General features: G+C 35.3%; 4 protein-coding genes, 2 long non-coding RNA genes and 1 pseudogene across 12 annotated transcripts in view; 6 read left to right on the forward strand and 1 right to left on the reverse strand.

Moving 5' to 3' along the window:
• LOC147513426 (Galactosyltransferase family protein) overlaps positions 1-2,023 on the forward strand; it is a 5,179-nt gene extending 3,156 nt beyond the window's left edge. The window contains exons 10-12 of the mRNA XM_086596474.1: positions 886-957; positions 1,054-1,166; positions 1,574-2,023. Coding sequence (XP_086452600.1) covers positions 886-957; positions 1,054-1,166; positions 1,574-1,596 — 208 coding nt within the window. The 3' untranslated portion in view covers positions 1,597-2,023. The remainder of the gene's footprint in view (positions 1-885; positions 958-1,053; positions 1,167-1,573) is intronic.
• A 1,864-nt stretch (positions 2,024-3,887) lies between these two features.
• LOC147513427 (G-box-binding factor 3-like) lies at positions 3,888-10,765 on the forward strand (annotated as a pseudogene). Its single transcript, XR_015215455.1, has 12 exons — positions 3,888-4,070; positions 5,158-5,281; positions 6,153-6,197; positions 6,315-6,416; positions 6,571-6,648; positions 6,828-6,884; positions 7,062-7,204; positions 7,486-7,690; positions 7,785-8,009; positions 9,126-9,203; positions 9,298-9,423; positions 10,107-10,765. The product of XR_015215455.1 is annotated as a G-box-binding factor 3-like (transcript).
• A 1,089-nt stretch (positions 10,766-11,854) lies between these two features.
• LOC147513428 (calcium-dependent protein kinase 1-like) lies at positions 11,855-16,520 on the forward strand. 3 transcript variants are annotated; one of them, XM_086596475.1, is made up of 8 exons: positions 11,855-12,636; positions 13,110-13,253; positions 13,429-13,581; positions 13,690-13,805; positions 13,900-14,067; positions 15,211-15,338; positions 15,418-15,517; positions 16,007-16,520. In XM_086596475.1, exons 1-8 carry the CDS (start codon positions 12,150-12,152, stop codon positions 16,088-16,090), a joined length of 1,380 nt encoding a protein of 459 aa, XP_086452601.1. In that variant the 5' UTR covers positions 11,855-12,149; the 3' UTR covers positions 16,091-16,520. The 3 variants fall into 3 exon arrangements, with proteins under 3 accessions (XP_086452601.1, XP_086452604.1, XP_086452603.1); XM_086596478.1 differs by having other exon boundaries at positions 12,024-12,636; positions 15,738-16,520; XM_086596477.1 differs by lacking the exon at positions 16,007-16,520 and adding an exon at positions 15,834-15,986 and having other exon boundaries at positions 12,024-12,636.
• A 6,050-nt stretch (positions 16,521-22,570) lies between these two features.
• On the forward strand, positions 22,571-31,373 carry LOC147513429 (uncharacterized). 3 transcript variants are annotated; one of them, XR_015215456.1, is made up of 3 exons: positions 22,571-24,493; positions 28,315-29,521; positions 30,117-31,373. It is a non-coding gene; the product is annotated as an uncharacterized LOC147513429 (long non-coding RNA). The 3 variants fall into 3 exon arrangements; XR_015215458.1 differs by having other exon boundaries at positions 22,571-24,394; XR_015215457.1 differs by having other exon boundaries at positions 22,572-24,394; positions 28,331-29,521.
• A 4,880-nt stretch (positions 31,374-36,253) lies between these two features.
• On the forward strand, positions 36,254-40,100 carry LOC147513430 (uncharacterized). Of its 2 annotated transcripts, none has more exons than XM_086596479.1 (3): positions 36,254-36,418; positions 37,551-39,733; positions 39,810-40,100. In XM_086596479.1, exons 2-3 carry the CDS (start codon positions 37,872-37,874, stop codon positions 39,811-39,813), a joined length of 1,866 nt encoding a protein of 621 aa, XP_086452605.1. In that variant the 5' UTR covers positions 36,254-36,418; positions 37,551-37,871; the 3' UTR covers positions 39,814-40,100. The 2 variants fall into 2 exon arrangements, with proteins under 2 accessions (XP_086452605.1, XP_086452606.1); XM_086596480.1 differs by having other exon boundaries at positions 39,909-40,100.
• On the reverse strand, positions 39,124-51,757 carry LOC147513431 (uncharacterized). The gene is made up of 2 exons (XR_015215459.1): positions 51,397-51,757; positions 39,124-40,756 (listed from the first exon to the last, which is right to left on the reverse strand). It is a non-coding gene; the product is annotated as an uncharacterized LOC147513431 (long non-coding RNA).
• A 123-nt stretch (positions 51,758-51,880) lies between these two features.
• LOC147513432 (serine/threonine-protein phosphatase PP1-like) lies at positions 51,881-57,781 on the forward strand. Its single transcript, XM_086596481.1, has 4 exons — positions 51,881-52,714; positions 55,418-55,977; positions 56,856-57,065; positions 57,299-57,781. Exons 1-4 carry the CDS (start codon positions 52,531-52,533, stop codon positions 57,317-57,319), a joined length of 975 nt encoding a protein of 324 aa, XP_086452607.1. The 5' UTR covers positions 51,881-52,530; the 3' UTR covers positions 57,320-57,781.
• The last annotated feature ends 4,132 nt before the right edge of the window (positions 57,782-61,913 follow it).

Genomic DNA, 61,913 nt, shown 5'->3' on the forward strand with positions numbered 1-61,913 from the left:
TAATGTGGAAAGCGTACACCTTTAAACACAAAGATTGTAGTTTGTTTGGTTTACTAGCAGATTAAAATAGAAAATTTGTTGCTTAAATTTGTTTGAATCATGTATCAGTTTTGTGATTACTTCTATTCGTGTTTATGTTGAATTGGTGTTTGCTTACCTTTCTTTATTTTATTTTGTTATACTCTCTTTCTTTGGCAAATGTGACACCTTATTAGCTTCTTTCTTTTTCTTTTTTGGTTTGAGACTCTATGTTAGCTTGATGTAGGGAAGTATGAAAGTATCTAACCTAGACTACAAAACCTGGTTGTAAACCTGGTTGTAAGCTAGAGGGTTTATTATAATATATAGAAGACTATTTTAAATCCCTTTCCTTGCAAGTGTGCTTTAAGGTTTTAATGTTTTATACCGTATTGTAAATGTTTGGGTGGCATGATATGGGCTACAACTTTGACAAAGGACAACCCTAATTTAGAAATTCTATCTGAAAGGCATGGCACTATGCCCGACTTATCTTACATAGTATGGAAATTCTGTTCTGTTTTCTTAATATTCTTCTCTTGTATATTATTAGCCTTTTGAAAATGAACTTCGAATTCAGAATTCTACTGGATACCATTTTAAAAGCACTTTTTTTTCCCGTATCCTAAGAAGGTGTAATAGTATTTTTAGCCATTTGAAATGAACTTCGATTTCAGAATTCTATTGGATACCATTTTAAAGAGAACACTTTTTTTCAACTCAGTGATATAGTATTGTTCTATCCAGAATTCTAACATATCCAATGCTTTCTGATGTCTTCCTTCATTTATGTTTATTTGCAGTTTTCGTCAATGTCTGTTGTTTTTGTTTATCTTTGTATTGACAGAACTTTCTTGTTCCTGATAGGTACTTTCGTCATGCATCTGGTGAGATGTTTGTCATATCCCAAGCACTAGCGCAGTTTGTTTCAATAAATAGGTTGGTTCCTCTTTGCTTTTTCTTTCATGATGCTTCGAGTTTCTTCAGTTCGTTAATAATCTCTGATGGAGCTGACATATTCCGTTGAATTGGCAGATCCATTCTTCGTACATATGCCCATGATGATGTCAGTTCTGGGTCGTGGTTTATTGGGCTTGACGTCAAGCATATTGACGAAGTGAAGCTTTGCTGCTCGACTTGGTCTTCTGGTCTCTCTCTCTCTCTGACACACACACACTCGAGCATTAATACTTGATATGTTTCTTCTTCCCTTCGTCCGTTAGTCCATACTGTTGTTTCCTAAAGCCATGAGATGATGGGTCATCCATCAGTGTTTGGCCAATACCATTACTGTTACTATAGGCTGAAAAACACATTTATGACAAGTGCTGGCGAGAATATCATACAATATCTAAGTTTTTCTTAAACTTGAATTGGTATCCTTAGAAAGAAAGAAATACCTAACTGGCTAACTGGTATTATCGGGTAGCCCATCAAACAAGTGTGGATAGATGTTCGTTCACGCCTCTTGTACAATTAGTCATTATTTTATTGTGAAACGTTACTATGAGAAATACAGGTGGATTTATATATTTTTTTCTAATTTTTTTTCCAGGGGCCATATGTGCAGCTGTTTGACACGATTCTCCAACTTTGACAAAACGCCGTCTCATCTTAGATTTCCACTAATTTATGGCAATGGAGTTTTTTCTGGTTCTCCAAATTGCCTGACCTCGACCTAAAGATGATTACAGCTCCTACAGTTGACTTCGGTTCCAGCTAGCTGCTTTGAAGAAGTTATTGTTTTCAGCATGGCTTTGTAAGCAGAAGCATGGATCATTCTTTTATGCGGCTGTATCATCCATCATTAAATTTCACTTTCCTGTATTATTGATCTCACAGCTTCTCTCGTTATGTATACTCCTTAGCTCCAGATTTAGCATGACCATGTTGTAGTAGAGTGCCAGAACATAAAATTATGGCGGCGGCACGTCAAAAACAAACTCACTTGTAATTTTGTAAACGTGTTTTACCAAAAGCTGAATCCACATTGCAATTTTGAAGACTTCCCTACCAATTGATTTGAGACTTGGAAAGAAAAGGATACCAGAAGGAAGCTTCACTGTGTGTCTGTGTCAGTTCGCTTTGACAAAACAAGGAAAAAGGAAAAGGAGGGGACGCCTAATAAAAAAGCAAACGACACTTTCAATTGGTGTCCACGTCAATTAGGTCCCACCAATCTCTCAAAGTAACAGCAAAGCATGCCTGCATGACGCGTCATATTGTCGGAATTTGCGTCTGATCACCACATATGAAACACATCACCATACGTCCTTATCAACCCTACACCGCAAAACATGCTCACTCGTGTCACTCTACCACTTAATCGAACGGCTCATTTTGGATAATGTGGTGCTGATGTCATTCCACATCAGTAGCTCATCATCCACGAGATAGCAACCTATGGGGAGTTGAAACGTGCCGATCACCCACGTGGAAGAAAAGCGTTTACACGTGGGGTTAGGTTAAGTAATTTACGGAGTGAAAAGTAAATATATGTGATAATTTGAGCACCACTTATTTTGTAGCCGGCGTGCAAGAAACACGTCATCCTGTGGGACCACTTCTTAAAGTTGCCCTCGATACAGGTGTTAAGTCTCGACAAAGTTTCGTCTGATATTCGGGTCAATGGCACTTGAGGAAGCCTCCCTAATTTGATTTTGATCTATTCCTTTTCTGCACGACTGCATATAGCAAGACAACAAAATATTATGTCCTGAGGAGAAAGATGGATTTTTCTTTTACAGCAAAAAAAAAAAAAATCATTAAGATAGAGAAAATAGATTTACGACTTTATCCAATTCCAACCAGATAGCTCTGATCAAAGATTTACAATATTTTTATGTTTTCAAATTTCAACTAATATAATATCGTGATTATTTCAAATTTCAACTAAATATTGTGATGTTTTTATAGCGTTTTATGATTTATCCTATAATTAACTAATGAACCGCAAGGACCTATTGCCTAATGCCACAGACCAAATGATAGGGGCGGATCTAGAATTGCCAATCAGGGAGCTGCTACAATTAACATACACCAAAAATATTTAGGATTGTCACTCAAGGGGCCTGCTACAACTACTATACATCACAAATATCCAAAATTGCCACTCAACGGGGCCTGTGACAGCTAACATACACTACAAATGTTTGTTTGGGAGAATTATATACACTATTATACCATAAAAATTGGGTGTGCTGCAGCACACTCCGCCCCTGCCAAATGAGTTTGGATTTGAAAAGCTAAAAGCGATGGTCTGAGAGTAGATTTTTAGTATGCCTGTGATTCTTTTGAAATTGAAACGTCTCCTCAGAAAATAGAAATGCAGAAATTTTTGCAAAACCAAGATCAAAACCCTGAAATATTCCGCAGAAAGTTAGGCACCCTTTTCTCAAAAAAAAAAAAAAATTATATCGGGACCATGAATTCCGAAAAGTGTTAAATATCGAGAAGAAAACATGAAATTTCAAACTTTATCCTTTTCCGAAGAGGCGACTTTTTTGGCTACAGGGTTGACCCTTTGGTGGGTGGGTCCAAAAGCTGGAAAGAGATCAGATGATCTGGAAAGAATGACCAAATTCGGACGCCAAAGACCATTATTAAATGCCGTTAAATTTCTCGCAAGTAAAACCACCACGTAAGCAAGTAATGATCTGGACATAAAACCCTAGACATAAAACCAACACGTGTACGGTAGAAGTGAGTCAGAATAAGTTAATGGGCCTTGCACGATTATCTACAGCCAACTCAACAACCATTGTTTCTTTCTTTTTTACTTGTTTCTGATACGAGCACGTGTCGACTGACGTGGCCCATCTCCTTGGCGCTCTCTTCTTCTTCTTCCTCTTTTTTTCTCCTACTTCTTCCTTCCTTCTCTCTCTTTTCTCTCCGTCTCTGCATTTACAGAGAAGAGAGAGTATCTTTAATGCCATAAGTATAAGAAGAGAACTTAAATTAACTTTTTTTTTTTCAAATAAAATTTTGGAGTTTTTGTCAATTTTTATTTTTTTTATATTTTGGGAGTGAAGTGTGATACAAAGTGTTCTGAGGTACGTTAAATTCATTTAATCATGTTGCATTCCTTGAAATATTAGATCTTTTTATTTTAATTCACTGATTCGTTATGAAAAAGTTGCAATTTTGAATTGTTTTTAATACTGATTAAGTCAAGTTTGGATCTGATCTCGTAAGTGAAAAAAGAAACATGTTTTGAGATTAGAACTGTTATTAGTTGATAGTAATGTTCTTAACAAAGTTTTTTGGATTTTAGCAAATGAGTTTATGTAATTGTGTCCTTGACTAATTGGTGATGTTTGTTGATATGCCTACATGATTCCTAAAAAAGGATCCAAAGATTGAAATTGGTAATAATAGGTTTGCTCCTTAAAATTACAAAAATTACAATCCTTTGTGTTTAGTACCTTTTTTACACACAAGATTGCTTTGCTTTTGTTTGTGGTTGATGGTTTTATTAAGAGGTGTTAGCTCCCAAGTGTTTGGGAGTGGTTTTCCATTTGCTTTTGACTGCAAGAAAATCCGGGAGGTATATTGATATAATTCCCTTTTTGTTGTAAAAGAAAGTGATATTAGATAACTGACATAAGATGTATTACTATGTCAAATTGTCAAGTAGCATTTGGTGAGTTCTGAATTAATTATTTTCCATAGATCTTTTACCTTTAATAGCACATTAGTAAAGAAGTTGAGATATTTGTTGTTTCTTACTTCGCGGGGTCTAACATGTAATTGGTGTAGAAATTTTATTTATGTATGTGTTAAGAGTTGTTTGCTATACATGCTTTGTAGTTTTGTTATCTATGTGATCTTTCCCTTCTTATTATAAGAAAATTTTGTATTTGCCTGTGTATCACTCACTTAACTGTTACTCTCATTATTCTTGTCATGTACATTTCTCGTTTAAAGTTCCCACGGGTTAAATTATGCGTGTGTCTGTGCGTGTTTTTTGTTGCGTTATGTTGTATTTCCTTTTTAAAACAAGAAATCTTTCTCTTTATTGCATTACAAATGCTATCAAGATATGCTTTACAACTTAGAGCATTACCTATTTGGTTGATCACTTCTCTATCCTTTTTTCGTATTGAGCTAAAAATCTTTCTATGGTTACTTATTTGACAGTTGTCTAAAGGAATACATTGTACACTGCAAAGATATTGTTAACTTCAAGTTTTGGTCTTTTACAATGGGAAATGAGGAAGGCGACACCAACATTAAGCCTGAGAAAGCATCCTCGCCTGCACAGGTAAGCTGAGAAATTATTTAATTGGCTGTAAGCATGTTTGCTTTGGGCAGTGTAAGCTGAGAAGTTATTTAATTTTTCATGCCTTGAAGCTGGGGAATATAGTAATTTCTTGGAAAATCTTCTTCTGTCAGCATAGTATATGGTTATTGTGTTTGTTGTGGTTAAAATAAACTTGTATTGTAATTGGTTCTTGCAAAGCCCAAAACTCTAACTGATTAAAATTGGCATTTTATTTGAGGTCAAGTCTAAGCAGGTAGCAGTTATATATAATCTTAAATATGGTACTTTGTATCGTAGTAGATACTCACTGTGCGCCCTGAGGCACTCATGCGTGCAGTGCCCCTGAAGTGTTTTAAGAGAAAAAAGAAACATAATTTTTTCACACGTGTTATACTTATTTAGTTCAAACGTTTTCAGAGGAAAAATAATGGACAGTCAAGTTAGCCTGCCTATACTTGAACTGGTCCATGCCCATCTTTTTTTTTTTTTTTTTTGCAAAGTAACAGTTTCAGTATGGGGCCAAGTTGTTGTAGGATTGTAGCTAAAACTTTTTAAAATAAATTTATCATTGGGCAGAAACAAACATGCATGCAATTAAGTTGATTGATAAACTAGTACCGCTGTCCACATCCTACAAACATAAAAATGAACGGACTAGAATTTATTAAATATGACTAACATGCATCACGAGGCACGAAACTGCATTCGACATAGTAATGAAATTAGTTTTTTGACCTAAATGACGCATTGAAATCATTTTAATATTTCCTTTTAAACACAAGACATCATCATCGATTTTTATTTTACTAATTGAAATAATTATCGAAAAGTTTTAATCTCTACCAATCGGCATCTCCCTTTCCATTGGCAGGAACCAAGCAACATTCATGCATATCCCAACTGGGCGGCTGTACAGGTTATTCGTTTGCTCAGGATTTTTTTTTTGTTCATGCCTTCTTCTCATGCTATAAATAAGGTCAATCTGGGAATCTTTTTTATGAAAAGGGTATCTTAAACGCGTTAGTACATGCAGGCATATTATGGCCCTGGAGTCAATCTACCACCCCCATATTTCAACTCTGCAGTCACTTCTGGTCATCCTCCACCTCACCCATATATGTGGGGCACACCTCAGGTAATATATAAAGAAGGTTGAGGTGCTCTCACGTTTTCCTCAAATCTTCTCTTTTTGTTGAATGATTTGCATCTATTTTAGAACAGAAGAAGATTTTTACATCTGGACTTTCTGTACTGACATTCAACTAAAAACTTTTTTTTAATTGTCACAGCATCTAATGCCACCTTATGGGACGCCTTATGCAGCAATGTACCCACCTGGAGGTGTTTATGCTCATCCTTCTTTCCTTGTAAGTATGTGAATGCAATTGCATCTATTTTGTTTTGTTTCATGACCAGAGTTTGTATGTACTTTCATTAATAATAATGATGAAGTGATGATAATTAGGAAAGAAAAAAGACAGGTATACAAGAAAGAGTGGTTTTCTCCCCCCAGCCTAATACATCTTCGGACTCTTGTATGTTACAGGTGCCACCCCCACAAGGTCTTGGGGACTCATCACCCAGTGCTGCATCTGAAGCCATGGTACTTGCAATGCTCTTTATTACTTTAAGTCTTTAACTGCTTCACTGATTGTAATGATATGCTACTTTTAAATTAACTGTATGGAAATTTCTTGTCTTGCACAAGAATGGGAACTACCTCTTTTGTATTTGGCGCAGATTATGAAATGTACAGTATTTGTTTGTTCGTATGATGCAGGTGGTGACTCCTTTAAGCATGGCAACGCCTGCCAAATCGTCAAGCAGCAAAGATCAAGGCTTCACCAAGAAGCTTAAAAGGTTGAATGGAAGTACCACTGTGATAGGAAATGGCAATTCTGGGAGTTCTGCAGCATCCCATAGGTGTTTTTTTTTTATACTTTTATCTGATAGTGATAACACTTGCAATTTCCTGATTCTTGGGAATTGGAAACATCGTTGATGAGGAAGGAATATAACCGTCTTTAGGTTTTCACCTCACATATGTTGAACAACTGTGGCCCTAGATTTTCAGTATTTTGCAAAGAGATTTCTGGGATAAAAGAATTTCTACTATGGACTGCTGAGCTGATGTTTCTTTTGGAAAAGTCAGTTAGTAGTTTTCTGCTTGGCTAACTCTATAATTTTCAACCATGCGTGTGTAGTGGGGACTGTGGGACAGAAGGTTCTAGTGGAAGTGATGATAATTCAATAGAAGGTACATCTACTACTTAACATATACATGGTTATAATTTCTGTGCCTTTTCTAAGAATGTATCGCTAGTCGTTTGTGCCCTCAGTTCTCGAGTTTTAAGTCAAGAGTATAATCCAAGCGTTGAGCTTTTAGAACTGGTTTGGACTTGGAAACTGGTCCGTCTTGTCTTCTTTTTAAATTCATAATGATTGACCCATTCAATTTCCTTCCATTTCTGTATTGATTTTTTCACTCTTTTTGTGCAATCAGGCAAGGACAGGAAGGTTGATGGCCTTACTGCATATGGTGGAAATGCTAATGCAACACCCCGTATTGGCTCTGGGGGTTTCTCCAGTTCCTGCTAGTTTAGCATGTAAACAAGTGGAAACTGTACCTTATTCTAATGGAAATGCAAGGGGAGTTTCTGTTACTCCTCCTGCTGTAGTAGCTGAGGTGCCATCTCAACATGGTTTAGCATCTGGACAGTTGACAACGGTATAAGCTGCAAATGTTTATTTGTTGCAGAAATGTAGAATTCTATATCTTCCACTTAATCCTTTTTGTGGTAGCTCGTTTTCCATGATATGTTACTGATTATCATTTAGCTTTTGCTATGCCTTGGTATAATTTTTTGTTCAAAAAACGATTAAAAAAGGTATTGAACTTTACAAGTTTTTACAATATGGGGGCTAAATTTTTTTTTCGGTCAATTTGGGGACCAAACTTTTTAATTTTTGCAATGTGGGGACATGTGTAATATGACATCTAAATTTCTCACACGGTGTTTCACAATTCGAATTAATTTCCATGGTCATGAGGTTGTAGAATATTAGCACGGTGTATAACAATGTATGTAACTTGTGAATTATGAAACACCGTGTGAGAAATTTAGACTACATGTGTAACTAGTCCCCACATTGCAAAAATTAAAAAGTTTGGTCCCCAAATTGACCGAAAAAAAAGTTTAGTCCCCACATTGTCAAAACTTGTAAAGTTCGATACCCTTTTTAGTCGTTTTTCGTTTTTTGTTTCTCTCAAGATAAGAAAATATTACAATCACGAGGAACAGAAAAGTGCCTTGGTTTCAGTTGCAATATAAACCACGTCGAGGATTATCATTTTCTTGTTATCAAGGCACATGTTGTACTATATGTTGCAGCTTGTTAGTATTTTCTCATGAAATAAATAAGTATTTCATGATTTATATGTTTTACCTATCACATCCAATTACTGGTGTACATTCCCTATGGGCTTGGCCTGATGTGTTAGTGAACTGGCATGACTTGGGTTAAAACAACTTACAGTGGTGAAATGATGGTTATCACTTTAGTATGATGTTGTTAATGCAGAATCACTGTTACCTGTATATATGCCATATGCGCTTGGCTTGATGTATTAGTCAATTTGTATAATTTTGGAATATAACAAATGATAACGGTCAAAAGAGGGAATCACTTTATTGTGCACTTGTTAGAGACTAAGAATATTGTTACCTCTTTCACAAAACTATTTTCATTGCCATTTAATTGTAATCTTCTGTAACTGCATTTGGTTGGTTTCTGCTGCATCAAATTTTCTTTTCCTTAAGATCCATTGCTGTTTGTTATGCAGGAGGAGCGGGAGCTGAAACGGGAGAAAAGGAAACAGTCTAACAGAGAATCTGCCAGAAGGTCACGGCTTAGGAAGCAGGTAAGTGGAAATGTTTTAGTTTGTTTCTTGTCATTTTGTTGAGCAGCTATTTTGATTATTTTGTTTTTTTCTGAGTGTTATTCTCTTCTTCCAGGCTGAGGCCGAAGAACTTGCTGTAAAAGTTGACTCTCTGAATGCTGAGAATTTGGCCCTTAGGTCTGAAATTAACCAATTAACAGAGAACTCGGAGAAACTGAGGCTCGAAAATTCTTCATTAATGGTATTCTTCTTTAACTCTTTTATTAATCTTGAGATCATCTATCTTGATTTAAGTTCTCTTTCTATTTTATTAGTATATATATTTTGGTTGGTAAGCGACATGTATATTTATCTATTCTATTAATATTGTAAAGCTATACCGCGTTCATGGTTGTTTGTTACTTTAACCAGGATCTTCTAGATGTATCTCATAGATTTGACATTTTGATGCTCCATTAGTGATAAATGGTAACAAGTGTACATGGAATTGGTTCGAGTAATTTGGTGGGGGATAGTTTGATTGTGTACTAATACTTCATCTCAGTGTAATGTCCCACAGCAACCACTTCTGGCTTGCATCCAATCGTCTGAACGATACAATTTTTGGGCGGTGGTCTATTGTGATTATTACCAATGTCTAAATTGTATGGATCAGGGCAGGGCCCTGGTTTTATCCACTTATAGGTTTAAGTGTTAAAATTATTGTAATTCCCCTAGACATTTGCGAAATGTGGCACTCTTGATTTTCTTAAAAATTATAATTACTTGGGTCCTTAAAGTTCTAGCATTATTGCTATAAGTGGTGCATAACATAATTTTTTTTTTAGTAAATGCAGTTTATAATTGGGTGATGTATTTGTTAGTGTGTAAAAAGCAAATTGCTTGTGCGTTGGTATGATCGACTCTTATTGCAATTTGTTACAGGAGAAATTGAAAAGTGGACAACATGAAGGGGCAGGAGAAATGGTCTCCAATAATATGTTGCCACAGGAGGGGCAACCTGTTAGTACAGAGAACTTCTTATCCAAAGTAGAGAATTCCCTGTCCAATACCACTAAAGGCATTGAAACCAACGACAATCCAAATTCTGGATCCAAGCTACGGCAGCTCTTAGAATCTAGTCCAAGGGGTGATGCTGTGGCAGCAAGCTGATCTAGTAACTGACAATTGTACAATGAACTTTTTGTTATTTTCCTTTAATTATGATTTCAACAAGTTATAAGTAGTTTAAGTTAGGTTCAGGCACAGATTTCGGCTTGAGCGATACCACATTCTTGGATCGTGGGGTTGGCAGTTGGAGCTCAAGTGGAATATTTCCCGAGTTCGACTATATAGGGACAATGAATCTGTGGTCTATTAGAATCCACAAGGTGGTGGAGATATCCTTTAATGATATTCCACACTGTAGAGAAATTAGGAAATGTCTGTCCGCACTATTGGAGCTCAGTTCTGGTTCAAAACTTCAAATCAGATTGTGGCATCCTTTTAAGTAAAATTAGTTTGTGAGCTAGAAATTATGACATTGTGACTTGACAGTGATTAATGTATAAACTACTGATTGTGGCTGTGCTTTGACACAGTAACTGTCGTCTAACTTTTCTTATGGTCTGATATGTTTATTGAATGGATATGTTACTGTGTGTGGTATATGAACTAAGTGGACTTTGTTAGTCCAAAAGGATGGGTCGTAATTTTTACGGTGCCAACGATCTTTTATATACTTTTCCAGTAGTTTCGTTTGTTAGTTCAACCCAGAATGTTCGGCCTCTTGTTTTGAGTTTCGATGTCTATGTTCAAGCATTGGGAATTTGGAACAGTTTATTAATAGGCACTGTGATTGCATTTTGGAAAATCAAATAAAAACTGTGTGTTATTCAATAAGGACTGATACCAAATCAATTCATCCTATCAGGACTCTATCATTAAAAGTGTCGAGCACATGTTTCTTTCAAAACTATCTTCGATCTTATTTTGCCTTAAGCCCCTAACCGATTCAGTATCCAAGGGACTCGGCCCGAATTCCTTCGATCCTATGGCCGGATGCATGGTTTTCGGACTCTTGCCGAATTGCAATGTGAACCGATGGATGTCTGGAATATCTGGATTATACATTATTTGAGATGCACAACAATAAATGTAACTTCCAGAGTTGTCTCTGCTGCGATCATTAAGCTGTCATATCTCTAGCACTTAAGAGCATTCCCAATGCAGGTGGAATTGAAGAGAATGCGGAAATTTTCACCTCTTTTTTGTTCAAATGCAGTACCAATGTATAGTTGAAAACGAGAGTGACTATATTTCCAAGTCATTATGTGGGTGAAACCTTCAACTGTCTCGTGTGTTTTTTAAAAAAAAAATCGTTTTTTTTTTGGACGGAAGATTTCATTCTGTCTCGCGTGTTTTTTTAACTTTTTCGTTTTTTTTTTTAACTTCAGACAAAATACCATATGGGATGTTACATTCTGTCTCAATCAAAATGCTTCCAGAAGAAATCCAACATCCAGTCCGAAATTATTTTTCACCTTTACATTGGAACAGCTTTACCTTGCTTTTCGCCAAAACTGTGGAAAAGAACAAAAATACTAGACACGTGGAGGTGAAAAGAGGGGAATTATAGTCGACTGCACTAGCGATGCTTTAACAAACAAACAGTGGCCAAGACTTTGATAAGTACATCTATAGAACCAAGTCAACGACACACTCACACTCTTTTCTAGGCTGAAACTTAAAGTGTACTTACTCATCACTCTTCACTCTGACTTGCCCGAGAAAAAAAAAAATGGGCAACTGTAACGGCTTACCTTCAGACAACAACCAACTCCAGCACCACCACCACCCCCACCTCCTCCAGCCACAAATAACGGTCATAACGGTGGGGCCCTATTTCCCAAACCCAACTACCAACGACCAGAACAACAACCAACTGTCCCACTCTCATCAATCACAGGACGAATTCTCTGCCGTCCGATGGAAGATGTACGATCCACGTACACTTTCGGTCGCGAACTTGGTCGCGGACAATTCGGCGTAACTTATCTAGTAACCCACAAAGAAACCAAAGAAAAATTCGCGTGTAAATCAATTGCCACTCGAAAATTCGTAACTCGAGAGGACATAGATGACGTGCGTAGAGAGGTACAAATCATGCATCACTTGACTGGGCATAGAAATATAGTTGAGTTAAAAGGAGCTTATGAGGATAGACATTCGGTTAATTTAGTTATGGAGTTATGTGCTGGTGGGGAATTATTTGATAGGATTATTACAAAGGGACATTATTCGGAACGGGCTGCAGCTGGGTTGTGTAGGCAGATTGTTACTGTTGTACACACTTGTCATTCTATGGGTGTTATGCATAGAGATCTCAAGCCTGAGAATTTTTTGTTGTTGAGTAATGATGAGAATTCGCCATTGAAAGCTACTGATTTTGGTCTCTCTGTCTTCGTCAAACCCGGTAAATTGAGTACTAGTTGGAGAACTATATGTGTATTTGTTAGGACTTAGATAGGATGCTTTTATTATAGTTGCACATTTTGGCATTTTAGTAGGACAGAGCAGGGCCAACTCATAATCTTCTTGCAAATTTATGCTTCGTCTATTTTTATGTGTATTTGGCTTTAGATCAGGCAGTATCATGGTTTTAACATAAATTGCTGATGACCTCACAGTTCCAGTTTGCATTTAAGTTTTGTTGGCCTTTTGAAATATTGATGTGTTAATGAGTATCATTTCCTGGACTTATCTGCAAGGAAATGTTGTTTAAATGTCACTATTGACCTATTGTCTACAAGTCTTCAATCTGTGTAAGTTCTGATCTTGTGAACAATTGTGATTTTACCCCATGGAAAAGTTGAACTTAGAATCATGTTGATCTCATGGTGTTGTATTCCAATGGTGATGCTTAAGCCTTAGTATATGTGAGTGCAGGAGAAGTATTCAGAGACTTGGTTGGAAGTGCATATTATATTGCTCCTGAAGTTTTGCGGCGGAATTATGGGGTTGAAGCTGATGTCTGGAGTGCTGGTGTGATACTTTACATTCTTCTTAGTGGAGTCCCACCTTTCTGGGGAGGTATGCATTTCAGTAAATTGACGTGGGAAGTGTATATGAAGTCTATCGTACTTGATAAGTGTGTCCCATGTTATTGTTAACTTCATAAAGATGGTTATTACCTATGATTTATTGGACACCATCTAACAATGCCATGGTTTTATGTTCTCTCTTCTCACATGCCTTCCTCATGCAGAGAATGAGAAGAGTATCTTTGACGCTGTTTTGCGAGGTCATATCGATTTCTCCTCGGATCCTTGGCCTTCCATCTCCAGTAGTGGCAAAGATCTAGTGAAGAAGATGTTATGGGCTGATCCGAAAGAACGACTTTCGGCTCTTGAAGTCCTAAGTATGCTTCAAGCTTGAACTATATATACATGGAAGCTGTATTGAAGTCTGTTCTTGGACATTTCTTCAAGCTAGAGTGCTTAACCTTGAAACTTTAAATTAATTGCAGACCACCCATGGATCAGGGAAGATGGGGACGCATCTGACAAGCCAATTGATATTGCTGTCTTAAGTAGAATGAAGCAGTTCAGGGCAATGAATAAACTCAAGAAAGTTGCTCTAAAGGTCAGAGCAGTTTAATTATGTGATTTTTGGTTCGCATCTGCTCATCCTTGAGACTTATAACCAAATATGAATGTCTCTCTTCTTCCCTTTCCAGGTTATTGCAGAAAATCTTTCAGAAGAAGAGATTATGGGTTTGAAAGAAATGTTCAAATCCATGGATACAGATAACAGTGGAACAATAACATATGAAGAACTAAAAGCAGGTCTCCCAAAACTGGGTACCAAGCTTTCAGAGTCTGAAGTCAGGCAACTAATGGAGGCGGTATGAATTTGTCTCTTTTGTTTAAGTCTAGCTGATTTCTAGTTTCTATTCTTTTCAAATCTGTAGTTGGCAGTTAAGATTTTCCCAATTACTGTTGATTGAGCGTTCAAAATATGGATGTTAATGGATAATTTTAGCTTTTTGACATGGACCTTTTACATAAGTTCTATTGAATTTGGGCATCCATCCAACGAAAAACCAATTGGCAACCCAGGCCTTATATATGGTTTTGCAAGGTTTTAGATATCCGATATGGGCTTATAAATCTCAACAAGTTCCATTATATTTATGAGAATTTTTCTGGTATTTGTCCATTGGTGACATGTTTACTCTTTTGAGATTTGAAGGATCTTCTTGTAAATGTCTTTGCTTACTCTGCAATTTGTGGATGGTTGGGATAGACATGAGATAGAGGTAAAAATTAGACATCTCAACATCCAGTCTGAAACATGGATCTATGGGATACGTTGATCCAAACAGAAGGTGATAGGACATGTTGATAAGTAGTTATGTACCATTGTACCCTAGCATGGTAAAGTTTCTTGTTTGTGATATGCAGAAAGATTGTGATCCTTCAGCCCTCACCATGATATAGTGATTTCGTCAGCCATAATTTCCATTCAATGTAGCAATAATGTATGTTGTAGGACTTGTAGCCCCAAATCACTATCCTTAGTTAATTTACCCATGCATATTTATACCCAATATTTGGCATTAGATTGATACTAGAACTAGGGCTGGAAATGGTGCAGTTATTAGGGTTTGGACCATCATTATTTCATTTTTCAAATATGGTTTTACTTCTAAACGGTTCGGATCCTCCTAGATCCTAATCAAAATAATCTTCCAAATAATAATAGGTCTTATTGAGAACTTGTGGTTCGCAATAGAAAATTTTGGATCCATTCGGTCATGGATCCGATCTGGTTTTGTATCTGGATAGTACTAAAAGAATCTATAGTACTATAGGGAGGCACCATGTAAGTTTCTGGGTGAAGGAGAACCTTTTGCCAAGGAATATTCTACTATGAATTGTTTCCAGAAACCTTCGCACTTTGTTGCTACCTCCAGTTTTGTAAGCTTGACATAGTTCTAAATGATACATCTCATAATTTGTCAATGATATATAATTTTATTTTCCAGGCTGACGTGGATGGTAATGGAACCATTGACTATATTGAGTTTATAACAGCTACTATGCATATGAATAGAATGGAGAAAGAAGAGCATTTGTACACTGCTTTTGAGTATTTTGATAAGGACAAGAGCGGGTAATCTTTTCCCCCATTCTTCCAAAAGAAGCCACTCTTTTTATCTTACTACTAATGCTCTTTTATCTTGGTTATTTAGATATATCACAATGGACGAACTGGAACAAGCCCTCATGAAGTATAATATGGGTGACGCTAAAACAATACAAGAAATCATTGCTGAAGTTGACACAGACAATGTAAGTTTGCCTATTATCTTACAGATATAGTTTTATCCCTTAAAAGAATTTCTAGACATTGTGTCCCAGAAGGGATATATATAGTTTAGTGCTTAAAAAGGCTAGGTTGATTTCAGGCATGACTTGATCCTATCTCCTTTTAAGTGCTAATTGTGTGAACTCTATTATACTGAATGTTATTCTACCTATATTTTGGGCTTCTCGACAATTATTCATGTAGCTAGGATGAACCCGAGGCCAACTTATTCCTATAGTGGGCACTGCAGCGGCTCAAGACCTATAGAATTTTGAAAAAGATTATGTCATTTTGGTGCAGCACGCATGTCAAGTATGTTTAATGCACAAGGTGAACCAAATCACTATCTGAATTTTGAGCATGGTTCAAATGGTTCTTCAAAGAATCAAAGGAAGCTGTATCGTTTGAGTCATTATTTCATGAAAACATGGTTGTTTGTATTACATTTTTGTCCATTTCCACTTTGTTCACAGGATGGGCGAATAAATTATGATGAGTTTGCAGCAATGATGAGGAAAGGAAACCCTGACTTGGTGACAAACAGGCGGCGCAAATAGGTTTCAGTCACTGCAATTTGCATCTTCTTTTTTGCTGGGGTCAAAAGTCTATAGCTCCTTATTGTTGCAGTTGTGAGATCACACATGCACTTTCATCAGCTTAGCATTGAGCTTTTCAGGTACATGGTTTTTGGATCACTACTGCACTTGAGCTTCGGAAACTAAAAGACCAAGTTAGAGTTGGTTCACAGTTTTGAAGCAGAGCGACGTGGGACTGAAATGGGTATATATGTTTATGTTTGCTGAACGGGTACAGTTTATTGATCTATGATAATATTAAAAATGAAATAGTTGAGAGATTGTAATTTCTATGTCAATATTCTCCATGATTAGAACGTGATTAGAGGATCATTGATGGCGTTTGAAACATGGAGTACACATGTCAGATTTTAATAAACTGTGAATATAAAATCTGCATATTAGTACACAACTTCGTTCATATAATGATTTGTCCAAGCACAGACAACTATATAACTGAGTTCCAACCAAAAAAAGAAAAAACCATATCAACATCAGTGTATCAACAAAAACCGACCAACTAAATTAACAGTTGGAAAAAATTCATGTTCAGCCCATGGCCCAAAATATCGCCGAGATATCCGATATCTCGCCGATATATTTCAGTAAATTGGTACACCGATATCGATATTTCCGATATATATCCACCGAATATTGAATCCCTTTTTTTTTCGAGATATATCGGAATTTCCGATATGAAAGTTTATATCGCCGATATAATCGATATTTTCGAGATAATTGATATATATCAGTTGACTTTTTGACCAATTGTTAATAATTTAATATTGAAATTTCCGAAATTTCCGATATCCGAGATATATCGGTGAGATATCCGATATTTTAGAAACTTTGGACTGGTCACCAAAAAAACCGATATATCCGATATATCTCGGTTTTTGGATACATCGATATATTAACCGATATCGAAATTTTGGGCCTTGGTTCAGCCTACCTCTCTGACCTGGGAGCGAGCTACTGGCATTACAACGACTAGCCTTGAGCACGTGTTCCCATGTAGGTAAGTAGGTACGGTCTCTCACTCTCAGGGGTCTCTCTCTTCTTTGATATTAAAAACATGAACCTGAAATTAGGGTTTTGAAGAACCAAAAAAATAGAAGAGTGATGAGGTTTACTGATGCAGTGAAGAATTTATAAGTTGCAGATTTTCACAACCTACACTATAGTTTGTTGATTTCTTGTGAAGTACCAAAGATTAATGGTTTTAAGGTTTGTTGATTCACACACAAGGAATACCAAAACAATGGAAACAAGAGAAGAAACTCTTAATATTATTAACTCAATCCAAAACTGCAAAACCTAATACAGACTATCAACTTTTATATAGGCGTAATACCCTAATTAACACAAAACTCAGAATTTTCCAAAAATGAAAAGTTTTGGGATAACTACATATTAAGAAACTACTAATCAAAATAGAAATAACCCAACTGATCAAATCGAAAATGAACTCTCGTATCAAAAGATATAGCAAAAAACACTTGATATTTAATGAGTTTAATCTATGAAAGAACTTCGAAATAAACATATATGTAGATCAGAAATTGACAATAAACTAATTAGTATTTCTATGAAAATGTGAATCAATAAGAAGTTAGGGCTTAGTTTTCCTTACGCTATTTGCTTCGTCCGAGTCTCCTGGTGGCTTCAGGTGTAATCTTCACCAGATACTTTTTCATTTTCTCAACCTCAACCCATTTTGATTGGACATTGAGTTCGGGAGTAGGAATGTTGGATGAAGTCATTTGAGCTGCAGACTTGGCATTCTCCAGATCTAGTTTGATAACTTCAGCACAAATATGGGCTGTCGTGAATTCAGCTTCTTGTTTTTTACATGAATTCAGCTTCTTGTTTTTTACGTTCAAGTTCTTTCAATTGCACATACATGTTAGCCTTAAGCAACTTTTGTTCATGAGCGGACAACTTCACCAGCATCTCATTAGGCAGTTCATAGTGTTGCAACTTTATCAAGAGTTGTTTCGAGCAATCGGTGTTTATTAACAAAAGATTAAATTAACACCTTTAATTTCATCAGTCCAGTAGTTTTAACATTATGGAGAGCCAAGATCCTGCCATGTAGATCCTCTGTGTCTTGGGCACTTAAACCCAAAAAAGATCTAAATTACACTGATTGATCCAAGCATGTATTAGATTCCTTTATGCTTCACTAACCACTAACTTTATTTTTGTTTCACTAACCACTAACTCTCGCATATATATCATTTATCATTTATTTTGAGTCCAAAACCATTAAAGATGGATAAATGTGTCTTTGAATGTTTGATGAGTTGATGACCTAGACTAAAACAAATAGCCAAAGACCCAAAGCCCAACCGGTCAGTTTGTATAATTCTAATCACCCCTAATAAATCTGGAAGCTCTCCCTATTTTCTTTCACTCTCAATTCTTAAAAAAACGTCAGACTTCAACCAAAAAAAAAAAAAACAAAAAACAAAAAAGACTTACGGTATAGCTTGTTGCACGTTTATCCTAATTATTTGTAAAACTCGTTATTATTATCAATAAAATTTATACTTAAATAAAAAAACAATATAATTTTTTACCTTCAATGTTAATCTTTTATAGTTTTCTCCACATGATAGTAGGGTTATATAGACTTATAATATTATAGGAAGTTAACAATTTGTTGAATTGTTGTAGACTTGTGGACTAAATTATGTAGATATATATAAACAAAATAATGTAATTTTTTACTTTTAATGTTAATCTTTTATAGTTTTCTCCACATTATAGTAGAGTTATATAAACTTATAATATTATATGAAGTTAACAATTTGTTGAATTGTTGTATACTTGTGGACTAAATTATGTAGATATATATAAACAAAACAATATAATTTGTTACTTTTGATGTTAATTTTTTATGGTTTTTTTCCACATGATAGTAGGGTTATATAGATTTATAATATTATATGAAGTTAACAATTTGTTGAATTGTTGTATACTTGTAGACTAAATTATGTAGATATATATAAACAAAACAATATAATTTGTTACTTTTGATGTTAATTTTTTATAGTTTTTTTCCACATGATAGTAGGGTTTTTTTTCCACCAACCGGAACCAGAGCAACATCCCCAATCATCATCTTCATCTTCCGGAGGAATGAGAAGTCTTTGCATATATCTTTCCCTTGTTTCATGTGCACGACGTTGCACCGTTTCGAATAAACTCCATTCTACATCTCCAAAGGATTCCAACATATTACACAACTGATTCATCGAATCTAGGACTGGGTTCACAACTTCAGGATTTAAAATTTCCACTAAAACTTGTTTGTGCTCCTCAGATAGTCATTTTAATCTAGAATATGCACTAAGGGTACTAATTGCTCTTTCAATCTCTTTTTTTTCTTCCTCAGGCAACATCATTTCGAGAATACTCAGATTTTATTCCTTAGATTTGACTCTTCGTGGCGTAGGGTAAGGATTACTAAAGTTTTATCCCTTTTACTAGCCATTTGGCTCCTATGGCCGGACTTACTACATACATAGGTAATGACTCAAAAGCCTAAAATAATAAATAATATATTTTTATATCGCTACTAGTAGTATAACCTATAATGATCGTGGCCTCTTAAATTCATCCGGGTCTTTTTCTTACGCCTAATACTCCTAGATGAATAATAAAATTAGATGCCTAGATATTTATTAATGAGGACTACTTTGTCTTTTGAGTCATTAGCTATGAATAACAAAAAACAAAAAAGATTTGCGGTGTAACTTGTTGCACGTTTGTCCTAATTATTTGTAAAACTCTTTATCATTATCAATAAAATTTTCACTTAAAAAAAACAATATAATTTTTTACTTTCAATGTTAATCTTTTATAGTTTTCTTTACATGATAGTAGGGTTATATAAACTTATAATATTATAGGAAGTTAACAATTTGTTGACTTGTTGTAGACTTGTGGACTAAATTATGTAGATATATTTAGATACAGTAGTATAAATTAATGACTTACGTGCTTAAGTAGTTAACTTAATCAGTTCATATTAAATTCTTAATAGTCAATGCATTCTAGTTTTGCGAATTAAAATAAATGAATAATTTTGTTAATATTTATTATTTAGACTTCCTGACAAAAAAACAAAAAACAAACAAAATTGAATACTTTTTTTTTAGGAGTGGGGTGTGATAATCTCAGCACTCTCGGACTTAGAATCCTAACTAATCGGTGAGACTACAGTAAGGTAACAAAATTAAAAAGATTACTCATATTTTATCCCTTTTATATGTCTCGAAACTATAGGGCTTTGGAGTTTGGACCTTTTATTGATCGGCAATTTAGAAGTTTATATAAAAGCCCAATTGGTTTTGTGTATTTTGGTATTTGGATTTAGAATTAATCAAATTCGCCAAAAATAGACGATAAGAATATCAAGGTCTAAGATCCTCTTGCAATCCTCTTTGTTCAGGAGTGCTTCACATGGCAAATCCTCTTTGTAGGCGTACCTCAGTCTTCATATTCAAACTATATACATCCAGGGCACGCCACCTGACTATACAAACTGATTTTGGAGACCACGAAAAAAAAAACAGACCGGGCTAAGCTTCACGCCTTCACTTGTTGTTGTGTTTATAGGCTGGGCTATGAAACTTGTATTTATAGACAACTGGGTTTGGACTTTGCGGGAGGCTATATGGGCTATTAAAGACAAATATAACATCCCAACCACAAAAATGTCATTCCAATGGGGCTGCTAAAAATGTCTTAAATTTGGAAGTAGTCAAAAACCCAGCCAAAGTTAAGGCATTCGCTAGCAGCTGTTACAATAAGTTCAGTAGATGGACGACATAAACTATGTCGTCCGTGTGTTAAATTTTGACAAATGGCAGAAATTGTATCGTTCGTCTAAAAAAATTCAACTTAAGTTACAAAATAATAGACGGACGGCAGAAACTATGCCGTACGTATCATTTAGCGCTTCAAAATAAAAAAACGCGATTGGATTGATTTTTTAATTTTGGGCTAAATTTGACTGGGCATGCTAAAAAGCCTATGTGGCACCTTTTAGCAGCTCTCCATTGGACCTGCTTTTAATTTTGGTTGGGTTTTTGACTCCTTCCAAATTTAAGACCTTTTTATTGGAAATGACATTTATGTTTTTGGGGTGAAATATGGCGTTTAGCAGCCCATATAGCTCCATTGGACTTTCTCTTAGCGTTACCCCTCCTATATTGCAAGTACAGTAACTATATTTTGCTTATAAAAAAACAAGTGCTTGGTGTGCGTAAGAGGAAGAGTGATGAGCAAATGGGCAAGGTCATCGGGCAAACAACATGAAAAATCTAGAGTTCACTTTATTAATCTAGATGCAACGAGTGATTTGTGTAGATGCTTTAAGTAATGGAGAAAGGAGTACAAGTGTTCTGGAGACTCTCTTCTCTTTTGAGCTTTTACATTTTTTGCTATATTTTCTTTATATCGCTTTCTTGTCCCACTTCATTTACAGTATTTATAATTGTTGCATGATTATTGTACGTGATAATAACGGAAACAGTCAACTATCAAGTTTCAGTTTTGCCAAACAGTATGCACTTGATTTATTATTTACTTTTCAACAGATAATGTAAATCTCTGACTTGTCTAAAATTCTAAATACTAAATATAAAAAAAGAACCATAACGACGAGAATTATATCCATGCAGTGTCCCTGTGAATCAGAAACAGTGGGAGAAGTTGAGGTAGCAGGTTTATCAATCCAGAGGGTATTCTCAACTCGTTTGATAATAGGACTCTTTAGAATATGATGCTCCAGTGTTTCAAATAGAATACATATTTTTTGCAAGCCATTGTGGTAGGGTAATCATATAGTTATGAGTGTTTATTTTGGTACATGTATTTTTTTTTTTTCCTGATAAATGTCATGTTGCAAACAGTAATAAGGACATGTAGAACGCACGGTGGGGGATGATTAAACACAATGAAGAATAAATAAGAGATGTTAAGTGAATCCTCAAACAATGAACTGTTGGCACTTTCAGATCCTGCTTTTGTGGTCTGTGACTAACATTTAGAGATGTAATGTCACCTCTATACCTAAGTATTACTTGACCTAGCACTGCCCCTTCAAGAGTTATTAGCCTTATTTCTTTGATTTCTTTCTTTTTCTTTACCTTATTCCTTGTGTTCCATATTTCTTATTTTGAAAAAAAAATCAATGTTATTTACTGTGATTTTGTGTTATTGAAAATTGCAACAAAGTTTTTGGCTCTTGTTTTGTTATTTTGTTGAAAAGCTTTCTCTTTTTTATTTGTTTTATTTTGTGTTGGTATCGTGGTTACGCATGGTTGGCTGATGATTAAGAACACATTCCTAATGAAGATATGAACATGTGCCTTAAACCATGTATTGATGGGGCAATATACAGTCCTTGTTTTAGTTTCTCAGAACTGTCAGCTTGAGAAGTAAGTTAACTTCCTACTTCGGTGTCTGGTATTTTAATTTAAAAATTCTTGAGGTTTTATCTAAAAATTTGTGTGGACTTCCAATTATTTGTTAGTGTGATTTTATTTATTTATTTATTTTTATCATGGTGCTTTCTCCTTTTTAACTTACTTAATGTTCAAATTGTAAAATTTATTTTACTTGTCTTGTTTTTTTCATCTTCCAAGGAGATCTTAATATCGTGGTTTATTGTATTCAATATTTTTGGCATCTTTTTCTTTGGTTGACCTGTTTCATTTGCTTTCTCCACACTTATTTCTTTTTTCGTTTTTCTTGGTTTGTTCTTTTTATGGTTTTTGTGTTCTCACAAGTTTTCATTTGCAAAACTATGTTTTGCTTGTTTTATTTCATCTATATTTCGTGTATCATCTTTTATTATAAGGCCTCTTTTTTTATTTTTTATCTACTTTCTACGGTTTTAAATGTCCTTTCCAGAATGGTGGATAAGGACTTGGGGAATGGTCCACATCGAGTGGGTAGAATCAAGAACATGATTGAGGAAAGGCAAGTTGTCGAAGAGGGGAATAGGGTCCAAAAGAGGAAGGAACTGAATGAAAAAATGGTTCTTGTGAATCGACAATGTATTTGTGCAACGTTTTCACTCCCTTGTGTGTTTGTGATCAGTTTGTCGGGCTTTGCTTTTATGGTCTGGTCCTGGAATCCAGGCACCTAGAAAAGTAAGGTTACTCCTCTAACAGTAGTTGTCCTGGAATCCTGGCACCTAGTTGTCTGGAATCCCTACATTGTCTTGAACAATCCTTGTATTATTCTACTTGCTCATTTCTTCGGAAATGTGTCAACTTCGAGTGAATACACGTATGTGTGTAGGCTTGGACAAATACATCAAAATCAAATGGTTTTCTTTATTGCTTTGACACTGTTTTGTGGCTTGAATCACCCAGTGCTTCCCGAGCTCATTTTTTACTTTAAATGAAATTAGGAGGAAACGGATTGGAATTGATGGTTCAATAGACCCTGAATATGGGGCTTTTTGCTGGCGATTGGGCTTTGCCTTCAATGAGTTCCTCCAACAGCATACTTGGTTCAGCATCTGGTTTCACCTAAGGTTCTCCGACGATTCTTGCTTTGGATAATAATCTCCAACTCTGGAATTTGAATTATTTGCGTCTTGTGAAATCTGCTCCTGTGATTCCAGCCGTCCAGGACCTAAGTTTGACCTTGGATCAAGCCTATAAACAGTACCTGCTGAATTTAGTGTTGCTAGTGTCACATTAGTTCCTGTAGGGGATCAAGGTTCACCATCATCTTGCTGAAAATTTGGTGTTGCTGTTGCTGTTGCTTGATGGCATGCAGTGCACATGACACAGAGACCAGATTAGCTTTTTACTGACGAAGTTCCTGGCAAAGTTTTTCCAGATTCCATTAAACCTAAAGTTCTCTACAAGAATAAACATGCTGAAAAACTCAAACAGCTGCCGTAGCACAGAGCCAATGGAAAAAATTGTAGCTTTAATGGATGTGGAAGGGAGCTAGAGGTAAGGTGTCAGAAGGAGCTGAGGGCCATACTGTGTATTGGAAGGCCCATGGAGGCGGGCTTCGATGCCAATATGGCAATATCTACCCACACAGACTTCTATATATTGCTAATGGTGGTGGCAGGAATTTCAGTCATGAGGATTGTACCCGAGCTGCAAGAGGCAAGTCCGGTTTGTGCATTTGGCATGGAGACGGAAAGAGGTTCTAGAAGGAAAATTGCACTAGGAGTGCAGAAGGTGTAATAAGGGTGACGGGAAAATGGTAAAAGAGATCATTGCTGGAGTTGACACAGACAATGTATGCTTTCCAATTTCTTAATTACTTATGTTCTTTAAGGATTATATTATGTCCCCAATCTGAGTTTCTTGTATTTATCTCTTGTTTAGTGCTTAAAAGGTGCTGTGAATAAATAACTGCGGAAACAACGTTACCCACAACAAATGGATCAATCCTACACAAAGATCGATCCTTCACACTAGACAAGACTTCAACACCCTCCAAGCAATATCCCAACACTTCTCAATATCAAATAACAAAGATATAAAGTAAAACAATAATGCAAAAGAGAACCAACCACAAGACAAGGATATATCGTGGTTCGCAATTTGCCTACGCCCACACCGAGATCCAAGCTTTACTAGAGTCCGTAGAGTAACAGACATAAAGAGCTCTCAATTCACTCACAAAGAATGAACACTCAACTCACTAAGAATTTTCTTTACAATCTTCTTTCTTTCTTTTTGGAAAGTTAGGTTTTCCAAAATCGATTTTGTTTTATACTAAAAACAAAAATCGCGTTACTATAATGGCCCCGCAAACAAAAGACTCGAAAGGCGCTGCCTTTGGCGAGCGCTGGTCGCCAAAAAATCATCGAGACCGAGCGCTGGCGCTTCTCTTTGAGCGCTGGTCGCTTCTTGAGCTGCCGCGGCGCCTCGACCGCGGAAAAGCGAAAACGCCTTTTTCTACATTCTCCACCTCTTCGAGGTTTTAACACATAAAACCGGTTTAACACATCCAAAGAAGAACACATCCATCCGTAACTTCACAACCGCCGGCGGCCATGCCCACAAAGGGCCACCCACAAAGAGTGTCTTGCTCACAAAGAGCCACCCACAAAGAGTGTCATGCTCACAAAGAGCCACCCACAAAGAGTGTCATGCTCACCAAGAGCCACCCACAAAGAGTGTCATGCTCACAAAGAGCCACCCACAAAGAGTGTCATGCTCACCAAGAGCCACCCACAAAGAGTGTCTTGCTCACAAAGAGCCACCCACAAAGAGTGTCAGGCTCACAAAGAGCCATCTCCACAGAGAGTCATGCTCACAAAGAGCAATCACGCCCACAAAGGGCCATGCCTACGAAAGGCATCAATCAACAATGCATGAGCCTCCACCATTTGTGGAGTACCTCCAACCAATGTTGGAACTCAACTCCATAGAGAACCTTCTACAACCCAAAACCCTTTGCCGCTTTTAGGCAATGAAACAAATTGCCAAGTACAAAACTTGTCACGAGCCTCCACCATTTTCTCGTGATATCCACCGACCAATCTCTCAGAATGAGCATCTCTAATAAAATTTTCCTTGAAGCTATCCGGTTCATCATCCGCAATATTCAATACATACAGCAACCGAAGTCCGGTTGACCATAATGCTTCACCGGGCTTATCATGCCCGTGCTTCATAACTTGTTTCACACTTTTTTTGGCTTTGATCTAGCCAAAGTTTGCCGCCGTTGTCAGTAACTCTACTTCTTGTTGAATAGTTCTTTCACTAAGAACCTCACTCTATTTAGCATCCTCGGGACGCTTCTATCTCAATCACTTCGAGATTGTATAGAATCACCCCTATTTCCAAATTTCTCCTACCGCTAAAAAATAGCACCGAAGTCTCATCAAAGGTAACCTCATCACGACCCGAACTTGTGGTTCTCTAGACACCATAATCCGATCCCTTTCCTCCCTTTGCATAGCCCAAGAATATTGCTTTCTTAGCTTTAGAATCAAGTTTACTATCATTCATGTGCTAGTAAGCACTAGATCCAAACACTCGCAAAGTACCATAATCACCGGTTTCCCCGTCCACACCTCATAAGGTGTTTTGCGCGGTCTATCACGGAATCCGGTGATCTATTATACAAGTAACACGCCATGGCCATCGTGATTCCGCCTGTAACTCTTTGCCAAGATTGCATTGGAAAGCAAACACCTAGCTTTCTCAACAACGTCGCGATTCATTCTCTCTCGCTAACCCATTCTCATTGTGGCGTGCCCATCACCGTCCAAAGTCTCTAGCAATTCCTGCATTAACAAGACAAAACTCTTGAAAGGCCTATAGGTATACTCAAGCACATTGTCGGGACCGTAAAGTCTTCACCTTCCTATCTCGTGCATTCTCAACCCTTGCCTTCCACTTCTTAAATGTCTCAAAACTTCATCCTTGACTTCAAGATATATACCCACACATACAAGCGTGTATAATCATCGATGAAAGAGACATAATACCGGTTACCTCCCTTTAGAAGCCACTCTAGAAGGTCCCCAAACATCCGTGATGCACATAATCCGGGATGCCTCTCGCCTTGTGCTTGCTTGTACCGAACTTGACTCTCAGACCTTGCCATAGACACAATGCTTTCGCAGAATTCCATACTTGGTTTCTCCAAGTCTTTCAAGAGTATGCTCCAGACAACTTAGACAATCCTTTTTGCTCATATGCCCAAGGCGATATGCCACAATTTTGTGCACTCGGAATCATCACTACATGTACCCATCGCTACATCACCTATCACCGTACTACCCAACAAAGTATACAAGTTTCCATGTCTTTGACCTTCATAATGACTAGAGAGCCACTAAGGATCTTTAGGACTCCACCATTTCCCACAAAATTGTGGCCTTTGGAATCCAAGGTACCAAGAGAAATAAGGTTCTTCTTTAACTCAGGAACATGTCTCACATCGGTTAAAGTCCTCACTACACCATCACGCATCTTGACCCGTATAGTTCCAATCCCAACCGTCTTACAAGCAACGTCATTGCCCATCAAAACGGAACCTCCACTCAAGTTCTCATAGGTAGCAAACCACTTCCTATTTGGACACATGTGGTAGGAACACCCTAATCAAGAATCCACGATCGGTCATGTGGTCGCCTTGTGTAGACACCGAAAGACTTACATCATCCCCATCGGCTCTAAGCAAGACTTGCTTCACTAACATCCTCATTCTCAAACTTACCACTCATCTTGTTACTATTTTTCGGCTAGAGCAATCGATAGATAATGCCCCTTTTCTTTGCAATCAGAAGATCAGACATGTTTTAAAGGCTTCTTCAACTACCCTTCCACTTGCTTGTGGAAGTCATCTCATCTCGACATCACCCTCGCCATCTTTTCTTTTGCTTTTTATCAAACTTCTCTACTTTAAATCTAGCATTTTGACATCTTGGGAGCCCCTTTTTCAAGTCACACACAATAACCCAAAAATTATCTCACTCGTGAATTTTATCGAACACCTTGTCTACATAAATTTCGAAAGACTATGGTTCTTTACCAAAACTCAAAATCCTGTGTCGTATACCTCGCCCGATACCAATTGTTGTGAATAAATAATCAAAAACAACGTTACCCATTAAATGGATCAATCCTACACAAAGATCGATCCTTCACACTGCATAAGACTTCAACACCCTCCAAGCAATATCCCAACACTTCTCAATATCAAATAACAAGCATATAAAGTAAAACAATTATGCAAAAGAGAACCAACCACAAGACAAGGATATATCGTGGTTCGCAATTTGCCTACGCCCACACCGGGCGAGATCCAAGCTTTTACTTACTAGAAGTCCGTAGTAACAGATTACAAGAGCTCTCAATTCACTCACAAAGAATGAACACTCAACTCACTTAAGAATTTCTCTTACAATCTCTCTTTCTTTCTTTTTGGAAAAGTTAGGTTTCCAAAAACCGATTTTGTTTTTATACTAAAACAAAAAATCGCTGATTATATAAATGGTACCCGCAAACAAAGACTGAAGCCGGGCGCTTCCTTTGGCCTGGTCGCGCTAAAATCACTGAGCATCGAGATGCTGGCGCTGGCGAGCGGTCGTGCCAAACATACTTGGAGCCTCGAGGTCCGGGTGGCGACTGAGGCCGCTTTGAGCGCTGGGCCTCGACCGCGGAAAAGCAGAAAAACGCCCTTTTTCTCTACAAAAGGTTAGGTTGATCTCAGGTGACTTGATCTCATACTCGTCAGTGCCAACTTTGCGACCTCTTTTGGACTGTGGTTCTAGCTTTATTTTGGGTTTCTCGCTAATTATTTCTGTATTTTCTTAGGCAGGATTAATCCCAAACTAACATTTGCTATATGCTTGCTCAAGAACAATTAAATAATCTTTTTTGCTGCATGATATTCTAGTGCAGCATGATTGGTCTCCCATGTCAGAAAAGTTCAACATATAAGATGACGCTATTTTAATTACAACCCTGGTTTTAATTGGTATGAGAGTCATAGAGAAATTATGGATTTACTTCACCCTCAGCTATCACTGAAAATCTGTTCTGACGCATGACAATATGTATCAAATTCATTTTGTTCTTGAAAGAATCAAAGGAAGCTCTATTGCATTTCTATATTCAATGGCTGTTTATACTAGATGGTATTCCTCTCCAACTATGCACTGGATGGAAGGATAACCTATGGTGATTTTGTAGTGATAATGAGGAAAGGCAACCCTGACTTGGTGACAAATAGACGAAGCAAATTTAGTTTCAGTACACCAATTTGCATAATAGTTTCTTTATGTTGCAGTTGCGAAATGGCACATGGTGCTTCAGCTCTCAACTTAGGGATTTTCTGGTACATGGTTTTTCATTCACTACTGCACTTTAGCAGTTGAGCTTCAGAGAGCAATTAACGTCTTGTAAGATTGTGTCAGTGTTTGAGAGCAGAGAGATGGACTTTAAAGGGTATATCTGGTGAGAACAGTTAATTGCTCTAAGATATTTTTATGGCCTAGGCCTGGTTGCCTAGAAAATTAAGGTTACTCCTCTAATAATAGTCTGTAGCATGCTTCATAATTTTCATGAACATCCTTATAGCATACTTGTTCATTTCAGAGAAATGTGTCAACTACCAACGTAGACTGCGATTTGATGTTGTTGTGCCCAGTCACCCACTGGGCTGGGCCCCAAGGTCTCAGATCAATCCCCAACTTCGCCTGGTATAAAGCTTGTGGTGTTAGTGTGAAAAAGAACAAATGTTTTACGGAAAAACAAAGAAAACAAAAAATAAAGCTTAATTGTTTACTTGAGTTGATATGACATTTTTTTGTTTCCTAGGAATTTTTCACTCATACTTTTGGTGGTGCTATAGGTTCTATTTTGTCGTCCTGATAAGCAACTCTGGTTACTCACTCATTTGGTATGATGTATTTCTTTGTCTCATTGTTTTTTTTCCCCAAGCATACTATATTATTCAATTGAAAACATGCTGATTTTGTGTAATAGTACTGAATTATTGATGACAGTGGTATTGATACCGCTTTGTCTTCACACCAGTAAGGTTGGTTTGATTTGACTGTTATTTATGGATTTATCAATGATAATGGAGATAGATTGAACGCTGTCTCCCAATAATTTTTTCCCTTTTTTTCTACTATACTAGAATATGCTCGTCTCATTTTGGAAGAGAAAGAGACCGCCTACTTAATTTGGTGTCAGACAACTAAGGCTTACTCTCCTAATATTCAGACTGGGTCACCTGTCAATTTGGGATGTTGTGAGTCATTAATTGGTAATAGTGAATGGGGTTCGACTAGAAGTTATGTTGTTTTGAAACAATACTCCCGTTGAGCTTCCCTTTGTTTTAGTGTTGACCTGAGTTCTTTGCCACTTGTTATATTGGTTCCCAAATATTCTCCCATGCACCTTTTCATAAATTCACCATGTGTATATGTAGAATACACCAAATCCAATTGCTTTCTTTATTTCTCTGAGACTCTTACACTGTTTTACAGCTTGAATAAGTGAATAACCCAGTGCTTCCCAAGCTCTTTTCAACTTTGAAAGAAGATTAAGAGGAGATGGACTGAAATTGATGGTCCAATAGGCCCTGAACATGGCCGCTCTTGACCTGGCCATCTAATGAGTTCCTCCGACAGCATGCTTGGTTCAGAAACTGGTTGCACCGAAGGTTCTTCAACGAATCATGCTTTGGATATCAATCTCCAACCGTCCAACGAGAATGGAAAGAATTTGTGTCTTGAGAAATCTGTTCCTGCTGAATGTAGTGTCACATTAGAGACACCGCTGAGTGGTAGCACAGTTCCTGTGGTGTATGAAGGTTCAACATCATCTTGCTGGAAATTTGGTAATGCTGTTGCAAATGGCACATCGTAGCTATTTTTGCTAACCAAGTTCCTGGCAAAGTTTGTCCAGATTCCATCAACCTAGAGATCTCTACAAGCATGGTAGACATGTCAAGAAGCTCAATAAACTGTGCTTCTGGGTTTTTTAGCTACCACAGCTGAGCAAATGCTAAAATTTGTATCTGATGGATGGAAAGGGAGCTAGAGGTTCTTCTGGTCTTTGTATCTCCCCATGGAGATGGCCGCGGGTAGGTGTCAGAAAGTTGGCTGCAATCCTGCAACGAGGGTGCTGAGGGCCACACTGCATATGGGAAGTGTGGCAGCCATCAGTGCCAATATCTAGGGGGGCACATGAAGTGCTGAAGGCCGCACAGGCCTCTGTATTGCCCATGGTGGTGGTAGGCATTGCAACCATGAGGGTTGGACCCGAGCTGCAAGAGGCAATTCAAGTTTTGCGCATCAGGCATGGGGCAGAAAGAGGTGCCAAGGAGTGCACTATGTTCTGCAAGGCACATGGAGAGGGCAAGAGGTGCAAGGCTGTGGGTTGTACTTCGGAAGGGAGCACTTCATTAGTATTAGTCAAATGGTACCATTAACTATTAAAAAGCTACTCTGCATATGCATGGAATGGAGAAAGAAGACCATTTTGATAAATACAGGAGCGGGTGAGCGGCTAATCTTTTTTTCCTTTGTCTGGAAAGAAGATAAAACTGCTGTTCTATCCTACTACTTGCTCATGTTTTTCTTCATTGCCTTAGGTATATCAGTAAATCACAATGGATGAACTGGATATAGGCTTTATTTAGGGTTTCTATCTATGGTTGAAGGCGGGTAAGGCTCCTTCAAACTAATCAACTGATTTCTCGTAGTGATCTCTGATATATTCAATTAACGATAGTTCCCTAATATTCATGAATTGGTTTGTAATACTTTGGAGCAGTGATCAAACAATAGTGTCGCTCAAAGTACTACTCTCATAGTCTCATGGCAAATTTGAAATTTACATTTCAAGGCTACAAAGGGAAAAAAAACCAAAAACGCTTCACCAGAACATACTACAACTTATCTCTAAAAGATATAAGTACTAAGTTGCGCATGTGCCTACGCCATTACTTATGGTCTCATTCTCAACACTTTCTTTATATTTCATCCTTGAAATTACAAAAATAATACAACCTGCAGTCAACACTATTAATAGTAGCATGGCGTTCTGAAGTGAACTCCCCCGGCGTTGTCTTTGTTGACGGTGTTTTTCTATTTCTTCTTGTTTTTGATACTCACAAATGATATCATTGTCGGAAATAGTGCAAGACTTTTCCTTCATGAGGCTGTCATAAGAAGATTTCAGTTCATGGAATTTGGTATGCATTTCTGATATTTTCAGTCTGTAGACTTTTGTAATTTCGATTGGGGTGAGTTTGGTTGCCTCTATGCTTGTTGTAATCCCTAAAACGTCGTAGTGGTTTATTTCCATCTCCACGACTCCAGCATTTGCTGCTCGAGCTTTTCTTCGTTTGTCCTCCAATTCTTACGCTTAATTATAAAGAATCTGAATTCGTTTCATTTCCCAATAACAAGAGGATTGGTAGTGACATAATCCTTTGGCATTGGACTAGATACAAGACTCATCAAGTCTGTCATTTAAGGTTTGATGGAGCTGAATAGTTGATACTTGATGAAATGTTGGTAGTTTGAGCAAATGCATGCATGAATTGATTCATTTGATTGTATTCATCAGTTTCATGAACCAACTAAATTAGAATATTAATGTACAGTAAACGGATGTTCAACTAGCATCTGTACTGTTTACCAAAAAAAAACTAGCATCTGTACTGCAATAGAGCACATGTATTCACTTGATCGTGACTTTAAGTTGCGGGGATGACCAGTTCAATTGTCATATATTCCTTTAGTCTCACTAACTTTTTGATCAACAAGAAGTGATTTGAGAGACATTGTTAGAAGGAGAGAATTGATCGACTGTCTCATCTTCCTATAACCTTGAGGGGTAGCACAACTGGTCCGGCATGTGATTTGCTCCCAATTGGCCACTAGTTCGATTCCCCTCAAAGCCACTGGAGAGGCAGTACCCGGTTGAATTTCCAACCAGGACTTGGGTTAGTCGAGGTACGCGTAAGCTGGCCACAACACCCGGTTAGCAAAATAATAATAATAATAATAATAAAAATAACAAAGGAAAAACTCTTATAAATATTGGATGGGGACTAAATAAAGTTTTCATGTGATGGAGCATGGACTGAACTCATAAGAAAAAATATAAACGAGTTAAACATGAAACTAATGAAAGAGCACATAGGATCAATGAGTTTATTTTGGCCAAGATTGAAAACTTTGCAACCCTTTTTTGGCATTTTTAAAATTTTCTAAATGAGTTCATTTTTTGCAAAGATGTTATCCATAGTAGTAAGATTACATTCACAACAAATCAAGTCATAAGTGAATTTGTAGAGTGATATATGAATCCCTCCCCTATATATATTTTTGGCAATTGAAACAGCCTTATTGAGTGTATAACAATCTCTACTCTCAAATGGTAAGAATACGTTTATTATTCATTAGTATCATATATTATGATTTAAATCGCAATAAAATAGTGGTGAAATGTTGATCAAATTTCGTAGGATTCAATTATGGGTGTGCCCTTTTTGCCAAAAAAACAGGAGAAAATCTCGGACACATTTTAGAGTTTAGACAACCAGAAGCGCAGCAGTGCACTATTTTTTTTTTTTTTTTTTTTCCATTTCATTTAGTTAGGTAACTTTTTTGGATGCTGAGTGAAAATTTGATGCGCAATCAGCCAGTTCTTCACTGAGCCAGTTTGAGAACAGACTAGTCTTATGATATCTCAAATTACTGGTGTCTGGTGGCAGTGGTGGGAAACCAAACATGTGTTTGTACTTTGTAGACTTGTGGCTCAGACGTTCAGTGATAGCAATTCAAGCCCAAACAGAGGAAAAGAAATAGAAGCGAATTAGTCTTCAATGCATTTTGTGCTCGGTATTAGATTTTGATAGCAATTCAGACGCATTATCTTTTTGACAATAATTCCAATGTGTCTGTTGAATTTGTTTGCACGTTTGAACTTTGTCCTCCTCCCATTACTTCGTCTTCATTGTTAAGAACACAACAACCCTTAGCCACACAACACCACATCGATTCTCTTTCGTGTTTTTTTGTATTTATGTTAGACGCCAATGTTCCACCGTACAAGTTCAAATTCCGTAGACAGTATTACAAAAATGGGTCTAAAATTAAACCAGAAAATTGGGTATAAGTACACAGATGCAAAATTCTTAAGTTAATAGGAAATAGCAAACTTTTTTTTTGTTTTTCCTCCATAAAAACTGAAATTTGACATCTATCTCAAATTTCAGACTGACTTTTACAATTTTGACTCTTTTATCCAACTACCAACAAAAAAAAAAACTACGAACTAAATCAGTTACCAAAAGAGTAGTGGGTTAATCAAAATAACTAAAATTCATCCGAAATCTACAAAATTCAAATTAAAAGTGAGATGAATTTCTGAAGACAATGTAGAAAACACCAACTTAAAAAACGGAAAAAATGCATGTTGATTACAACTAATTTCAATACAGCTTAACAATTTAAAATGCATCTCTGATAATTTTGAATAGCATGTTTAAGCTTTATTTGATGTAATTCAAATTGTGAAATTGTAAAAGGACAAATGATTTTTTTTTATAAGACAATTGTATTATTTGATTGCAAAGACATCTTGGCGCATAACCTACACGCAATGAGTGGCCTTGATTGACACACACACCTACAAACCGCTAGGGGTGGGCAATGGGTCGGTGCCATAAACATTTAAAGCCCTTAAGATATTAGTGTCGGGCCCGCCCTACCCTAAAGTCGACATATATTAAGTCGAACCTCAGCCTCTATCCTTTAAAGGCTTTAGGGTGGTCGGCTTTGTGGTCGAGGCTTTAGGGCCGGCCTATATTTTTTTTTTACTACATCAGCTTTTAAAACTCATTTATATTACAAAATGTCTAATAATCTACAAACTCAAAGTCCAACCAATCTAAGAATAATCCTCAGATAAGTCCAAAAATTTAAAATGCACATCCACAATCTAATGAATCAAGTACATCGAGAGTTCGAATTTGTTCTTCCTCAGACTCAAACCTCACTAAAATTACATTTAACATTGAAATACATGATAAATAATTATATTATCATTTTAAAGGAAGAAGAATATATATAAAGAAGAAACATAATAGTTTTGGTTAAGGGTCATGGAAGTTGTTAAACTATTTGTAATATCATAAATTATTTCTATAATAGATTCAAACAAATATAATATTACCTTTATTCTAATTTAAAAGTGATTCAAGCTTTGTATATGGAAATGAAAATATTGGCTTTTGAACAAGTGATGGAGAAAGGTTTGAGATTACAAATGTCATTTTTCCGGACAAAGGTTGTTTTTTATGTTACAAATGTCCGCCGCCTCAGATTTTCGCTTTTAATGGTGTGGAAGGAAATCTTTAGTTTTAGACTTGGCGGATGTGAATAAAAATATAATTTATAAGAAATAAGTCGGTAAAAAAATCGGTATAATAAGTTATGGACTTTGACTTGATGATCAAAGGAATAAAGTCTTATTTTTATTAAAGAACTCTTCTTTCTTTCATAAAGTTGACAAGTTTTGTTATATAAAACAAGTTATTCGAAAGACTTCGGGTGCGTAAAGTGATAAATTACAAAGGACAATGTTATTTTAATTGAAAATATTTAAAAAAGAAGTTTATAATGTATTTATAAATGAAAGTATTTAAACAGGGGCTACAATTGTGGGGCTTGGTTGTGGTTCCGCCTATGTTTTAGAATCTTAAATAAAGCCCCGCCTCTAAGGCATTAGAGGTAGGTCGGGCCGCCCTACTAAACTCTGTGGAGGGCTTTAGTTGTGAGGGGGCTTTATAGTTTAGAATTCGGGTCGGTCGTGGTCGGGTTAGGGTCGTTAGGGCCAAATTCCCACCCTACAACCTGCGCACATTAGATTTTCATTTATTTATTTGTGGAAAAAATTGGGAGTTACAAATGAAAGGATAAAAAAGATAAATAAGAAGTTTTAAAAACAGTTACTACACCCAAAAAGTGACGTGTTGCTAAAATTGGAGTAGAATCAAAAAATAATATTGGTCTTTCTCTAGACAAAAAGCACACTAAAGAAAGTGTCTAGAGCCAAATTTCTAGAAAATTAAACGGCATATACTTTCGGTTAAACGAGTCGGCACTCTTTATCCGGGAAAAAGTCCAATATTCAAATTTTAAATAATTTCAATTTACAAGACAATATTTATACATGGTTTATTAATGGTTTATTAAGTGTTGATACTTGTTAGTTGATGTCTTTTCAACTATATCTATATTTAATTTTCAAACAAGGCTAAATAGGAGCGAAAAAAATGGGGAAGGAGAGTAAAATGGATCACGCTTTTGTTTTTTCAGTTGTTGTGGCATACCAAATAGTGATATGATGCTACAGTAGCAAAAAAAAAAAAAAATGACATGTTTGCATTTTTTGACCAGAATTGGGCCGATAGTCGTTACCGGAAAGAAAAAATCATTGTCCAAAGTACTAGATAACGCAAAAAAAAAAAAAAAAGTAATGTATTTAAATTACAAAAAGATGTAAATTACATTATTGAAACTCCACGTGAAAGCTGACGCATGAAAATTTGTCTTTATTCACCCGCCTTAAACCCTCCGCTTGGCCTTTTTTTAAACACATGTGTTTGCGTTTTCTTTTCTTCTTGTATTGTTTTCTAACACGAGGCGCCCTCTTTTTTCTCTGTTTCTCGTCGTCACTTACCCACACACCCCTCTCCTTCCTTCACTTTCTCCATCTCGATTTAGCCGGCTTTCGGACACCATGTATCTTTCGATATTCATCTTTTCAGGTAATCTCGAAATTTTATACATGCATGAATGAATTTTTTAGTCCTATGAAGATATTGAGTTTGAAATATTTTGATTTTTTGTGATATTTATATTGGTTTCTCTGGAGAAAGGTTTTTAGCTTCGATATTGTTCAGGATGAAAGTGGTTTGCAATCGATTCACAGAAAACGTGTATTTTGATCTTATATTGAATTGTTGTGCATGACAATGCACTATGAAGAGTTTGAAACTTTTACGATAGTTTCAGGGCAAATTTTCGTCCAAATTTGTCCATGTATTCAATAATATGTTGGCAGGGGCATGGCACCATGCTCGAAATTATTTAATTTGGAATGTGTGGCTATTAAGGGATGAGTTGCATACGTTCCATGTAACGGAAGGACTCATTTTTTGCCTTAAATGTGGAAATGGTACTTGAAAGTTGGATATATGAGTGTATAAGTGTCTTTAAATAAGATGGTATGTCCGCAACTCCTTTGTGGTTTGATTGTAAGCATTTTCTTAGAAATTACTAAAGAAATGTGAAGTTACTAGTTAAACTGATATAGCTATGGAGTAGGGACTATGATGACTACGACGTGTGTTACAGTCATTGCTTGTCTTGAGTCCTTCCTAAGCTATCTCAATATAGGCAGTTGCTCTTGGAACCAGTCTGTGCCTATTCACTAGATATACTTGGAAGTACATGAAGGGGGTGCATCTGCAGTTGCATTTCATCTGGAAGTTCTATTAAAACTTGGTAAAGATTTGGATAGAACTTCTTCATTTGAGTATGATTGCATAGATGTTAGTCATGTTCTTATGTTTAAATGTTTTATAGTTATCTCCTTCAAGTGATTGCATAAGATTTTAAGAGTAATACGTCTGTTGGGGATATTGTAATATGTTATCTTTAGTGATTGTCGACAACCCAATATGAGTCCACCATTACAGTAGTAAAAGATTTGATGGTAATTACCATGCTTTTTATATTTCATGTTTCTCTATTCTTTAGTGTTTCAGGTCTCGTGTATGTAGATTTTTGCCTTCTCATTCGATATTCTGCGTAATTTCTACAAGCTACATATTCTCACTTTTTATCTTGTTTTTGCTATGTCTTTTTTACATACTTGTGTCATTTTTTTTGGAACAGAATGATGAGCTTCCAAGAGTTCTTATGAAGCATATAAGGTTCTTTGTGCTCGTCTTTCCCTTCTGAGACTGATTGGGAGAACCTAGTATATCAGAAAATGGATCGCTGTGATACATCGGGCTTTGTTAGTGGGGGTGGATTTTTTTCTTTTGTGTACTTCTAACGTTATATCATGTGAGCACTCTCTTAAGCCCCCTTTGAAGTCGGACTGGCTACCACGTTACATCTAGAGTTGGTCCAGATTTCACATAAGCAGGAAAGGAAACCAAAATCCTGCATTTTGGTTTCAATTCTGGTTCTGCCTCAAAGGCTTCGACAAATATGAGTAAAGCTATGAAAATTGGAGAAGTTGGTGTAAATTGTTGCGCTGACACTGTTTTACGGCTTGAATCACCCAGTGCCTCCCTGGTTTCGACCTTAAAGGGAACTAAGAGGAAATGGAGTCAAAGTGACGGTCTATTAGGCCCTGAAGACGGCTGTTTACTGGCTCTTGGACTTGGCCATCCGATGACTTCCTCTAACAGCATGCTTGGTTCAGCGACTGGTTGCACAAGAAGTTCTTTGACACATTATGCTTTGGATATCGATCTCCAGCTTGGAAATGAAAAGTATTTGCGTCCTCATAAATGTGCCCCAGTGATTCCAGGACCTAAGCTTGACCTTGAATTGAGTTTATCAACAGTAGCTGCTGAATCTAGTGTAACTAGTGTCACATTAGAGACACCATTGAGTGGTAGCACAGCTCCTGTAGTGGATGAAGGTTCAACATCATCTCACTGGAAATTTGGTAATGCTGTTGCTCAGTGGCATGCATTGGAGAAGAGACAGAGTGGCCTTGTTGGTAACCAAGTTCCTGGTAAAGTTTCTTCAGAGCTCTCTCCAACAATGATAGTCATATCGAAAAGTTCAACAAACTGTGCATCTGGGTCCGCTAAGCTGCCGCAGCGCAGTGCTAATGCAAAAACCTGTTGGTTTGATGGATGTGGAAAGGGAGCTAGAGGTTCTTCTGGTTTTTGTATAGCCCATGGAGGTGGCCGCAGGTGTCAGAAAGTTGGCTGCAATAAGGGAGCAGAGGGCCGTACTGTGTATTGCAAGGCCCATGGCGGTGGCCGTCGGTGCCAGTATCTTGGGTGCACAAAAAGTGCTGAAGGCTGCACAGACTTTTGTATTGCTCATGGCGGTGGCAGGCGTTGCAATCATGAGGGTTGTACCCGAGCTGCAAGAGGCAAGTCAGGTTTGTGCATTAGGCATGGAGGCGGAAAGAGGTGCCAGAAGGAGAATTGCACTAGGAGTGCAGAAGGTATGTCTGGCCTCTGCATTTCTCATGGAGGTGGCAGGCGCTGCCAGTATCCAGAATGCACTAGAGGTGCACAAGGGAGCACTATGCTCTGCAAGGCTCATGGTGGAGGCAAGAGGTGCACGGCTTTGGGTTGTACTAAAGGAGCGGAAGGGAGCACACCATTCTGTAAGGGCCATGGTGGAGGAAAGAGATGCTCATTTGAAGGGGGTGAAGTCTGCCCTAAGAGTGTACATGGAGGTACCCTCTTTTGTGTGGCACATGGTGGTGGCAAGCGGTGTGCTATTCTAGGATGCACTAAGAGTGCAAGGGGGCGAACAAGTTTCTGTGTTCGTCATGGGGGAGGTAAGAGGTGTAAGTTCGAAGGATGTGAAAAGAGTGCACAAGGCAGCACGGACTTCTGCAAGGCACATGGAGGGGGCAACCGCTGCACCTGGGGCCAGTCGGGTTCAGAGTTGGGAAATCAATCTGCTGCTCCGTGTGATCGCCTTGCCCTGGGAAAGACTGGTTTCTGTGTCTCCCATAATTCGCTTCTGCAAGATGAGCAGGTGCATGGGGGTGGGATCCTGGTACCTGCAGGCCGAGCTGTGAAACCTAGCAAGGCTGAGAAGATGAGAGAAGTTGTCGCTATTCAAGACAGACTGGTTAATGTTATGAAGCTGAGTGATGGTGGAAGCAGCCCGCAATGTTGGAATGGTCGGCAGTTGGAACTTTCATTGCAGTTACCACCCCTGGCTCGTATGCCTATTAGGAATGACATGTTACCGCAAAGTGTAGTTTCACTTCCCGAAGGTAGGGTGCATGGTGGGAAGTTGATGGCAATGCTGGCAACGTGTTCAGATATGGATCCAAGCAGTGACAACCAGGTGTACATACCAAAGTGGCCGTAAGTAAATTATTAGGTTCCTCTTCTCGTGTTTGATTTGTTCTTGGCAGGTAACTGCTTGCTCATACTTTTACAGGTGACTGGGAGAAAATAAGTTATCCCTCTGGTCACTTATATCTTTGGGTTATGCTCTTACAGACATATCTTTGACACCCTTCCGAAACAATAAGTGCAGATGATGTCTAGCTATACAAGATGTCCATTCAGCATGCAGGATAGGGGCGAAGGTTTGCTTATCTTGTAAATACTTACATTAGAATGTGTTGGTTTTTGTGAATATATATACTTTAAATGTTATTTTGATTGTAGCAAAAATGACTATAATTACAATCTTTTAGTTGTTAATCAACTGCTGTTCATTGTTTAATTTGACGACCCATAGTCATTTATATGATCCCATGTAAAAGATGGGGTGCAGTATTTACACCCTTACTAATGGGATTGGCACTCCTGACCCCTTCGACAAATTCCCAGGTATTGGCACCCTCTATTAATTGTATAAATTGACGTACATCCCTCCATTATCACGGCAACAAACTTCCGCAATCTTTATATATTTGCGGCATTGAGTTACCATGGTTTTGGCGGCATCTATTTGCCGTGGGTTTTGGGATATCACGATATCCGTGGGTGTTCAAAATTTGAAGTGAAAAAAAATGTCATTTATGGCAAACTCGCTGCCATGGAATGTGGGATCTCACGACAACTCCCTATCCTTATCGTGGAACTATAGGGCATGTGGGGATGTAAAATGATATACAGGGAATCACTATTATTCTTATACCCTTTTGCTAAAGGGGTGCTATTCATCAGGTCAATTCAGATTCTAGGTGTACAACACTATAGTTTCAAGACTTTGTTGTGCCGGTTCGTGGGCTTTGCTCCAAGTTTTGGGTTAGTCCGACTGGATTGAGCCTTAGTAGTGTGTTGGGAACGGGCCATCCGCCCACCGAGGCACTGACACATAATCTAGTATGGCTTGAAGTGTTTTTTGTTTTCTATAAACAATGTCATATATTAAAACTAGCTTTCGAACCCGTCCTACGAACGGGTGTCACTATATTAAATTATTCTAAAAAATATTAGCAACTATTCATAGCTATGAGATATGAAAATTATATTAATCACTTGTTTAAATTTTTTGCACTACTCTCTATCAAACGAAAAGCACCAAATCTTGGTAAAACCCACGATTTATTTTTGGTTGTTATATTTAATAATAGAAGTTTAATTGAAATTTTGTGAGAATGCTCAATGTGGCGAAGATGATATTGAAGCTACTTAAATAGCAAGACATTCTCAATCATGGTAAAATAATTATAATAAGTACTACTTAAAATGCAAAACTATATTTGTCGAGATATTATATTCTCCCTATATATAATACAACTATATTTCGAGGTTAGTTCAATACATTTGCATCAAGTTTCTAATTTTACGTTAATTATTCTTTGATGCTAGTTCAATGTATGTAGTTGGATCTAGTTTCTGATTTTCCATTAATTATTCTTTGAGGTTAATTCAATGTAGTTGTATCAAGTTTTTGATTTCCCGTTAATTATTATTTGAGGTTAGTTTAGTGCAGTTGCACCAAGTTTACGATTTTCCGTTAGTTATTCATTAAAATTAATTTAGTGCAGTTCCATCTAGTTTTCAATGTTTCGTTAATGACTCTTTGAGATTAGTTAATTGCATTTGCATTAAGGTTTCAATTTTTCGTTAATTACTCTTTGAGGTTAGTTTAATACATCTACATCCAGTTTTTGATTTCCCGTTAATTACTTTTCGAAATTAGTTCGCATCTAGTTTCCAATCAATTTCCGATTATTTATGCTTTGAGGGTAGTTCGATATAGTTACATCCGGTTTTCGATTTCTAGTTAACTATTCTTTAAGGTTATTTTAATGCATTTGCATCCAGTTTCTGATTTTTCGTTAAATATTCATTAAGGATATTGCATCCAATTTCTGATTTTCCATTAATTATTTTTCGAAGTTAGTTTAATGCATTTGCAGCAAGTTTTCGATTTCCCGTTAATTATTTTTTTAGGTTTGTTCAATGTAGTTGCATCAAATTTATGATTTTCCATTAATTATTCATTGAGGTTAGTTCAATGCATTTGCATCCATTTTTTTTATTTTTTTATATTCGTTAATTAGTCTTTAGATTAGTTCATTATATTTGCATACAACTTTCGATTTTTCATTTATAACTCTTTAAGGTTAGTTCAATACATCTGCATCTAGTTTATGATTTATGATTATTTATGCTTTGAGATTTTAATTAGTTCGATGCAATTTCATCCGATTTCTGATTTCCCGCTAACTATTATTTGAGGTTATTTTAATGTATTTGCATGTAGTTTTAGATTTTCCACAATTATTCTATGATGTTAGTTCAATGCACGCTTGCATTTGGTTTTTTATTTCCTCGTTAATTATATTTTGAGGTTAGTTCAAACGCATTTGCATCCAGGTTTCGATTCATCGTTAATTATTATTTTGAGGTTTGTTTGATGATTTTTGCATACCGCTTCCGATTCATTGTTAAATAAATTTTTTCAAGTATTTGCATCCAATTTCTAATTTCCCATTAGTTATTCTCTCGACGTTAGTTTAATACAGCTTGCACCCAGCTACGATTTCTAATTAATTACTTTTTGAGTTTAGTTTATTGCATTTGAATAAAAATTTTAATTTTTCATTAATTACTTTTGAGCTCACCAATGTATTTGAATCCAGCTTTTCGATTTCCTTTTAATTATCCAATATTGTGTGTAATACCAATTTTTACTTATTCATATGTAGTGTCCTTGCAAAACATGACATAAAAAAATAAATTATGTTTTATTTACTATATTGGATCATCAAACATTATCCAGCCCTTCATTTTTTCACTAATTATTCTTTAAATTATATACCGACTAACTATGTGGGATCTTCAAAGATTATCTACGAACGGGTGCTGTCATATTAATTATTCTGAAAAATATATTCAACTATTATATACAAATATTATATTGCTTACTCATCCAAATTTCTTATAACATGAAAAACCTCACGTACTCTCTATTAAAAAAAAATAACTCGCTATTAATAAAACCCTTCAACTTCATTTGTTGTTTAATAATAGAAGTTTGATTGAAGTTTTATGAAATTGTCTAATAAGATAAAGTTCATATTGAAGCTACTTGAATAGCAAGGTGTTCCCAATTATATGAAAAAAGATTAGATAAACACCGTTTTAAATGCAAAAATATACTTATTGAGATATTCCCACAACATATAACACAACAATATTTTGAGGTTAGTTCAATGCATTTGCATCCAATTTCGATTTTCTCTCGCTTATTTTTTTTTTTGAGGTTAGTTCAATGCATTTGATCCAGCTTTCGATTTCTTTGTTAATTATTCTTTGTTGTAGTTTAATGCATTTGCATCCAATTTCCAATTTCATCGCTAATTATTCTTCGAGCTCGCTTAAATGCATTTGCATCTAGTTTCCGATTTTCCGTTAATCATTTTTTTAGATTAGTTTAATACATTTGCATCCTGGTCGGTTTCGATTTCTCGCTTTATTATTCAATGAGGTTGTATTTGCATTTAGTTTTCTCGATTTCCGTTAATTATTGTTTGAGGTTAGTTCAATGAATTTGCATCCAATTTCTGATTTTCCGTTAATTATTTCTTGAGGTTAGTTCAATGCATTTGCATCAAATTTATTTTTTGAAATTAGTTTAGTGTAGTTGCATCCAGTTTTCGATTTCATGTTAATTATTTGTAAAGATTAGTTTCACGCATTTGCATCTTGTTTCCAATTTATAGTTATTTTTTTTAGGTTAGTTCAATACAATTGCATCTAGTTTCTAATTTCCCGGTAATTTAATATCTGAGGGTTAGTTCAATGTATTTGCATCCAGTTTCCGATTTCCTGATAATTATTTGTTGGTGTTAGTTTGATGTATGTGCATTCAAGTTTTGATTTTCCGTTATTTATTCTTTGAGGTTAGTTCAATGCAGTTGTATCAATATTCTAATTGTCCATTAATTAATTTTTAAGATTAGTTTAATACTTGCATGTGCATCCAATTTTCGATTTCCCGTTAAATATTATTTGAGGTTAGTTCGATGTATTTGCATCTAGTTTTCTATTTCTCATTAATTGTTCTTTGATGTTAGTTTCATGCAATATTATATATATTTGAAAATATTTGTTATTATTGGGGGGTTTTTTTTTTCCAGTTGTTATTATATATTTTGTGATGTTATTTTTTGTATAATTTAATTTTTCATATATAATTTGTTTTGGTTTGGTTTGGTATATAATTTATTTAAGCCCAACGTCTACTTTAACTAAATCAATAGTTATATAAATTATTTAAGCCAACGTCTGTTTTAACTGAATCTCGTTATTCCGCTAAAATTGGAAATTATAAAATTCATAAATTTAATTAAAATATGTCGTAATTATTGTGGCCCGTGGTTTTTGAAATCTTTAACTATGACTAAATTTTACACTTCAAATTTATTCAAATTTATTTGTTAGACCCATATATATAATGCATACAATACAATTTTATTTGTTTTTGGTGTACACTATTACTTATTTTATGATTAGTTTATTTTTATTTTCCTTTTTTCCCAGTCACATGTGTGGTTAACAAATGCATAAAGTAAATGTTCAAGCAACTCAATTCATTTTTTTCATTTGTTATTTCGTAGTTTCATTATCATTTTCTAGAAAGAAAACTTTGTTATGTTAAACTTCACCCGAGATTAGTGTGGAAAATATTTTTTGTATGTATAAGGGTTTTAGGAAAATCGCTTTTGGTTGAAAATATTGCTTTTGCAATTTAGTTATTTTTTAAGTTAGTTCAATACAGCTTGCATCCACTTCCGATTTTTCCTAATTTAATCTCTGAGGGTTAGTTCAATGCATTTGCATCCAGTTTTCGATTTCCTGACAATTATTTGTTGGTGTTAGTTTGATGTATTTGCATTCAAGTTTTGATTTTCCGTTAATTATTTTTTTTAGGTTAGTTTAATGCAGTTGTATCAATATTCTGATTATCCATTAATTAATTTTTAAGATTAGTTTATTAGTTTAATGTTTGCATGTGCATCCAATTTCCGATTTCATGTTAAATATTATTTGAGGTTAGTTCAATGCATTTGCATCTAGTTTTCTGTTTCTCGGTAATTGTTCTTTGACGTTAGTTTCATGCATTATTATATATATTTGAAAATATTTGTTATTATTGGGGGTTTTTTTTTCCAATTGTTATTATATATTTTGTGATGTTATTTTTTATATAATTTAATTTTCCACATGTAATTTGGTTTGGTTTGGTTTGGTATATAATTTATTTATTCCCAACGTCTATTTTAACTAAATCAATAGTTATATAATTTATTTAAGCCAACGTCCGTTTTAACTGAATCTCGTTATTTTGTTAAAATTGGAAATTATAAAATTCATAAATTTAATTAGAATATATCGTAATTATTGTGGCATGTGGTTTTTGAAATCCTTAACTATGACTAAATTTTACATCTCAAATTGATTCAACTTTATGTGTTATGCCCATATATATATTGCATACAATACAATTTTATTTGTTTTTGGTGTACACTATTACTTATTTTATGATTAGTTTATTTTTTTTCCCTTTTTCCCAATTACATGTGTGGTTAACAAATGGATAAAGTAAATGTTCAAGCAACTCAATTCATTTTTTCCTTTGTTCTTTCATTGTTTCATTATCATTTTCTATAAAGAAACTTTGTTATGTTAAACTTCGTCTGATATTAGTGTGGAAACTATTCTTTGTAGCGTAAGGATTTCAGGAAAATCGTTTTTGGTTGAAAATATTATTTTTTGCAATTTAGTTTTTTTTTTCCATAATTAGCTATATGTTTTAGAAAAAGTTTGACATTCTGTGAAACTATAGATGAGATTGTTTATTTATTTATATTATACTTTTTTATAATTAGTAATAAAGTTTAGAAAAAAATTGGAGTCTAGAGTGCTCCAAAAAATAGATTGGTGAGGGTATAACTATAATATATATCTAAAGATTTGGAATTTTTTTTTTTTTTTTTTTTCGTAATTAGTATTAGAGTTTAGAAAAAGTTGGAGACTCTGTAAAGCCTTGAAAAATAGAGCCAAGAAGGTATAACTATAGTATATACTAGATTTTGGACCCGGACATACCCCCGGGATCTATTAAATATTTTGTGGGCTGAAAATGCTTTACAAAATGTCTCACACACATTTCAATCGAATATATTTTTATTGAAAATAAACCGAAATACATTAATGACCAACGATTATGGTACATAAGTACTTTGAAACTAATTAAGAGATCAAATTGAGATAGCCTCATCACTTTGTGGTTTAGGATATTAATCCGTAATTTTCAAATAGAATTATCTTAAACTCGATCTATCTTGTATAATAGTTTTATTATATTTATAGTGATTTAGCGCAAATTTTTGAATCATAATATATTTTTATTAAAAATAAACCAAATACGCTAATGAGCAGCGATTATGATACATAAGTACTTGAAAACTAAGGGATCAAATTGAGATAGCCTATTCAATTTGTGGTTTAGGATATTAATCCATAATTTTCAAATAGAATTATATTAAACTCCATATAGCTTGTATAATAGTTTTTTTGTAGATTTATGGTGATTTAGCGCAAATTTTTGAATCGTAATATATTTTTTATTGAAAATAAACCAAATACGCTTAATGAACAAAATACATGGTGTATAAGTACTTGGAAACTAAGGGATCAAATTGAGATAGTCTATTCACTTTGTGGTTTATAATATTAATCTGTAATTTTCAAATAAAATTATTTTAAACTCGATCTAGCTTGTATAATAGTTTTATTAGATTTATGGTGATTTAGCGGTAAATCATCACCGTTCGGCTTACATACTAATGTGTACAAATCACTAAAACAGATTGATTATTTCCATATCCTCAAATAATACACTACTCCCACTTGAAAAGATTTATCATATGAACGCAGTCTTACTTAACAGTGTCGTTATATTAAATTATTCTAAAAAATATTAGCAACTATGCATAGTTATGAGATATGAAAATTATATTAATTACTCATTTAAATTTCTTGCACCACTCTCTATAAAAAGGAAGCACCAAATCTTGATAAAACTAATCGACTTTTTTTTTTTATTATTGTTAGGTTTAATAATTAAAGTTTTGTGAGAATGCCTAATGCGGCGAAAATAATATTGAAGATACTTGAATAGCAAGGTATTCCCAATCACAATAAAAATAATTATAATAAACACTGCTTAAAATGCAAAACTATATTTGTCGAGACATTTATTCCCCCTACATAAAATACAAATATGTTTTAGGGTTATTAATTCAATGCATTTGCACCAAGTTTATGATTTTTCATTAATTATTCTTTGAGGTTAGTTTAATATAGTATGTTGCATCCCGTTTCTAATTTCTCATTAATTATTCTTTGAAGTTAGTACAATGCAGTTGCATCAAGTTTTCGATTTCCGTTAATTATTATTTGAGGTTAGTACAAAGTGTGCAATTACATCCACTTTATGATTTCCCATTAGTTATTCATTAAAGTTAATTTAGTACGTACAGTTGCATCAAGTTTTTGATGTTTCGTTAATTAGTCTTTGAGATTAGTTCATTGCATTTGCATCCAGGTTCCAATCTCCCCGCTTACTCTTTGAGGTTAGTTCAATATATTTGCATCCAGTTTACGATTTCCTAATTGTTTTTCTAGGTTAGTTCGATAGTTTACAATTTCTATACGGTTTGCATACATGTAAGAGTCTGCTTTTTATAAACTCACTTTTATTTTGGGTTCATAATTACTTGTAATTATTCATATGAGAAGGCTAAAAAGTGGATATTTATGCCTTTGAGGTCGGTCGCGATGCGCTTACATCCGACTTCGATTTCTAGTTAACCATTTTTTTATGTTATTTCAATGCATTTGCATCTAATTTTTGATTTCCGTTAGTTAATCTATGATTTTAGTTTAATGCAGCTTTTGCATCCAGTTTTAGTTTTCCGCAATTATTCTTTTAGATTAGTTCAATGCAGTTTGCATATAATTTTAGATTTTATGTTAATTGTTCTTTGAGGTTAGTTCAATGCATTTGCATCAAGTTTCTGATTTTCGGTTAATTATTTTTTGAGGTTAGTTCAATGCAGTTACATCAAATTTATAATTTCCCGTTAATTATTCATTTAGGTTAGTTCAGTGCAGTTTCATCCATTTTTTAATGTTTCATTAATTAGTCTTTGAGATTAGTTCATTACATTTGGATCCAGTTTCCGATTTCCCGTTAATAACTCTTTAAGGTTAGTTTAATACATATGCATCTAGTTTATGATTATTTATGCTTTGAGGTTAGTTCGATATAATTATATCCAGTTTTTTTATTTTCCGTTAACTATTCTTTGAGGTTATTTCAATGCATTTGCATTTAGTTTTCGATTTCCCACCAATTATTTTATGAGGTTAGTTCAATGCAGCTATATCTCGGTTTTTGATTTTATGTTAATTATTTTTGAGTAAAGTTCAATGCATTCGCATTCGGTTTCGGTTTCTCATTAATTATTATTTGAGGTTTGTTTGATGTATTTGCATACCGCTTTCCAATTTTCCGATAAATATTTTTCAAGGATTTGCATTCAATTTCTAATTATCCGTTAGTTACTCTCATCACTAGTTTAATGCAATTTGCATAAACTTTATGATTTCCCATTAATTACTCCTTGAGCTCAAGTTATGTATTTGAATCAAATTTCCAATTTCCTTATAATTATCCAATGTGGTGTGTAATACCAACTTCTAATCGATCCATCCAGAGTGTCCTTGAAAACATGACATAAAAAAGTAAACTATGCTTAATTTACTATGTGGGATCATCAAGATTATCTAGTTTTCGATTTCTCAATTAATTATTCTTTAAATTATGCATGACTCACTATGTGGAATCTTCAAAGATTATCTACGAATGGGTGTTGTCATATTAATTATTCTAAAAAATATTTGCAAATATGCATAACTATTATATATTAATATTATATTGATCACTCAACCAAATTTCTTATAACGTGAAAACCTCACTCTCCATTAAAAAAAAAAAACTCACCTTTGATAAAATTCTTCAACTTCATTTGTTTTGTTTAATAATTGAAGTTTAATTGAATTTTTGTGAGATTGCCTAATAAGGCGAAGTTCATATATATTGAAGCTACTTGAATAGCAAGGAGTTCCTAATCATACGGAAAGAGATAAGATAAACATCATTTTAAATACAAAACTATACTTATCGAGACATTCCCACAACATATAACCCAACTATGTTTTGAGGTTAGTTTAATGCATTTGCATCTAGTTTCTAATTTTTCGTTATTTATATTTTGAGGTTAGTTCAATACAGTTGCATCCAATTTTCAATTCCCATTATTTATTTTTTGAGATCAGTTCATTGCAGTTGCATCCAGTTTTTGATTGATCGTTAATTATTCTTTTCGGTTAGTTCAATACATTTGCATCAAATTCCCAATTTTATATTAATTGTTCTTCGAGGTCAGTTTAATGCATTTGCATCCAGTTTCTGATTTCCCGTTAATTATTCTGTGAGATTAGTTTAATGTATTTGCATCAAGTTTTCGATTTCTCGTATTTATTATTTGATAAAGTTGCATTTGCATTTAGTTTCCGATTTTCCGTTGATTATTGTTTGAGGTTAGTTCAATGAGTTTGCATACAGTTTCCGATTTCCCGTTAATTATTTCTTGAGATTTTGCATCCAATATATTTTTTGAGATTAGTTCAATGCAGTTGCATCCGGTTTTCGATTTCCCGTTAATTATTTTTTAAGATTAGTTCAACGATTTGCATTATGTTCCCAATTTATAATTAATTTTTTCTTTGAGGTTAGTTCAATACAGCTTGCATCCAAATTTTCGATTTCCCGTTAATTTAATCTTTGAGGGTTAGCTCAATGCATTTGCATCCAGCTTTTCTGATTTTCCGACAATTATTTTTGATGTTAGTTTGATGTATTTGTATCCAAGTTTTGATTTTCTGTTAATTATTATTTGAGATTAGTTTAATGCGCTTATATCCATATTTTGATTTTCTATTAATTACTTTTAAGATTAGTTTAATGCTTGCATTTGCATCCAATTTTCGATTTCCCGTTAAATATTATTTGAGGTTAGTTCGATGCATTTGCATCCAGTTTTCCGTTCCCCATTAATTGTTTTTTGTCGTTAGTTTCATTCAATATTATATATATTTTAAAATATTTATCATTATTGTTTTGCCGTTATTTTTTTTTCATTTTCTATTATATATGTTGTATAATTGTTTTTAACTATGTTTTGAAGCCATGTTAAGGATATATTCGAAATAAGTCGGTGTTTTATCATAGATACTAAAATTGTATGATTTGTAATAGGAAATTAGTTTATACAAATCACCTATTTTTTAGCATTTTTTTTTATTTGATCAAATATATAAGAATTGGAACACTAAAAGTGTTTGATTCGTATTTCTACAAATTACCTATTTTTTTAGTAATTTTTTTTTATTTGATCAAATATATAAGAATTGAAAATACACTTAAACTCTCAAAATATAAGAATTATAAATACACTCAAACTCTCCAAAGAGTTCCATGTACGTGGGAGACTATTAGAAAATATTATCTTTCATATTAGAGTGCCACATAAGATAGAAAAAAAAGCTAACTCTCATATTAGAGTGCCACATAGGAGAGAGAAAATCCTTCTTTAAAGGTCTCTGCTTTAGTATATAGATAGTAGATCTAAGGATTAGGTCTCCTTATCGCCGGACCCCATTTGTGTTGGCGACTCCAAAAAACATTATTACAAGTGTGCCATTGGTTTCAAAAAATCTAAAAAAAAACAATTATTACAAGTGTGACATTGGTTTCAAAAAATCTAAAAAAAAAAACAATTATTACAAGTATGTCATTGGTCCCTAAAAAATTGAATTTGAAACTCCAAACTTAAACGACTCGGCTAGGTCGTTTGGACTAAGTCCCAAACGACTTGGCCACACCGTTTGGGACTTAGTCCGAATCGCGACGCCCACACCGTCGAGAGCCCAAAAACGTAACTTTGAATTTTTTTTCAAAGTTCAAATCCTAACGATATGGCCACATCGTTGGAGACTTAGTCCAAACGGTGTGACCATATCGTTGGGGATTTTTCTAAGTCTAAACGGTGTGGCCATTTTTTTCAAAGTTCAAATCCCAAACGATATGGCCACATCGTTGGAGACTCAGTCCAGACGGTGTGGCCATGTCGTTTTGGGATTTGAACTTTGAAAAAATTCAAAGTTCTCTTTTTGGGCTCTTGACCGTGTGGTAGGAATTGCGTTTGGACTAAGTCCCAAACGGTGTGACCAAGTCGTTTGGGATTTAGTCAAAACGACTCTAGCCGTGTCGTTAAGTTTGGGGTTTCGAATTCAATTTTTTGGAGACCAATGACATACTTGTAATAATTGTTTTTTTTTGGATTTTTTGAAACCAATAGCACACTTGTAATAATCGTTTTTTTTTTGGAGTCCGCCCAACACAAATTGGGTCCGGCAGTAATAAATACCTAAAATTATAAGAAAATAAAAACAAAGTCTGCATCTAACACACACTTCCGAAGATACTGCATAGCCAAATGGTGATTTGCCCACCGAGCTAACTAACTTTGGAAGATGCATTTCGGAGGAACAAAGTCTGCATCTAGTATGGCTTGAAGTATAAGCTTATAGAACAACTCATTTGAAAATGACCCTCTAACAAAAATATAGCCATAGTGCTATGCTGTTAAACAATTCTTGATTGACAAAAAAAAAAGTTTATACGACAACTAAAAAAAGTTTTGATAGTATCTAGAAGAAGACGACCACAATTTACTTAATATATTTCCAATATTCAATATATATATATTTTTTGATTATTTAAAATATCTATCGTTTTAAATGAGAATATAAGAATTTATTTTAAAATGTTGGCAGGGTTCGAATCATATACTTCTGGTATCATTACCCAAATTTTTTACCAACATGCACTTTTAGTCAATATCGCGTAGTAGTCCAAATTTCTTCCATTACATAATGTCCCAATGATGCGCACAAGTTTCTTGAAAAAGAAAAATCATCACATTGAAAACTACTACGACTTGTGGGAGTGATGATGCACATCAATTTGTTGCTTGGTCCAAAGAGAACTGTTCTTCAATTCTTATCAACCAACTCAATAAAATGCCCAGCCCCACTCACAAACCTAAAGTAGCTTCTTCCAAATATTCCCACTCACAACGTCACAAGACTTCAATTTAGGCACGACTTGTGATTTATTTCCGATATTTACAACTTTTTGTTTTCGTTTACAAGGAAATGACAAGACTACAAGAGGCGGGAAAAGAAGGGACGGCCCCAAAAAAAAGGCCAAAGAAACAAAAAAGCCAACACACGCACCCTTGAACTTGAAGTTGCAGAGCATCGAACGAATTGACCAAACAAACAAAAACCCTGACACACTTCACTTCTTCTCCACCCTAAAAAAAAAAATTATTCTCTCCTCCTCTTTTCTCTCTCAAACCCCTCCCACCACTCCTTACTCCTTTCCTTATTTACACCCACCCACCCACACACACTCTCTCCAAAAAACAAACAGAGGAAGAAGAAGAAAAAAGTTAGAGTTTTTAAGGTTGTGTATTGGAACTAGTACGTAAGTAAAGATGACAATGGATGGGAAAGTGTTGGATGATATAATAAGAAGGTTACTTGAAGCGAAGAACACACGTGTTCCGAAGCAAGTCCAGCTTTCTGAAGGAGAAATCAAACAGCTTTGTATCACTTCAAAGGAGGTTTTTCTTAGTCAACCCAATCTACTTGAACTTGAAGCACCAATAAAGATTTGTGGTACATATCTATTTATATATTCCTTCATTCTATTTGTTTGTTTGTTTGTTTTTCTTATCATATACTTGTTTATTTAAAGTTTTGATTTTTGATACACTAGAGAAATAACTCTCAATGTGTTATGTTTTCTTGTTTATGCTGCATCCATTGGGATACTGGGATAAGGGAATAAAGTCTTTTGGTGTGAGATGGATAGAGGGCCATAGGTTATATGACTATTCTAGGAATAGAAAGCCGGTCCTAATAATGCTAGAACCTACAGGCTCTGCATCTTTGGGTGGAATCCTAGCTAGTTCGTCTATACTTTACTTTAATCTTGTGGAACTGTTCTTTCGCAGAAGAGCCATATGGTTGGAGAGATTAGAAGACACTATTAGAGTTCAGTATTTGCATTTATGATACCTTTCATATCTTTGGCCGATTGGGCGCATATGGTTGGAGAGATCATTAGTTGCATTTGGAGTATGATACCTTTTGTATCTTGTGGCACATATGGTTGGACAGGAATATATGACACTTTGATGGAGTGTTGTGTCATTTGGAGGTTGTTTTGTATATCATCTGCCTGGTATTCTTATGGGCCCAAGTGGACAAGGTCAGAAGGAGACCAAAGAGATACCTTTTTAGCAGTGTGTGTATATGGTATTCCGTTGTGAGTTGATTCAGGTTATTTTGCTCTCCTTTGTTCCCTTCTCTTAGTCCCTTTCTGTATTGTTCCTATATTCTTGTATTTTGCCCTGGTTCTTTTAGATGTTTGTAATTCAATTGCCTGGCAAGTGTTAGCTTAGCGACCACATCCAAAAGGGTCTCTATGCGATGTACACAATCTCAGGCAAACGGACTAAGCAAAGACAGTAGGGTATCCCTTTCTACCCCTGTTTTTGAGTGAATATATCTGATAAACCATAGTTTTTACTTTTTACCAATCAAAATTGAAAATAATAAAATTAAATAAACAACAAACAGAATAAAGAAAAAAGGAAATGGAAAAGTGACTAAAGAAATGGAGAAGGATTACAGTTCCGGTTTTCTTGTGATGAGGGAGTGTCCAGAGATTTCTAAACTCAAGTCTATTGTTGAGAAGCACCTTAGTAGGCATGAGGAGCAGTTTCTTCAAAACTACAATATTCCGGACTCGGTGTTAATGTTCTTCCATTGGGACTCGGTGCTGTAAGTATCTAACTAATATACAAGTCACTTGTAAATTGACACTAAACAACAGCACTTTATCTTGCCTTCCAATACACAGCTATATATATTTTTTTTTCAGAAGATTATGATTTGTTGTAGAATTTCAATTAGGGGCACCACCTCATCCCCTGATAAGGTATGCATGCCTAAGAAGATGGGAGTCGGGTTTCGGAAATACTGAAAGTGGCATTTGGAGATGAATCATTTCAGATGAGTATGAGTATGGAACTTGGTTCACAAAATTTGTTTCCATTTACTTATTCGAATTTTGTATGGTCTATAATACGAAACCTTTGCCAAGGAAATTATTGGGAAAAACTGAAAGGAAGGGAGTCCTATTTCAGTGTGATGGTGGTGTGGCGATGTGAATCTAAGAAGTCTACCTCTAAACATGTTCCCTAGACAACGATAGGTTAGGTTTGTAAACAACCTTCTCATTTACAACGCAGGAGACAATTCTTGAGAAGGGGATTCAGAAACAACTGTAATCTTTGGAAGATGCAAGAGACAACTGCTTTAACGAATATTTGCACAGGTCAAGATGTTGAAACTGATGATGACAAACTGTGCCAATGCGTGACCAGGAGGTGATTGTGGAAACCAAAATGCTAGCTGATCAGAAGGTGGGTGTAAACTAATTTCTCCTTTTGGAAGAAGAAATGGCCTCTGAAATCAGATTTTTGATGTTGTGCTCTGTTCCGAATAATTCTGAAGACAGATAACCTGAATAGGGGAAGAAAATAATATAGGATCAATGCATTGTTTGCACGTGAGCAGAAGAATCGCCTTCTCAGCTACTCAGGGAGAGCATGGCTGTGAAGGAATATTGCGACTGACTTATGGTTGGTTTCAGGTATACCAGTAATATGTACACAGCGTCTATATATGTAATCAGTAGGAGATAGGAAATGTTGATAGCTCCCTCTCATTGCTATTTTTGCGCTTATTCCTTGTGTTATCTGCTGGATTCTATTGGTTGAAAGGTTAGGATCTTTAAGGACTCTTGCTGGACTGGAGACAAGTTGTCACTGATATGTTGAAATAATAGGTTCTGCTATGACATCAGTTAGTCAGACGTATTATTCAGGGTTGTAAGGAGTGGTACTTGGATGAACTTCGTAATCAGCCTCTTTTGTGGGTTTTCCCTGCGAGTCTCCATTTAACTGTTGCATTGTTAAGTCAATATACTAAATTTTAATAATATAATAAACTTTCAGATCATTGGTACTGTCCATCATGACTGCTGCCCCAACCCCACCGCAACAGCCCCTTATTGGCTTTTTCTTTTTGATAAGGACACCAACAGCCCTTTCATCATCAGCATTGTCCTAACTTCTAATGTCATTACATGAATAGTTTATATTGTTTCCCTTGTTATTTAGATATAGCCATAATACTGTTTCAGTAAATAGCAAGGTAGACATAAACTCAGAATATTTTCATCACCTGATCAAATGAATATCACTGTTTTCAGAAGCAGAACAATTAATTTTCCTCGTTTGTCTTTGGCAGGGGATATTCATGGTCAATATTCTGATCTTCTCCGCCTATTTGAGTATGGTGGACTACCACCCGCGGCAAATTATTTATTCTTAGGTGACTATGTTGATCGTGGTAAACAGTGCATAGAAACCATTTGTCTTCTTCTTGCTTTCAAGATCAAATACCCATATAATTTTTTTCTCCTTAGAGGAAATCACGAATGTGCTTCTATCAACCGCATATATGGTTTTTATGACGAGTGCAAGAGGAGGTTTAACATCAGACTTTGGAAGATATTTACTGACTGCTTCAATTGCCTGCCAGTTGCTGCTCTTATTGATGAAAAAATCCTTTGTATGCATGGAGGATTGTCCCCTGATTTAAAGAACCTGGATCAGATCAGAAATATTGCTCGGCCTGTTGATGTGCCAGATCAGGGTCTTCTTTGTGATTTATTATGGTCTGATCCTGATAAAGATGTTGCCGGATGGGGGGAGAATGACAGAGGTGTATCTTACACTTTTGGAGCTGACCAGGTTTCTGAATTCCTTCAGAAACATGATCTCGATCTCATCTGTCGAGCTCACCAGGTAAAATTAACTTGAGTTCATTGTTATCTCACCCACTCACTCAGTCAAGTTTATGTCGTGTTTGAGAAGACTCACACGGTTGTACACCCTCTGTCGTGATATGGCAAAGACAATTTCACAATTGGCATTCATTCTGTGGTTCTGCTGCTCAAGTGATAAGTTTATCCTTTGGGTCTAGTATAGTAGTACCATTGGTGGTTTAGGTAGAATCACCAAAGCATTTTCGGGTAAAACTGATATTATTAATTTTTCAGTTTGATAATGTTGAATAGATATCTCCCAGTTGTGTATGTGGGTCTACAAACAAAACAAAGCTTTCACTAGGACATGGTCTTTGTCCTATTGACAGTCCTTACCACTTGCTAATATAAAATCTTACAATTTGACCCTTTTTTAAACCCCTTTAGAATTCACCTCTCGCCGCAGTTGTAATTTGTGAGTCATTTTTGTTGAGTTCCTAGCAAGTTTTTGATTGATATCGATCCCCGATTCTGTAATTCATTAAACTAAATTTTTGTTAGAGTTCATGTTATATATTTCCTCTCGGGTTGGCCCACTACTTGTTCTGCCTCCCCTGTATACGTCAGGTGACTATACCGAGTTCTGTACAAACAGGGGTCTCATTAAGAAATGAAATTTCAACACATTGAGAGGAAAGTCATTTAGTTAGTGTACTTTTATCTATCAATGTTCGATGTCAGACTGTAGGTTGATGTCGGTAAGCATAGTAATGATTTCACATAATTTATTTCAGTAAGGGATTTCTTATTAGTTGCTACTTTGCATGGTTGAAACACTTTGTAAATCGAATTTGAATGCAAAATGAGTCTGTGCAGAACGAGTTTTTGATATTTACAAGTTACTATGATCATGATCAGGTTGTGGAAGATGGATACGAGTTCTTTGCAAAAAGAAAGTTGGTAACCATATTCTCTGCCCCAAATTACTGCGGGGAGTTCGACAATGCTGGTGCCATGATGAGTGTGGATGAGCAATTGATATGCTCGTTTCAGATTCTTAAACCTTCTGACAAGAAAGCGAAACTGGGATTTGGCAACATGTCAAGACCAGGAACGCCACCCCGTAAGGTACTATATAATAATTACTACAGAAATCTCTAGCTTATAAACGCTAATCGGTTCTCTTGCAAGAAATTCGTGGCACAATTACCGACAGTTTATATGTTTCTGCCTTCACTGCCCACATGGTGCATGTTGTACTTGGAATGGTTCACCACTTAAATATTTGGACTTTGCTGCAAAATGAGAGTTGCAAGCAGTAATAGAGGAATGACTTGAGACCTTTTTTCTTTTTTTTTTAGGGTGGCAAAAGCAAAGGATGACCAAGCATAGGTTCATTGGGTTGTAAGAGAGAAACCTTGCATACCACTTCTGCATCATTTTGTACGTGACCTGCTGAGTCATCATCGTTCATGTCAGAGTACTCTGGTTGCTAACAAGATGATTGTTGTCTTTTGCGACACGTGGCTTTCTAGATGTAATTTTAACTAGTATTGTGACAGCATTTTGGATATAATTAAATGTAAGTCTGCTGGGCTATTCCGTTTCTCCACTCTTGTTGCTTCTTGAGGGCTCTAATTGTCATATGCGTTTTTGGTTAGTAGCTTATGATGGGTTAGTAGCTTATGTTGCGTTTTTGGTAATATGGGCTGGCGCCAAGTTGTTGAGGTAAACCAGATGAATGGTTAAATTTCCTCTATGTGCGTGTATTTTTTATCTAGCAAGTTTTGTTCGTCATAACGATTGTTATAAATTCTAGTTAATTCTGTTTAATATTTTGTGAAGTGATCAGTCTTTGAAAAGAACTATTTTTTTCCTTGCAAAAAAAGAAGAAACATTTGCTGAAAACAGACCTCATCATTTGATTAATTTCCTTTATCGTTTCAATATGGTGCTACAATGAGGGAAACTTATTGGATTACCTACTCTTATTAAATTGAGATAGTGAATCTTGATTCTTGTGAGTTTTCTGGAGTACATAACAGGTAATGTGTTGATTTTTTCTAAAGATGATCTATATTGTAGGAAGAACATTTCTACTAAAAATCAGTTTCTAATTTATTATTTTTCATGGTGGAATTTCTTTAGAGTTCATATAAGTGGAGTTCATATCATGAGTATGTATTAGTAAAAGTCTAATAAACTTTTAAAAAAAAAAAAAAAAAAAACAAAAAAAAAAAAAAAATACACAATTAGTTCAAACGTTTTATTCTACAAGTTCATTTCCAGGCTTACTGAGAGCTAGCCATATCAATTGAGTAACATTACAGAATTTTAGAAAGATCTACAAGCCCTTTTTGTTTCACATGGAAAGCTTTAGGTATGTTCAAATTTTTGCTCTTGGGTTTAGGGGCTTTCTCGCAATGATCAATTGCCCCTCTAAATGGGAAATTAGAGTCTCTCGCCCAACCTCCAAATACATACAAAACAAACACAGTCAACTCAATTTGACTGTTTTTTTATGTGTGTATTGGGGGAGAGGGGACTCTAATTTCCCATCGGGGGATCCTAATTGACTATTTACCACCAATTAACCCTTGCCAAAATAGTTGTAGTTGACATGAGCATCATCATGCACATCCTTGTTTCGTGTGAGGCAACCAAGCTCCATTGTAGTCAGATGTTTGATTATAGGTCTGTCTTTCCCTGTACTCCCACAATCCTCCCACAATTTGAGTATGTTTTATTTTACAAATTCTTTTCACTTCATCTACTTCCTTGTTTCCCATCTGGGGACTCTAATTTCCCATCTGGGGACTTATTTACCACTAGCTAACCTTGCCAAAATAGTTGTAGTTGACGTGAGCATCATCATGCACATCCTTGTTTCGTGTGAGGCAACTAAGCTCCATTGTAGTCACATGTTTGATTATAGGTTTGTTTTTCCCTGTACTCCCACAATTTGATTATGTTTTATTTTACGATTCTTTTCACTTCATCTACTTCTATCTGATCAATTTTGTTCAATTTAAGCTAAACATCACAATTTGTTTGCCAATATTTTCACGAACCGCGTGAAAATATGTTACTTGGGCTTATGGGTAACACTAAGTAATAATCGCGTGGTAAATATGAAATTATTTACGCCAAGTAATAATAATAAGTAATAGCTGGCAGTCTGGCTCCGCCTAAACATAACTACGTATCTGAAATTAGAGTTAGTTTAAGAGAAACGCAAAGTCCAAGCCCAGTTGTCTATAAATACAACTTCCATAGCCAAGCATAAACACAACAACAAGTGAAGGGGTGAAGTTGAGCCCTGTCTGTTGTTTTTTACGTGGTCTCCAAAATCAGTTTGTATAGTCATTTGGCATGCCCTGGATGCATATAGCTTGAATATGAAGACTAAGGTACCTACAAAGAGGATTTGCCATGTGAAGCGCTCCTGAACAAAGAGGATTGCAAGAGGATCTTAGACCTTGATATTCTTATCGTCTATTTTTGGCGATTAATTCTAAATCCAAAGACCAAAATATACAAAACCAATTGGGCTTTTATATCAACTTTTAAATTGCCGATCAATAAAAATATCAGTATGGTACAAACTACAACCCTATAGTTTCGGGACATATAAAAAGGGATAAAATCTGAGTAATCTTTTTTATTCTGTTACCCTACCCTACTCTCACTATAGTATGCAATTTTATTTTATTTTTTATTTTTTTTTAAGAAGTTTAAACAATAAAGATTAACAAAATTATGTATTGATTTCAATTCACAAAACTAAAATGCGTTGACTACTAAGAATTTAATATAAAATGAAGTTAACTACTTAAGCATTTCAGTCATTAGTTGATACTACTATATCTATATATATTTATATAATTTAGTTCACAAGTCTACAACAATTCAACAAATTGTTAATTTCCTATAATATTATAAGTCTATATAATCCTATTATCATGTGGAAAAAACTATAAAAGATTAACATTTAAAGTAAAAAATTATATTGTTTTGTTTATATATATCTATATAATTTAGTCTATAAGTCTACAACAATTCAACAAATTGTTAACTTTCTATAATATTATAAGTCAATATAATATAACCCTACTATCATGTTGAGAAAACTATAAAAGATTAACATTTAAAGTAAAAAAATTACATTGTTTTGTTTATATATATCTACATAATTTAGTCCATAAGTTTACAACAATTTAACAAATTGTTAACTTCCTATAATATTATAAGTCTATATAATGTAACCCTACTATCATGTGGAGAAAACTATAAAAGATTAACATTGAAAGTAAAAAAATCACATTATTTTGTTTATATATATCTACATAATTTAGTCCACAAGTCTACAACAATTCAACAAATTGTTAACTTCCTATAATATTATAAGTCTATATAATATAACCCTATTATCATGTGGAGAAAACTATAAAAGATTAACATTAAAAGTAAAAAATCACATTGTTTTGTTTATATATATCTACATAATTTAGTCCACAAGTCTACAACAATTCAACAAATTGTTAACTTCCTATAATATTATAAGTCTATATAACCCTACTATCATGTGGAGAAAACTATAAAAGATTAACATTGAAAGTAAAAAATTACATTGTTTTGTTTATATATATCTACATAATTTAGTCCACAAGTCTACAATAATTTAACAAATTGTTAACATCCTATAATATTATAAGTCTATATAACCTTACTATCATGTAGAGAAAACTATAAAATATTAACATTGAAAGTAAAAAATTACATTGTTTTGTTTATATATATCTACATAATTTAGTCCACAAGTCTACAACAATTCAACCAATTGTTAACTTTCTATAATATTATAAGTCTATATAATCATACTATCATGTGGTAAGCATAGTAATAATCTATATTGCAGGATCTCGGCTCTCCAGAGTGTTGAAACGGCTGGACTGATGAAGTTGAAAGTATCTATTTCATCTTTTGTTAAAGAACAACTCTTGCTCGATACAGCTCAGAAGAAAGTTGCAACACTAAAAACTAACCCTAGAAGATGCTGGTGAAGTTGTTCGTACTCATGAGAAAAAGTTACTTGAAGCTAACACATCTATGAAATTAAAAGAACTTGAACATAAAAGGAAACAAGCTAAATACACGGCAGCCTGTATTCGTGTTGAAGCTATCCAACTAGATCTGGAAAATGCTAAGTCTGCAGCTCAAATAGCTTCATCTAACATTGGCCTACTCCCGAACTCAATGCCCAATCAAAATTGGCTGAGGTTGAGAGAAGGAAAAGGTATCTTGTGAAGATTGCATCCACAATTGCAAAGTCAAGGCGGCCACCAGGAGACTCAGACGACTCGGACGAAGCAAATAGCTAGTATAAAGAATACTTAGGCCATAACTTTTTTTTGGTATAGAAATGTTAATTAGTTTCTTGACAATTTCTCATCTACATATATATTTATTTTGAGGTTCTTTCATAGATTAAACTCATTCCTTTTTTTTTTAAATTACTTATAAGCATAGTATCTTTTAATTTCAAATCCATTAATTGGCACATGTAAGCCAAATTGGTCGGACAAGAAAGAGGTAGCAAAATCTTGCAAATTCTATTCATGAACTGTATTTGGGTTGTCTTTTTTGGTCATTTAATATATTTCTCGAATTTTGTTCTATTAGGATTGCCAAGGATCCTAATTTTGAGAGACTTCCCTGTGCTCACAAAGGAACCTATGCTGCTTAGTTGACAGAGTTATCCAAAGCTAGCTGCAATTATAGTGCTGCATGTTAACGCATGATTTATATTTCAAAACTTCAGTATAACCTTATGCATTGTTGACATCCTTACTTTTTGAGAAGTGATATTCTTCTAGTGATGAACACAAATTAATTCTAGGCAATCATGTATTCGTAGTGTACTCAGCTAAAGTCACATTGACACGGATACGTGCCGAGGTCATGTGACCTATATAA

The sequence above is a fragment of the Coptis chinensis genome, chromosome 3 (genome assembly GCF_015680905.1).
Source record: "Coptis chinensis isolate HL-2020 chromosome 3, ASM1568090v1, whole genome shotgun sequence".
Lineage (NCBI taxonomy): Eukaryota > Viridiplantae > Streptophyta > Magnoliopsida > Ranunculales > Ranunculaceae > Coptis > Coptis chinensis.

What these genes read in the sequence shown, in the direction of transcription:
- LOC147513432 (XM_086596481.1), top strand. Translation starts at nt 52,531, where the DNA reads ATGACAATGGATGGGAAAGTGTTGGATGATATAATAAGAAGGTTACTT. An exon ending in AGCACCAATAAAGATTTGTG is followed by an intron (nt 52,715 to 55,417) that starts GTACATATCTAT and finishes TGTCTTTGGCAG; the next exon opens with GGGATATTCATGGTCAATAT. An exon ending in CAGGAACGCCACCCCGTAAG is followed by an intron (nt 57,066 to 57,298) that starts GTACTATATAAT and finishes TTTTTTTTTTAG; the next exon opens with GGTGGCAAAAGCAAAGGATG.
- LOC147513428 (XM_086596475.1), top strand. Translation starts at nt 12,150, where the DNA reads ATGGAAGATGTACGATCCACGTACACTTTCGGTCGCGAACTTGGTCGC. An exon ending in TCAAGAAAGTTGCTCTAAAG is followed by an intron (nt 13,806 to 13,899) that starts GTCAGAGCAGTT and finishes TTCCCTTTCCAG; the next exon opens with GTTATTGCAGAAAATCTTTC. An exon ending in CTGAAGTTGACACAGACAAT is followed by an intron (nt 15,518 to 16,006) that starts GTAAGTTTGCCT and finishes CTTTGTTCACAG; the next exon opens with GATGGGCGAATAAATTATGA.
- LOC147513430 (XM_086596479.1), top strand. Translation starts at nt 37,872, where the DNA reads ATGAGTAAAGCTATGAAAATTGGAGAAGTTGGTGTAAATTGTTGCGCT.